Here is a 70,897-nt window from a genome sequence, read left to right on the forward strand (position 1 = left end):
AGGAGAGGCAGACCCCACAGAGAATGGGGAGATGATGTAGTAGATTCGTGCGGAGCTAGTCTACAGAAACTAAGGCACTCTGCAGTGGACAGGAAAAGATGGAAGGAAATAGCGAAGGAGGCATCGGACATCAGAGGGCGTTGAGCCTATGGTTGTAGTTGATGATGATGATGATGATTGATGAACAGCAAAAAAAGTGATAGAAAATCATATAGATTTCTCTACAGTTGTGGGATTCAAGAGTTAGTGAACAAGTAAGAATAGTTTTATACCTAATCAGTGTCCAAAGACAAATCCAGCCTTCCCTGAATTTAACACCTCTTTGTACATCAAAGGCCAAGTATGGGACACTTCCAACATTAGCACCAGTCCTACAATTGACAGGTACCTCCCTCCTCCGCCCTTCTTTTTCTGTTATAAAATTCCAGGCTTCTGTTATTCCTCTCCAGCTCATCTGATGAAGTGGGATTTGCCCACAAGAGCTCATGATTCTATACATTTTGGTTAGTTTCTAAAGTGCCAGAGGACCATTCGTTTTTAAAGGTACAGACAAACATGGCTACATCTTTTGCTCTTTTTGACACAAGATGTGAGAACATATTCACATTAGAGCCGTGTGGGTCTAATATTTATTTTTTTCTTCATGTAGGAATCAGATATTATTATTTGACAGGAGCACCATATCTAATATTGCATGGCAGGGAAAAAACTTCTGCAAATCGACTGACTGGCATATGCCGTAGGTCATGTCATTCTCCAATCAGTCCTGCTCTAACCCCTCTACGTTCCTGCTGACCGGCGTCCCTGGCCTGGAATCTCAGCACATCTGGATCGCCATCCCGCTCTGCATCATGTACATAATTACTCTGCTGGGAAACGGTGCTGTTCTCTTTGTGGTAAAGCAGGATGTGACCCTCCATGAACCCATGTACTATTTCCTCTCCATGCTGGCTGTCATTGATCTGGTCTTCTCCACGGCTGTTGTCCCCAAAATGCTGAGCGTCTTCTGGCTGGATGCCAGAGAGATCAGCTACGAGTTCTGCTTCCTCCAGATGTTCTTCATCCTTTTCCTCACCGCCATGGAGTCGGGGGTACTCCTGGCCATGGCCATAGACCGATACGTGGCTATCTGCAAGCCCCTGAGATATAAGGCCATCTTAACCAACCCAAAGGTTGCCTTGATCGGGCTGCTGTCTCTTGCGAGGGGGGTGACGGTCGTGCCACCCTTAACCTGCCTTCTAACCAGTCTTTCCTACTGTAGAACAAATGTCATCCCTCATTCCTATTGTGACCATGTGACCGTGGTGGAGCTGGCCACCACCGACACATCAGTCAGCGACCTGTACAGCATCGTTGTGGCCACGGGCCTGGTGGGGGCAGATGCCATCTGCATCGCTTTCTCTTACGGCATGATCCTCCACTCCCTCTTCCGGCTTCCATCCCACGAGGCGCGTCATAAGGCCTTCAGTACCTGCAGCTCCCACATCGGTGTCATCCTGCTCTTCTATTTGGGAGGGATCATTGGAATGTACGAGCACATGCTTGGCATCAGCATTCCTCGCCACATCTTTGTCTTGTTTGACAACCTGTACTTCGTCCTGACCCCCATGCTAAACCCAGTCATCTACGGCATGAAGACCAAGCAGATCCGGAAACAGATCTTGAAGCTCTTTTGCCCAAGAAAGCTCTTTGCAGAGGTCACTATCTAGGAGGGCCACTCAAGGAGCCCCAGGATACAGGAAAATCCCTGTGTCGGGGCATCCCATATGCATTATGGAAATATGCATCTGAATATGACTGCATCTGTGCTTTATGAGAAATACCTCATGTAAAATATCACTGGAAAAGTTGTAATCTACCATATATGATTTTCCCATTTATACGTATGTATCATCTTTGTAGCACACTTTAGACACAGAGGCATGGTGAGGGTGTTATGCGGCTGGGGGCAAAGGCCAAATTTGCGCCTCCCCCCCTCCGCCACCGTGCGGCGGAGCCCCAAACTTGGTGTTTGGCAGAGCTCGACCTTGCGAGGAGGGGGAGGGGAGCTTGTACCACGTCTTCTCCTGCCCCCTCCATTTTGGGACTAGGCCATATGCATTATGTAAATATGCATCTGAAATATGCACTAGCCCACCGGCGGAGATGGAGGAGGGTCGGGCTGGGCGAGGAGAGGGGCGGAGGAGGCTCCAGCCAGCAGCGGTGGGCAGAAGAGGAGCAGGTGAGCTGAGGGATGACAGGGGGAGTGGAATGGGACTAAATTGGTGTCCCTCTAGCATGGCGCCCAGAAGCAAATGCCCGCCCTCGCTACGTCCCTGCTTGGGCATGTGGAGTAGACTCCTGTGTTATTAACACTGTGAGAGCCACTAATGGTACTTCAGGCCCCATTAGCAAAGAGACAATGAAGCTTAGCCTGCCTGCGGACACGTGGGTCAGCCCACGAAGTATGGAGACGAGCTCTTGCAGAGACATGTGACCATGTCGCCGGATGCTGGAATCCATCTTCAACCATGGACTGTTCCATGTGTAGCTAAGTGGGGTGTCAGACTAAAACCAAGGACTCCCGCCTTATGAGTGAGGTAATGTAGGAGATCAGGTCTCCCTGGCTACCCAGCCAAGAGGACTGCTGAGAACATTGTGGACTGACCTGGGGGCCTAGACTGAAAGGCCGCCTGTGTGTGAAAGATTGTCAGAACAACTTTGAGAGGGAGCGGGGACAGGTAAATAGTCTCTTTAGTGGATGAAAAGGTTGTGCATTTGGGTGCTGAGGCACATCCCTGTAGCCGAGCCTTCCCAGAGCTGAGTGGATCCCAGTGTCTGTATTTCACTGCAGAGAGCTGTGACCCTCTGTCTGTCAGTGCTGGAGGAGGCCTGCTGGCCTGGCACAGCAGGACAGAGTCGAGGGGAGCCCAGGAGGGTGGGGGAGATGGGCCCAGTGGTAATTCAGCCCAAGGAGGGCTCAGCAACTGAACTCACCACACTCGTCTGCATTTTCCTTGCCCGTCCCCGTACCCAGCTGCGTGACCTGGCCTGCGCTGTTCTGGTGCTCCTGAGCCAGGGAGAGAAGGCAGCTGGGTCTAGCGATGCCTCCCAGGGTCGTGGAGCTAACAGATGGTGCAAGGGTGGCTCCTAGTCATGTATTTATACTGTAAAGGCCACACACCCTTGGGGTGGGGGTGCCCAGGCTCATCCAGTACCCTTCTCTCCCTTAACTGCCCACATTCCCTGGGCTGCTTCCCATCCCCCCCTGCACCTTCTCGGCCCTTGTTTCAAGGCCCACAGCCTGGGGGCTATCAAGCTGGAGCCTCTCTCTCTCTGCTCCTCTCAGCCTGCCCAGCACTGCTCCAACTTGGGTGTTCCTCCCTGGGAACCTGCCCCTGCTCCCTCCTTGCTCAGGACCCAACTGCCCACAGCTCTGCTGAGCAGCTCCTTATAAACAGGGCCATCCCAGCAAGCTGCCCTCTGATTGGCTGATAAGTGTCTCTTCCATTAGAAGGGGTTCTTTCCAGCCTGCTTTTAATCCCTCCCTTACCAGAATGGAGCAGCCACCCCACTGCACTGTGAAATTAGCTGGGGTCCCATGGATCTGACCTCTTTTGTTCCTTTGCCTGTTCCTTTCCCCATCTTTTCATTTATCCCCTCCTTTCCAGGTACAAAGCACCGTGTCTTCGATGAAGCCCGGGATAAAAATATCCTGGACTTTATTTGCATGTTCCCGGGCACTGCCATTTTTAAATGCCCGGTAGTTTGAACTACCTGCCCGCGGCTGTTGACAAAGCCTCTGTCGAAAACGGCATGCCATGTAGACGTAGCCAAAGTGAACTGCAGGGAGTTGTGCCACACCCCCTGGAGAGACAATTTATTCCTTTCTTCAACTACTTTCCAAGCTACGGACATTGGCCTTAATTCTGAACAGCTCCCAACATGCCCTGGGCACAGGGCTGGCCTTCCCATGAGGCGTATTGAGGTGGCTGCTTCAGGTGCCAGACTGTAGGGGGGAGCCACTAGGACCCAGAGTGTAGAAAATTGTGTCTGCTGCTGGTGCAGATGTATTCTCCCTGCTCGGAGATGGTGGAGTGCTGTGCTGGAGGAAGGGGAGCAAAAAGAACAGGAAGACGGCAGAATTGAGACCTTTCAAAGTTTTGGCCCAAGCGAGGGGACATGGGGGCATCATTTGAGCACCCCGCCTCAGGTGCCAAAATGTTATGGGCCGGCCCTGCCCGGGCACAGTGAGGGGACGGGAGCACTTCAAGTTCAAGGCTTGGTCCCTGTTTAATGGACTAGACTCAGCATTACAGAAAGTCTGGGCTGACGACCATGGTCAATAGTTCAGATGCCAGGCCCCGGGGCAGGCTCGGCATGAAGGGCGAAGGGCATTAGCGCAGGAGACAGAGCTCACTTGTGGTCTGACCTGAGACTGTGAAATAGACTTCCCAGAGCAAGGAGCCCTCCCAAACCTCTGTGTGCTCCGCTCCACAGGCACAGGGCATGTCTCCCACTGGCCTCCTCTCACACCGCTCTGCCCCACACATTTCCCCCGGACAGGGCAGGGGAGGCAGCACGTGACAGGCGGTAACGTGAGGTGCTACTGGAAGGAGCTCACACACTGCGGTGAGGGCGCGTGGTATGAAGTCCTGAATGGAACAGACTGGAACAGAGCCGTGCAAGGAAGCCAGTGGTATCGCCTCAGACCCATGGCCTGTAAAGGTCGGAGCAGCCTCGGGGCTGCTCTAAACAACACGTGCACGATACATCCCCAAGGCCCAGGACTCCAGCTGGGGATTGTGGGGCCCAGTGACATTCTGACCCTGCTCCTTTGCTCCTGTCTGGCCCCCAACATAGCCCTGCCAAGGACTGGGTAAGAGGCAAAGAGTAGGACCTGGCCACACCAGCTCACACCTGGGGAATCCAATCCACTGGCTTTTTGTGTCCTTGGTGCTGCCAGAGCAGCCCTGCTGGAAAGGCCAGCAGCACAGGAGAGACTGATGGTGGGGAAGAAAGCTAGTGTGTGTGTGTGTGTGAGTGTGATGGAGCCAGGCCACGGGGGAAGTGGCTTTCTGGTTTAGACAATAGAGCGTTGCCAGGAGATCCAAGGTTGAGGTTCATCTGTGGTTACAGGCAGGGCATCCTTTCAGAGCCGGCTGCTGGGCAGGGAGCTCCGTCAGGCCCTGTTCTAGGGTGTGGCTCCAACCTGACAGAAATTCTTAGACGAGAGGATTTTCCCCTGGGGAAGCTACACAGAAAGAGGGAACCAACCCCACTAGCCCTAATCTGCACAGCTAGGTTGCACGACACCCTCCTGGCTCCATACCCTGGGGCCGGCAAAGCAGAGCAGGCCAGTGAGAAGCAATCTAGGGCCAATCTCCTTGCTCCTTCAGGGCCTTGGACTAGCACAATTAGAGGCCACAGTCCCCAGAGACAGCCCTCTGGTGCACAGCTCCCAAAGGGCTTAGCTGAGATGAATTATAAAGTCCCTGCAATGTTGCCTGGACATTTTGCACTCATACACACACAGACACACACGGGCACAGCAAGACCCTGAGATGAGGAAGGGCAGGCTGGAGACCTACCAGGAGGTAGGTGACCATGTTGGGTTGTTTGAACGCATGGGGTGGCAGCAGGGAAAGAGCTCCTCTTTGGAAAATCCTCGGCATGAGGCTGACTGAAATGGAGTTAAGTTAAACTGCAACTATGTAGCACTTTAAAGACTAACAAGGTGGTTTATTAGGTGATGAGCTTTCGTGGGTCAGACCCACTTCCTCAGATCAATATGTGGAAGAAAATCGGCACAACCATATATACCAAAGTGATACAATCAAAAAAATGAACACGTGTGAAATTGACAAATCAAATTTTAGAACAGAGTGGGAGTGAGGGGGGAAGTTTGGTGTCTGTGAGGTAATGACATAGGGGTGATAATTGGGGAAGCTATCTTGTAATGGGTGAGAAAATTAGAGTCTTTGTTTAAACCCGTACATAAAGTGTCAAATTTAAGCATGAATGACAATTCTGAAGCTTCTCGTTGAAGTCTGGAGTTAAAGTCTCATTATGCAATGTGCATGTTTTCAGGTCATTGAGGGAACGGTCAGTCTGGCTGAAATGGCAAGCAACAGCTTTCTCCCTGTGAGAGAGTCTTATATCTGTTTTGTGTGCATTGATTCACACATCTTGATCTGAGGAAGTGGGTCTGGCCCACGAGAGATCATCACCTAATAAACCGTCTTTAAAGTACTACATAGTTCTGTCTTTTGTTTCAGCTACACCAAACTAACACGGCTGCATCTCTATCACTAAGTTAAACTGCAGTGTTTGTCACAGGCTTTGCAGACGGGGGTGGTTCAGCGTTTGCAGTGCGTGTGATCTCACAGTTAGAGCTAGGCAACAAAACAAATAAACAACCTCCCCCCAAAACCAATTATTTTTTGCTGTATACTTTTAGTTTGTTTTTTCATTTCCCTCCCCTCACATTTATATTGAAATTGTTTCTCTTGAGTTGATGAAAAATCAACCCCCAAAGCAGGAAATATTCCCCTTTAAAATCTGTTTTCACTTATAATCTTTTTGTTCAGTAAAAATAAATTACAGATAAGAGTCAAAGATTTTTACCCAAAAATATTTTTACAGCAGTTTTTGGGGAGTTTCTGTTTTAGGTGAGAGAGTGGGGGAGGGCAAAGATTTCATCTCCAAACCCGGGAAGTTTAGAGCACAATGAAAATTTTCTGCCAAAATTTCATCTGCCTTGAAAAATGACTTTGCACTGCAGAAAGTATTGGAACCAAAATGTTGATCTGCTCTGCTCCCAGTGCATCGGGAAAGCACATTGTGCACTGGGCAGAATTCCAGAATTTATACGATTTAAAAAGGGTACCCATATAAGATGTGACATCAAGAATGGCAAAGCTTTCATCCTGAAAACTAAAGCATGGATCCCAGTTTTTAAAGTGAAATGGAGCAGGTTAGTAAGGTTAGAAAGCACAATAAAATCCCTGCCTCAGACAGAGCTTCTGAACCCCAGACAGAAGGAAAGAAAGAAAGAAAGGAAGGGGGATCAGTGTTTCTAATCCCTTGAAGTTTTGGCTATTAACTATCTAGGTCAGTGTTTCTCAAACTCTTTTTATAAAGTATCCCCCAGGACCTAAACTTTTCAGACACACAAAATGTTTTCTACTATTGCAACACATTTGTTTAAACAACTTAATCGTAGCAGGGCAGGTGATGAAATTTTTGTGTGTAAAAAGTATAAAAATAATAAAGCACTGTAAAACTTAAAACAAAAATTCAGTTTTCTCCAAATTCAGTTGTTTCCCCAGACTTTTCTCGAGTACCCCAAGGGGACTCGTGATACTGCTTGAGAAACACTGGTCTAGGTGATTTGACCTATGCACATGTTCTGTGATTCCTGGATTAATTACAAAGGCCCGGGCGAGGTGGAGGGATGGAGAAGTTTTTGTTGCTTACACACCAATTTTAGGAGTCTCTGTAACTGGCAAAAGACTGGGATTTCTTATTGATGAGAAGACCTGTGATGTAACTAGTGATAGAGATGCAGCCGTGTTAGTCTGGCCTAGCTGAAATAAAAGACAGAACTATGCAGTACTTTAGACTAACAAGATGGTTTATTAGGTGATGAGCTTTCATGGGCCAGACCCACTTCCTCAGATCAATTTTCTTCCACAAATTGATCTGAGGTAGTGGGTCTGGCCCACGAAAGCTCATCACCTCTTAAACCATCTTGTTAATCTTTAAAGTGCTACGTAGTCCTGTCTTTTGTGATGTAACTGACATCACTGAAATCTGGTGGGACTGTTTGCATGATAGGTATGTTCAGAAGACTGAACAACCTGTTTGGAAAGTAAAAGAGGTGGGTGGACCATGACGGAAAAGCCCCTACTCCCTGTGTGTGGAGTTGCTAATTACTCAGGACCACAGGGTCATGTGTACTTAAGGACAAATGTGCTCCCTAATAAAGTCCAGGAGGGGATACTGCCGTGAATGGCTTCGGGAGACTGACACTGGAACTGAGAATCTTAAAGAGCTCGACTTGGGTATGCCCTGTGTTCTAGAGTAGCGTTTCTCAACCAGTGGTATGTCCCCCCTTGGTGTACTCGGGAGAAGTCTGGGGAGGTACGTCAACACAACTGAAATATGGAGAAACTTGAATTTGTTTTTTAAATTTTACAGCATTTTTTACACCCCAAATTTTCATCGCCTGCTCGGCTACGATTGTGTTGTTTAAACAAATATTTTGCAACTGCAGAAAAAAAATTTTGTGTGTCTGAAAACTGTAGGTACTGGGGGTACTTATAATTTTTTTTTGGAAAAAGGGGTACTTTATATAAAAAAAAAAAGATGAGAAACACGGTTAGAGAGGAGGCCAGTCTGAATCATAGACAGATCTTTCTGGAGATATTGGCTATAATTTGCAATGCTCAAACTGTTGCAATTCTCTCTGGTTCATTTTGCTCAGGCTAGAAGTCCCAGAGGGGTTTCTGTCTTAGTCTGTAACTTAAAAATAAGTTTACAAAAATGAGAGGTCCTGTGGCACCTTAGAAACTAACAAAAATATATATACAGTGAAACCTTGGTTACTTGGCACTGTGTTAACCAGAAAACTTTGTTAACCAGCATTGCCCCCAGCCACAGTACTGTCACAACTTCAGGCTCACAGGCCTGGCTTGGTTTACCATGATTGGCTTAACAATTTTTTATTTCAGAAGTACTAATCACCTTTAACTCAAAATAGAAATGTGAGACCAACTACTTCACACTTAAAAACTACCAATATTAGAAACTTGAGCTTTACTGTTATTGTCAATTGGTATTTCCTAGGTTGATGGGTCCCTCAGATAAGTGGAATTTTTAGATAACCGGAATGCCCTAATCCCCAAGCGTGCAGTATAACACAGGTTTTACTTTATCAGGCTCAGGCAAATAAGAGAAGAGCAGGTAACCCTACGGGGTGGCAGGCTCGGCCCCAGGTGGAGTTGTACGGCAATGCCTGCTGAGCTTGTTCAGATTGTAGCTGGGGCCGGTTTGTTTTGATCCGAGTTTGAGGAAAGGAAAGAATGGGAAAGTGTCGAAAGGGTGTCAGATGCCAGAAAATGTAACCCCTGAGCCAGTCATATAGGGGGTGTAACTCTAGATAAACTGGCTCAGATATTCCAGTACGAAGAGTATAGTTACTTCCCACATGGGTCATCACATGTTCACTGCGATGTGGTGCCTTTGAAGGGAGGGGCTGATGGCAATAGAAGTTTTCTTCAATTAAGCACTAGAAAATTTGACCCTCCAACTTTCTTTGAAGAGGACGAGCTGCCCAGAGCTCCTTGGCCTGTTTATTTTTCTTTCCTGCGTGCAATGGCCCGGAGATACCTCATGGAATTTTCTTGGTGTTTGAGTTAAAATAGTCTCCTGCAAAAATTCACGTGCATCAGTGCTGTGTTGTGTTTAAGATCCTTCTGGAAAATAGCCAGCCTTTAAATAGGAGTGAAAGCAAGGTGTCCAACCCCCATAATTTTGTGCCGAGTCTCATGTTAATTACTGTTTTCCTTCAAGTGTCAGCGCTAGGAGTCAAGTGGCATGGGTTGAATTCAGCCATCATTCTTAAAGATAAATGAAGTTCCTAGCTCTCGTGGTTGTGGGGAAAACGTGACTTCAGTGCATCTTAACGAAGCATAATGTAAATGACCCACCCTCAGCAAAACTCTTCTTTTTACATCATTTCTTTATGTTAAAGGCAATCTCATGATGCAATGTTAAAGGCCATTTCATGTTAAAGGTCCTGGTGTGGTCTTGCTGTATTTGTGGCTTGCAATTCCCACTGAGTGATCTCCAGGCTGGGGGAGACCACCGTTGTGAAAGGTGCCTGCTGGTGGAATCTCTCAGGCAGCAGGTGGGAGAGCTACAGGAGGAGGTGGCCAGGCTGAGGAGCATTCGAAGCCATGAGGAATTCCTGGACAGTATTCCTGTGGAGTCCACTGAGGTCACTGTCCTAGGATGTGGGACTGTTGACCAGCCACTTATGGAGGAGGCAGTGGTGTAGGGTGAGCACTGGCAGCTGGTTACTTCCGGCAGCAGGCAGTGTTCCACCCCTGCTCCTAACCCTCCCACTGTGTTGTTACATAACCGTTACACTTTACTTTCAGCAGGAGACAAGGAGTCACCCCCCACAGTGGAGGAGACCAGGCCTTGCACCACCAAGGTTGAGCAGTCTCCTGCCACCACTGCGAGGAGGAAACGTAGGGTAGTGGTGGTTGGAGACTCTCTTCTGAGGGGAACGGAGGCGCCCATCTGTCGCCCTGACAGCTCATCTCGAGAGGTATGCTGTCTGCCAGGGGCCCGTATCCGAGATGTTACGGAGGCATTGTCGAGGGTTATCCGGCCCTCTGACTACTACCCCATGCTACTCATCCACGTGGGCACAAATGATACTGCCAGGTGTGACACTGAGCGGATCAAGTGTGACTACAGGGCTTTGGGAGTACTGGTGAAGGAGTTTGGAGCGCAGGTGGTATTCTCTTCTATCCTTCCTGTCAAAGGTAGGGGCCTGGGCAGAGAGAGGTGCATCCTGGAGGTGAATGCCTGGCTGCGATGATGGTGTCACCAGGAGGGATTCGGCTTCCTTGATCACGGGGTGCTCTTCCGGGAAGGACTGCTTGGCGGAGATGGAGTTCACCTTTCCAGGAGCGGGAAGGCCTTGTTAGGACACAGACTGGCTAACCTTGTGAGGAGGTCTTTAAACTAGGTTTGTCGGGGGCAGGTGAGCAAAGCCCACAGGTAAGTGCTGCATGTGCGGGACTGGGAGATGGGTTGGAAATGGGGGGGACTACGGCCTATAATGGCAAGGAGAAAGGAGGGTCAGGGCACAACAGGGAGGCAAGATCAAATCAGTATCTTAGATGCCTATATACAAATGCGAGAAGTATGGGTAATAAGCAGGAAGAACTGGAATTGCTAACCAATAAATACAACTATGATATCATTGGTATTACAGAAACCTGGTGGGATGGGACGCATGATTGGAATGTTGGTATGGAAGGGTACGGCTTGCTCAGGAAGGCCAGACAGGGAAAAAAGGGAGGAGGGGTTGCCTTGTATATTAAAAATGTACACATTTGGACTGAAGTGGAGATGAACGTAGGAGATAGCTGTGTAGAGAGTCTCTGGGTTAAGCTAAAAGGGGTAAAAAATGAGGGTGATATCATGCTAGGAGTCTACTACAGGCCACAATTAACAAAACTATCCAAAGCCCAAGATTTGGTGGTGATGGGGGACTTCAACTATCCAGACATATGTTGGGAAACTAACACAGCGAGGCACAGGCTATCCAATAAGTTTCTGGACTGCATTGGAGACAACTTTCTGTTTCAGAAGGTTGAAAAAGCTACCAGAGGAGAAGCTGTTCTGGTTTTGGTTTTAACAAATAGGGAGGAACTAGTTGAGAACTTGAAAGTGGAAGACAGTATAGGGGACAGTGATCACGAAATAAAAGAGTGCATGATCTTAAGGAAAGGTAGAAGGGAGACCAGCACAATTGAGGTAATGGATTTCAGGAAGGCAGATTTTGATAAGCTCAGAGAACTTGTAGGTAAGGTCCCATGGGAAGCAAGACTGAAGGGAAAAACAACTGAGGAGAGTTGGAAGTATTTCAAAGGGACGTTGTTAAGGGCCCAAAAGCAAACAATTCCGCTGTGTAGGAAAGATAGAAAATATGGCAAAAGACCAGCTTGGCTTAACAAGGAGATCTTGCACGATCTCAAAATAAAAAAGGAGTCATATAAAAAATGGAAACTAGGACAACTAACAAAGGATGAATATAGGCAAGCAACACGGGAATGCAGGGGCAAGATTAGAAAGGCAAAGGCACAAAATGAGATCAAACTAGCTACAGGCATAAAGGGAAACAAGAAGACCTTTTATAAATACATTAAAAGCAAGAGGAAGACCAAGGACAGGGTAGGCCCACTGCTCAGTGAGGAGGGAGAAGCAGTAACAGGAAACTTGGAAATGGCGGAGATGCTCAATGACTTCTTTGTTTCGGTCTTCACCGAGAAGTCTGGAGGTGTGCCTAACGTAGTGAATACAAGCAGAGAGAGGGTAAGTTTAGAAGATAGGATACACAAAGAACAAGTTAAAAATCACTTAGGAAAGTTAGATGTCAGCAAGTCACCAGGTCCTGATGAAATGCATCCCAGGATACTCAAGGAGCTGATAGAGGAGGTATCTGAGCCTTTAGCTATGATCTTTGAAAAATCATGGAAGACAGGGGAGATTCCAGAAGACTGGAAAAGGGCAAATATTGTGCCCATCTATAAAAAGGGGAATAAGAACAACCCAGGAAACTACAGACCGGTCAGTTTAACGTCTGTCCCAGGGAAGATAATGGAGCAGGTAATTAAGGAAATCATATGCAAACACTTGGAAGGTAATAAAGTGATAGGGAATAGCCAGCATGGGTTTGTGAAGAACAAGTCATGCCAAACTAATCTGATAGCTTTCTTTGATAAGATAGCGAGCCTTGTGGATAAGGGAGAAGCGGTGGATGTCATATACCTAGACTTTAGTAAGGCATTTGATACGGTCTCGCATGATATTCTTATTGATAAACTAGGCAAATATAACTTAGATAGGGCCACGATAAGGTGGGTGCATAATTGGCTGGATAACCATAGTCAGAGAGTTGTTGATAACGGTTCTAAATCCTGCTGGAAAGGGATAACAAGTGGAGTTCCGCAAGGGTCTGTTTTGGGACCCGTACTGTTCAATATCTTCATCAATGACTTAGATATTGGGCTAGAGAGTACGCTTATTAAGTTTGCAGATGATACCAAACTGGATGGGGTTGCGACTTCTTTGGAGGATAGGGACATAATTCAAAATGACCTTAGCAAGTTAGAGAAATGGTCAGAGGTAAACAGGATGAGGTTTAATAAAGAGAAATGCAAAGTGCTCCACTTAGGAAGGAACAATCAGTTCCATACATACAAGATGGGAAGCGACTGTCTAGGAAGGAGCATGGCAGAAAGGGATCTAGGGGTCATAGTGGACCACAAGTTGAATATGAGTCAACAGTGTGACGCTGTTGCAAAAAAAGCAAATATGATTCTAGGTTGTATCAACAGGTGTGTTGTAAGCAAAACTCGTGAAGTCATTCTGCCGCTCTACTCTGCACTAGTTAGGCCTCAGCTGGAGTACTGTGTCCAGTTCTGGGCGCCACATTTCAAGAAAGATGTGGAGAAATTGGAAAGGGTACAGCGAAGAGTGACAAGAATGATTAAAGGTTTAGAGAACATGACCTATGAAGCCAGGCTTCGTGAACTGGGCTTGTTTAGTTTGGAAAAAAGAAGATTAAGGGGGGACATGATAGCGGTTTTCAAATATCTAAAAGGGTGTCACAAGGAGGAAGGAGAAAATTTGTTCCTCTTGGTTTCTGAGGACAGGACAAGGAGTAATGGGCTTAAAGTGCAGCAGGGGAGGTTTAGATTGGACATTAGGAAAAAATTCCTAACTGTCAGGGTGGTCAATTATTGGAATAAATTGCCAAGGGAGGTGGTGGAATCTCCCTCTCTGGAGATATTTAAGAACAGGTTAGATAGACATCTGTCAGGGATGGTGTAGATGGAGCTTGGTCCTGCCTTGAGGGCGGGGGGCTGGACTCGATCACCTCTTGAGGTCCCTTCCAGTCCTATGATTCTATGATTCTATGATTTTTGGTGAGCTTGATTCTTTATCTATGACCATTTAGGTTGGCAATACCATAAAAGTGATTTGAAAGTGTCAGTTTCATGTCCGTTTAATATAATTATATAGTTTATTGTTTGTAAGGGGGTAATACCCCCAGAGGCCCAGGCAGGTGCAGTGTAAATTCACAGGGCCTTGCCCAATGTAGATGTTTCCAAAAGTGAAATGATTTATCCCAAGAGCATCTTCATCGCGCACCTAGAGAGAGTGATGGAAAAGATCAAGGAATAGGTAGAAGGGATATTGGTGCATGGGATGAAAATTAACAACTTGAGGTTGTGTGTGATGTAGTTATCATCGAGGAAGATGAAGAGAAGCTAGTGGGAACGGTGTAGGTGCTAAATGAGGAAGGGAAGCGGTACAGATTGATTATGAATATCGATAAAATGAAGACAAAGGTATTTGGAGATAAGGAAATAGGAAGGAAGATCAGTGTAGAAGGGCTGGAACTAGAGAATGTAGAGAAGTTCACGGATTTGGGGAGCAGCATGACATATGATCTAGAATGTAAGAAGGAAATAGCGACTAGAATAGCGAAAGCAAGAGTGAGTTTGAAGGCGATGGATAAGATCTGGAAAAGTAAAGAGATTAGCTTGGGAATGAAGCTGAGTGTCTTGAAAACGTGCATATTTACCAGCATGTTGTACGGATGTGAGACATGGGTGCTAACGAAAGATTTGAAGAGAAGGATATTGGCATTTGAGAGGAGTTGTTATAGAAAGATCCTGAACTACGAGTGAAAAGTCAAGACCTTGGTATTTAATATAATGGATGGTCCGAATAGGAGAGGCAGACCCCACAGAGAATGGGGAGATGATGTAGTAGATTGGTGCGGAGCTAGTCTACAGAAACTAAGGCACTCTGCAGTGGACAGGAAATGATGGAAGGAAATAGCGAAGGAGGCATCGGACACCAGGGGGCTTTGAGCCTATGGTTGTAGTTGATGATGATGATGATGATGATGATGATTGATGAACAGCAAAAAAAGCGATAGAAAATCATATAGATTTCTCTACAGTTGTGGGATTCAAGAGTTAGTGAACAAGTAAGAATAGTTTTATACCTAATCAGTGTCCAAAGACAAATCCAGCCTTCCCTGAATTTAACACCTCTTTGTACATCAAAAGCCAAGTATGGGACACTTCCAACATTAGCACCAGTCCTACAATTGACAGGTACCTCCCCCCTCCACCCTTCTTTTTCTGTTATAAAATTCCAGCCTTCTGTTATTCCTCTCCAGCTCATCTGATGAAGTGGGTTTTGCCCACAAGAGCTCATGATTCTATACATTTTGGTTAGTTTCTAAAGTGCCAGAGGACCATTCGTATTTAAAGTTACAGACAAACATGGCTATGCCTTTTGGTCTTTTTGACACAAGATGTGAGAATATATTCACATTAGAGCCGCGTGGGTCTAATATTTATCTTTTTCTTCATGTAGGAATCAGATATTATTATTTGACAGGAGCACCATATCTAATATTGCATGGCAGGGAAAAAACTTCTGCAAATCGACTGACTGGCATATGCCGTAGGTCATGTCATTCTCCAATCAGTCCTGCTCTAACCCCTCTAAGTTCCTGCTGACCGGCGTCCCTGGCCTGGAATCTCAGCACATCTGGATCGCCATCCCGCTCTGCATCATGTACATAATTACTCTGCTAGGAAACGGTGCTGTTCTCTTCGTGGTAAAGCAGGATGTGACCCTCCATGAGCCCATGTACTATTTCCTCTCCATGCTGGCTGTCATTGATCTGGTCTTCTCCACGGCTGTTGTCCCTAAAATGCTGAGCGTCTTCTGGCTGGATGCCAGAGAGATCAGCTACGAGTCCTGCTTCCTCCAGATGTTCTTCATCCTTTTCCTCACCGCCATGGAGTCGGGAGTGCTCCTGGCCATGGCCATAGACCGATACGTGGCTATCTGCAAGCCCCTGAGATATAGGGCCATCTTAACCAACCCAAAGATTGCCTTGATGGGGCTGCTGTCCCTTGCGAGGGGGGTGACGGTCGTGCCACCCTTAACCTGCCTTCTAACCAGTCTTTCCTACTGTAGAACAAATGTCATCCCTCATTCCTATTGTGACCATGTGACCGTGGTGGAGCTGGCCACCACCGACACATCAGTCAGCGGCCTGTACAGCATCGTTGTGGCCACGGGCCTGGTGGGGGCAGACGCCATCTGCATCGCTTTCTCTTACGGCATGATCCTCCACTCCCTCTTGCGGCTTCCATCCCACGAGGCGCGTCACAAGGCCTTCAGTACCTGCAGCTCCCACATCGGTGTCATCCTGCTCTTCTATTTGGGAGGGATCATTGGAATGTACGAGCACATGCTTGGCATCAGCATTCCTCGCCACATCTATGTCTTGTTTGACGACCTGTACTTCGTCCTGACCCCCATGCTAAACCCAGTCATCTACGGCATGAAGACCAAGCAGATCCGGAAACAGATCTTGAAGCTCTTTTGCCCAAGAAAGCTCTTTGCAGAGGTCACTATCTAGGAGGGCCACTGAAGGAGCCCCAGGATACAGGAAAATCCCTGTGTCGGGGCATCCCATATGCATTATGGAAATATGCATCTGAATATGACTGCATCTGTGCTTTATGAGAAATACCTCATGCAAAATATCACTGGAAAAGTTGTAATCTAGTGAATATGATTTTCCCATTTATACGTATGTATCGTCTTTGTAGCTCACTTTAGACACAGAGGCATGGTGAGGGTGTTATGCGCCTGGGGGCAAAGGCCAAATTTGCGCCTCCCCTCCTCCGCCACCGTGCGGCGGAGCCCCAAATTTGGTGTTTGGCAGAGCTCGACCTTGCGAGGGGGGGGGGGGCGGGAGCTTGTACCACGTCTTCTACTGCCCCCTCCATTTTGGGACTAGGCCACATGCATTATGTAAATATGCATCTGAAATATGCACTAACCCACTGGCGGAGATGGAGGAGGGTCGGGCTGGGCGAGGAGAGGGGCGGAGGAGGCTCCAGCCAGCAGCGGTGGGCAGAAGAGGAGCAGGTGAGCTGAGGGATGACAGGGGGAGTGGAATGGGACTAAATTGGTGCCCCCCTAGCGTGGCGCCCAGAAGCAACTGCCCGCCCTCGCTACGTCCCTGCTTGGGCATGTGGAGTAGACTCCTGTGTTATTAACATTGTGAGAGCCACTAATGGTACTTCAGGCCCCATTAGCAAAGAGACAATGAAGCTTAGCCTGCCTGCGGACACGTGGGTCAGCCCAGGAAGTATGGAGACGAGGTCTTGCAGAGACATGTGACCGTGTCGCCGGATGCTGGAATCCATCTTCAACCATGGACTGTTCCATGTGTAGCTAGGTGGGGCGTCAGACTAAAACCAAGGACTTCCGCCTTATGAGTGAGGTAATGTAGGAGATCAGGTCCCCCTGGCTACCCACCCAAGAGGACTGCTGGTAACATTGTAGACTGACCTGGGGGCCTAGACTGAAAGGCTGCCTGTGTGTGAAAGATTGTCAGAACAACTTTGAGAGGGAGGTAAATAGTCTCTTTCGTGGATTAAAAGGTTGTGCATTTGGGTGCTGAGGCAGGTCCCTGTAGCCGAGCCTTCCCAGAGCTGAGTGGATCCCAGTGTCTGTATTTCACTGCAGAGGGCTGTGACCCTCTGTCTGTCAGTGCTGGAGGAGGCCTGCAGGCCTGGCTCAGCAGCACAGAGTCGAGGGGAGCCCAGGAGGGTGGGGGAGACGGGCCCAGTGATAATTCAGCCGAAGGAGGGCTCAGCGACTGAACTCACCACAGTCGTCTGCATTTTCCTTGCCCGTCCCCGTTCCCAGCTGCGTGACCTCACATGCACGGTGCACGGGAGATCATGGCGCATGGAGGATGACATTTAGCAGCAGAGGTTACCACTCTGACCCATGTGGCATCACACTCACGGTGCACGTGAGCTCACCCCAGCGGGGGTGGTGCAACACACTCTGCATCTGGCTTCTCAGCAGAGCTGTCCAAAAAGTCTGGACATATTTTTGCAACATTTTTAACAATTGAGGGGACTTTCTCCCAGGGCTGGCTCCGCTGAGGGGCTGCTTTCGAAGGTCAGTGATAGATTTGGACATGATCTTGGGGAATTTTTTTTTCAAATGATGATTTAAAAAATATTCAATGCAGCTGTTGGGAAGATGGATGAGGTTCTTTTGAAAATGTTCTTGTGACATTTTAGCCCACTCGGGGGCTGGTTGCATAATAGCCCGATTTCTTTGTCAACATTTTTTCTGGTTTCCAGAATTTGGACTTTTTTCCCCAATATTATTTGAAAAATCAGAGACTCGGGACCATTTTGACTCGTTAAGATTTGGCCCCTGGTGAATTTTCAAATGCACCACTGAAGGGTACGCCTACGCCGTTAAATGTTTATTTATAAAGGAACAAAATAAAGGTGAGCACTAGAGTGGGTTAAAACAAGCAAATACATACAATAAATGCAAAATCCTCGGTTCATGCCGGTAGCATGGACGGAATAAACTGCTGGCTTAAGTCAAGTCTCTGGATACTTCCAAATGATTGGAAGGGTCCCTTGGTTCGATAGCTCCCATTGACATAAATCCACAGTCCAGAGACTTGTGCCGTGGACGAGTGGGAGCAGGAAAGAGGCAAAATGGTGATGATGCCAAGGCCTCTTTCACAGCTTCTGCCAATGGAAGGAATCGTGTGGAAAAGTACAGCGACAAGATGGCGTCCAGTCACATGACCCATCCTTGGGGCACATCACCTGTCCATACACGACTCAGTTCTTTGCAGGGCGAAGTCACTGCCCACGTGACAGTCTGAAGCTACCCAGGAAGGCTCATGAGAGGTGGAGGGCATCTCCCAAGGCCCAGTGTCTGCCAAGTGCTGACTGATGGGCCATTTGGCTTCAATAGTCCCTTCACAGTAGGGCTGGCCAAGCCTCCTGTTGGTGTCTCCCTAAAGCAAACGTGAAATACACGCAGAAAGCCAATGCTCGTCACTTCAGACACACCAGTGACACATGCCGGCAAACAGCATAAGCCTAACCAGCGAGCTGTGAGCTTTCCATAAAAGTGGGCTTCTTCCCTGGCCTTCCTCCAATGTATCCTGTCCCTGTTCCACCCCTGCCTGCTGCTGGCTCCTCCCCCCACGGCTCACCCCTAAGGCAGGAGAAAAGTGGGGGGCACAGCCCCCTGGCCTGCGCTGTTCTGGTGCTCCTGAGCCAGGGAGAGAAGGCAGCTGGGCCTAGCAATGTCTCCCAGGGTAAAGGAGAGGTCGTGGAGCTAACAGACGGCGCAAGGGTGTCTCCTAGTCATGTATTTATACTGTAAAGGCCACACACCAAGGTGCGGTGCAAGGGACTTGGGGTGGGGGTGCCCAGGCTCATCCAGTACCCTGGTTCCCCTGCAGCCTTGTCCTACCCTCCTTCTCTCCCTTAACTGCCCACATTCCCTGGGCTGCTTCCCATCCCCCCCTGCACCTTCTCGGCCCTTGTTTCAAGGCCCATAGCCTGGGGGCTATCAAGCTGGAGCCTCTCTCTCTCTGCTCCTCTCAGCCTGCCCAGCACTGCTCCAACTAGGGTGTTCCTCCCTGGGAACCTGCCCCTGCTCCCTCCTTGGTCAGGACCCAACTGCCCACAGCTCTGCTGAGCAGCTCCTTATAAACAGGGCCATCCCAGCAAGCTGCCCTCTGATTGGCTGATAAGTGTCCCTCCCATTGGAAGGGGTTCTTTCCAGCCTGCTTTTAATCCCTCCCTTACCAGAATGGAGCAGCCGCCCCACTGCACTGTGAAATTAGCTGGGGTCCCATGGATCTGACCTCTTTTGTTCCTTTGCCTGTTCCTTTCCCTGTCTTTTCATTTATCCCCTCCTTTCCAGGTACAAAGCACCGTGTCTTCGATTTACGGTGCCAGTGAATGGGAATAGCCTTGAGGCTGTAGAGGTTGTGACTGGATTCCACACCTGGCCTGGGAACACAGGGCCATTGGTCCAAAGTGGGGGTATCACAAGTCCCTAGGAGAGAGGTATAAGGGCTCCTATTGCTGCTGGCCGGAAGAGGGGTTAGGTAAAAATACAGGAGTGACCTGCACTGGGTTGTGTCTGTGTCCGGGAATGCATGCAGAGCACTGACGGTACCCACAAAATAACGACTGGGTAAGCAGTGTGTGCTCTTTTGAATGGGTCACAATAAGCTGCAAATACCCTCTTGCCGGGAAGTCTGGGGGGCAAAATTGATGACAAGGCCATTGTTGTGGGAAAAGGATCTTGTGAGCAGTTCTCCCTGCCCCCTGGAGCTCCATCCGAAGAGTTCCAAAAATCAGTCTTGTGTTGCACCACCATCCTTGGTCTGTATTGACTTCTATTCTATTCGACACGGGTTCACCACCCTTGAGTGGCTAATGTAGGCATTCGAACGTGCCAATGAAGCCCGGGATTAAAATATCCTGGACTTTATTTGCATGTTCCCGGGCACTGCCATTTTTAAATGCCCGGTAGTTTGAACTACCTGCCCACGGCTGTTGACAAAGCCTCTGTCGAAAAAGGCATGCCATGTAGACGAAGCCAAAGTGAACTGCAGGGAGTTGTGCCACACCCCCTGGAGAGATAATTTATTCCTTTCTTCAACTATTTTCCAAGCTACGGACATTGGCCTTAATTCTGAGCAGCTCCCAACATGCCCTGGGCACAGGGCTGGCCTTACCATGAGGCGTATTGAGGCGGCTGCTTCAGGTGCCAGACTGTAGGGGGGAGCCACTAGGACCCAGAGTGTAGAAAATTGTGTCTGCTGCTGGTGCAGATGTATTCTCCCTGCTCGGAGATGGTGGAGTGCTGTGCTGGAGGAAGGGGAGCAAAAAGAACAGGAAGACGGCAGAATTGAGACCTTTCAAAGTTTTGGCCCAAGCGAGGGGACATGGGGACGTCATTTGAGCGCCCCTCCTCAGGTGCCAAAATGTTATGGGCCGGCCCTGCCTGGATACAGTGAGGGGACAGGAGCACTTCAAGTTCAAGGCTTGGTCCCTGTTTAATGGACTAGACTCAGCATTTCAGAAAGTCTGGGCTAACGACCATGGCCAATAGCTCAGATGCCAGGCCCCTGGGCAGGCTCGGCATGAAGGGCGAAGGGCGTCAGTGCAGGAGACAGAGCTCACTTGTGGTCTAACCTGAGACTGTGAAACAGACTTCCCAGACCAAGGAGCCCTCCCAAACCTCTGTGTGCTCCGCTCCACAGGCACAGGGCATGTCTCTCACTGGCCTCCTCTCACACCGCTCTGCCCCACACATTTCCCCTGGAGAGGGCAGGGGAGGCAGCATGTGACAGGCGGTAACGTGAGGCGCTACCGGAAGGAGCTCACACACTGCGGTGAGGCGCATGGTATGAAGTCCTGAATGGAACAGACTGGAACAGAGCCGTGCAAGGGAGCCAGTGGTATCGCCTCAGACCCATGGCCTGTAAAGGTCGGAGCAGCCTCAGGGCTGCTCTAAACAACACGTGCACGATACATCCCCAAAGACCCAGGACTCCAGCTGGGGATTGTGGGGCCCAGTGACATTCTGACCCTGCTCCTTTGCTCCTGTCTGGCCCCCAACATAGCCCTGCCAAGGACTGGGTAAGAGGCAAAGAGTAGGACCTGGCCACACCAGCTCACACCTGGGGAATCCAGTCCACTGGCTTTTTGTGTCCTTGGTGCTGCCAGAGCAGCCCTGCTGGAAAGGCCAGCATCACAGGAGAGACTGATGGTGGGGAAGAAAGCTTGTGTGTGTGTGTGTGTGTGAGTGTGTGTGTGTGTGTGTGTGTGTGTGTGTGTGTGTGTGTGATGGAGCCAGGCCACGGGGGAGGTGGCTTTCTGGCTTAGACAATAGAGCGTTGCCAGGAGATCCAAGGTTGAGGTTCATCTGTGGTTACAGGCAGGGCATCCTTTCAGAGCCGGCTTCTGGGCAGGGAGTTCCATCAGGCCCTGCTCTAGGGTGTGGCTCCGACCTGACCGAAATTCTTAGACGAGAGGATTTTCCCCTGGGGAAGCTACACAGAAAGAGGGAACCAACCCCACTAGCCCTAATGTGCACAGCTAGGTTGCACGACACCCTCCTGGCTCCATACCCTGGGGCTGGCAAAGCAGAGCAGGCCAGTGAGAAGCAATCTAGGGCCAATCTCCTTGCTCCTTCAGGGCCTTGGACTAGCACAATTAGAGGCCACAGTCCCCAGAGATGGCCCTCTGGTGCACAGCTCCCAAAGGGCTTAGCTGAGATGAATTATAAAGTCCCTGCAGTGTTGCCTGGACATTTCGCACTCAGACACACACAGACACACACGGGCACAGCAAGACCGTGAGATGAGGAGGGGCAGGCTGGAGACCTACCAGGAGGTAGGTGACCATGTAGGGCTGTTTGAACGCATAGGGTGGCAGCAGGGAAAGAGCTGCTCTTTGGAAAATCCTCGGCATGAGGCTGACTGAAAGGGAGCTAAGTTAAACTGCAACTATGTAGCACTTTAAAGACTAACAAGGTGGTTTATGAGGTGATGAGCTTTCGTGGGCCAGACCCACTTCCTCAGAAGAAAATCGGCACAACCATATATACCAAAGTGATCCAATCAAAAAAAATGAACGCGTGTGAAATTGACAAATCAAATTTTAGAACAGAGTGGGAGTGAGGGGGGAAGTTTGGTGTCTGTGAGGTAATGACATAGGGGTGATAATTGGGGAAGCTATCTTGTAATGGGTGAGAAAATTAGAGTCTTTGTTTAAACCCGTACATAAAGTGTCACATTTAAGCATGAATGACAATTCTGAAGCTTCGCGTTGAAGTCTGGAGTTAAAGTCTCTTTATGCAATGTGCATGTTTTCAGGTCATTGAGGGAACGGTCAGTCTGGCTGAAATGGCAAGCAACAGCTTTCTCCCTGTGAGAGAGTCTTATATCTGTTTTGTGTGCATTGATTCACACACCTTGATCTGAGGAAGTGGGTCTGGCCCACGAGAGATCATCTCCTAATAAACCGTCTTTAAAGTGCTACATAGTTCTGTCTTTTGTTTCAGCTAGACCAAACTAACACGGCTGCATCTCTATCACTAAGTTAAACTGCAGTGTTTGTCACAGGCTTTGCAGATTGGGGGGGGGGGGGGGTTCAGCGTTTGCAGTGCGTGTGATCTCACAATTAGAGTTAGGCAACAAAACAAATAAACAACCTCCCCCCAAAACCAATTATTTTTTGCTGGATACTTTTAGTTTGTTTTTTCATTTCCCTCCCCTCACATTTATATTGAAAATGTTTCTCTTGAGTCGATGAAAAATCAACCCCCAAAGCAGGAAATATTCCCCTTTAAAATCTGTTTTCACTTATAACCTTTGTGTTCAGTAAAAATAAATTACAGATAAGAGTCAAAGATTTTTACCCAAAAATATTTTTACAGAAGTTTTTGGAGAGTTTCTGTTTTAGGTGAGAGAGTGGGGGAGGGCAAAGATTTCATCTCCAAACCCGGGAAGTTTAGGTCACAATGAAAATTTTCTGCCAAAATTTCATCTGCCTTGAAAAATGACTTTGCACTGCGGAAAGTATTGGAACCAAAATGTTGATCTGCTCTGTTCCCAGTGCATCGGGAAAGCACATTGTGCACTGGACAGAATTCCAGAATTTATACGATTTAAAAAAGGTACCCATATAAGATGTGACATCAAGAATGGCAAAGCTTTCACCCTGAAAACTAAAGCATGGATCCCAGTTTTTAAAGTGAAATGGAGCAGGTTAATGAGGTTAGAAACCACAATAAAATCCCTGCCTCAGACAGAGCTTCTGAACCCCAGACAGAAGGAAAGAAAGAAAGAAAGAAAGGAAGGAGAATCAGTGTTTCTAATCCCTTGAAGTTTTGGCTATTAACTATCTAGGTCAGTGTTTCTCAAACTCTTTTTATAAAGTATCCCCCAGTACCTAAAGTTTTCAGACACACAAAATGTTTTCTACTATTGCAACACATTTGTTTAAACAACTTAATCGTAGCAGGGCAGGTGATGAAATTTTTGTGTGTAAAAAGTATAAAAATAATAAAGCACTGTAAAACTTAAAACAAAAATTCATTTTTCTCCAAATTCAGTTGTCTCCCCAGACTTTTCTCGAGTACCCCAAGGGGACTCGTGCCACTGCTTGAGAAACACTGGTCTAGGTGATGTGACCTACGCACATGTTCTGTGATTCCTGGATTAATTACAACAGGCTGGGCGAGGTGGGGGGATGGAGAAGTTTTTGTTGCTTACACACCAATGCTAGGAGTCTCCGTAACTGGCAAAAGACTGGGATTTCTTATTGATGAGAAGACCTGTGACATAACTAGTGATAGAGATGCAGCCGTGTTAGTCTGGCCTAGCTGAAACAAAAGAAAGGACTATGCAGCACTTTAAAGACTAACAAGATGGTTTATTAGGTGATGAGCTTTCGTGGGTCAGTCCCACTTCCTCAGATCAATTTTCTTCCACAAATTGATCTGAGGAAGTGGGTCTGGCCCACGAAAGCTCATCACCTAATAAACCATCTTGTTAGTCTTTAAAGTGCTACGTAGTCCTGTCTTTTGTGATGTAACTGACATCACTGAAATCTGGTGGGACCATTTGCATGATAAGTATGTTCGGAAGACTGGTGACAACCTGTTTGGAAAGTGAAAGAGGTGGGTGGACCATGACGGGAAAGCCCCTACTCCCTGTGTGTGGAGTTGCTAATTACTCAGGACCACAGAGTCATGTGTGCTTAAGGACAAATGTGCTCCCTAATAAAGTCCAGAAGGGGATAATGCCGTGAATGGCTTCGGGAGACTGACACTGGAACTTGGCCAGCCCGTTCTGGGGTCCACATTGCAAAGCGAGGCTGAAAAATCAGAGAGGGTGCAGAAAAAAAAATCAAAAAATGATGTGAGGGCCTGGAAGATGCCTGAAAATGAGAAATTAAAGAGCTTGACTCGGGTTTGCCTTGTGTTCTAGAGTAGTGTTTCTCAACCAGTGGTATGTCGCCCCTTAGGGGGACTCGGGAGAAGTCTGGGGGGTACGTCAACTCAGCTGAAATATGGAGAAACCTGAAATTTTGTTTTAAGTTTTACGGCATTTTATTATTTTTGTGCTTTTTACACCCCAAATTTTCATCGCCCGCTCGGCTACGATTGTGTTGTTTAAACAAATATTTTGCAACAGTAGGAAAAATGTTTGTGTGTCTGAAAACTGTAGGTACTGGGGGTACTTTATTAAAAAAAGATGAGAAACACTGTTATAGAGGAGTCCAGTCTGAATCATAGACAGATCTTTCTGGAGATATTGGCTGTTATTTGCAATGATCAAACAGCTGCAATTCTCTCTGGTTTCTTTTGGTCGGGCTAGAAGTCCCAGAGGGGTTGCTGTGTTAGTCTGTAACTTAAAAATAACTTTACAAAAATGAGTGGTCCTGTGGCACCTTAGAAACTAACCAAAATACATATATAGTGAAGCCTTTGTTATTTGGCACTCTGTTAACCAGAAAACTATGTTAACCGGCATTGCCCCCAACCACAATACTGTCACAGCTTCAGGCTCACAGACCTGGCTTGGTTTACCATGATTGGCTTAACAATTTTTTATCTAAGAAGTACTAATCACCTTTCACTCAAAATAGAAATGTGAGAGCAACTGCCTCACCCTACAAAACTACCAGTATTAAAAACTTGAGTTTTACTGTTATTGTCAGTTGGTTTTTCCTAGGTTGATGGGACTCTCAGATAACTGGAATTTTTAGATAACCGGAATGCCCTAATCCTCGAGCGGGCGGGATTACACAGGTTTTACTTTATCAGGCTCAGGCCTGCCACAACCCACTGCAATAGCTGTACAAGAGCTTGGGCTGATCAGGCAGTAGCCAGGGGTGTCTGCTGTCTCCAAGTTATTGTAATGTGACCGCAGCCCTGGTCTTCCTCCTCTTATCTCTGAGCATGGGGCAGGATACCCGTAAGCAGCTCCTAGGTCTCCCGAGTGCATTTGGTTTGTGAAGGTGGCTGGGGAAAGGGGGCAGGGCAGGGAAGTAGCTGAAGCCTACATGCCCCCTTTGTCACGACAATAGACACTGTGGGCCCAGCTGACATCATGGTCTCACAGTGCTAAGAGTTGTAAAGACACATGTCCATGCGTGAGAGTCCAAGCCCCGAAGTGCTTACAGAGGAAAATAGAAAGAGAGGGAGGGGAAACTGAGGCACAAAGCGGGGACGTTACGGGTTCAAGGTGACCCAGCAGGTCAGTGGCAGAGCCCAGGACAGCACTTATGTCTGCTGACTCACTGTCCAGTACCTCTAGGGTGCCAATTAGATCTGTGTGTGGACTACTCCCCCACCCCCAGTTTCGTACAGCGGATGGGCTGTCAGGGGGTGCACTTAATGGCACAGCATTAGTGTGGCATGAGAGCCCTGCAGTGAGGTGCTTCTCCCGGCTTGTGACCCGGGGCAGGGAGTTGGGGCTTTGTTTACAAACAGAGGCAGGGTGATGAAGGTGGAAAAGGCTGGTCATTAAATTAAGGAGCTGGAAGTCCTTAGATGACCTGTAAGATAGGAATCCCCCTGTGGGGGTGGGGAGGTTGGGGAGAGAACGCAGGGCGCCCCGAAGAAACTCAGCCAAGTCTTCTGGGCCAAGCTGCCATTCAGAAAAGAAGGCGAGGCGAGGGGCACAGGTGAAAAAATGGGTTAACCCCCAGGTTGGGCCTGCAGTGGATAGAGAAATTTGCCCTCTACCTGTGGTACTTACGTGGCCCCATCGGCAGAGTATCCGAACACCTCACACGATGAAATCTATCTCTCCTGACAGCCCCTCGGTCGGGCAGAGCCGTGCTGTTCTCCCCAGTGTGCGGAGGGGGCACTGAGGCACACACAGGCACTTAGTGGGATGTTTAATACCGCCTAGAGCAGAGGTGAGGAACCTTTTTTGGCACAAAGTGAAGCAAAAACCAACCAACCTTCCCCAGCTCTCAAACTCTCACTGAGGGGGCCAACTGAGAAGGAGAACGACTCTTCCCACATTCCCCGCACACACCGGAGTATAGGGGGGCCTGGGCTAGGAGCCCCGTGAAGCGATGGTGGAGATGGTCTGGAGCATGGGCCAATGTTGGGGGGAGCCCTGAGACTCAGGGGCCTGATCCCTGGGCCTTAGGTGCCCCACCCTTGGGCTACAAGGTCAGGTGCTCTGTAAACTCCACTAGGTGCCTGCCTGCACCTGTGGGTGCCTAAAACCTTTGCAGCTCTGTCCCTAAGGCGCTGGCCTAAAGTCACACTGGGAGTCCCTTAGGTGTGGGGGAGCGGAGGAGGAGAACGCAGGCCTGGCTGGGCTAGCTCCCTATCCCCAGCTTTTCTCTCTGCTGCAGGCCACAAACAAAGAGGCCTCTGGCAAATGGGAACAAACCCAAGTGGGACAGATACCTGAGCGTGCAGCCTTTGGCCCCCGGGGATGGGCAAGGCGGCCCGTGCCATGTGCAAAGCAGCACAGAGGGCAGGCAGGCCGAAGTCAGGATGAGGTGAGAGGAGAGAAGAGCAGGTACCCTACAGGGTGGCAGGCTCGGCCCCAGGCGGAGTTTCCGGCAATGCCTGCTGAGCTTGTTCAGATTGTAACTGGGGCCGGATTGTTTTGATCCGAGTTTGAGGAAAGGAAAGAATGAGAAAGTGTCGAAGGGGCGTCAGATGTGATTCTGCCACCAAGTCTTAGGGTTCATCCATGGCCAAGCCAGTTCCAGACTAAACCAGAAATTGGATCCAGAGAGTCCGTGAAGTCGACGATTATTGTCATGATTTGTGTTATTCCCTGGGCTCCATCTGCATGCCGAGCTCTGTCCAAACATGCCAGAAAATGTAACCCCTGAGCCAGTGATATAGGGGGTGCAACTCTAGGTAAACTGGCTCAGATAGTTCAGTACGAAGAGTATAGTTACTTCCCACATGGGTCATCACATGGTCATTGCGATGTGGTGCCTTTGAGGGAAAGGGCTGATGGCAATAGAAGTTTTGTTCAATTAAGCACTAGAAAATTTGACCCTCCAACTTTCTTTCAAGAGGACGAGATGCCCAAAGCTTCTGGGTCTGTTTATTTTCCTTTCCTGCCTGCAGTGGCCCGGAGATACCTCATGGAATTTTCTTGGTGTTTGAGTTATAATAGTCTCCTGTGAAAATTCAAATCCATCAGTGCAGTGTGGTGTTTAAGATCCTTCTGGAAAATAACCAGCCTTTAAAGAGGAGTGAAAGCAAGGTGTCCAACCCCCATAATTTTGTCCTGAGTCTCATGATAATTACTGTTTTCTTTCAAGTGCCAGCGGTAGGAGTCAAGTGGCATGGGTTGAATTCAGTCATCATTCTTAAAGACAAATGAAGTTCCTAGCTCTCATGGTTGTGGAGAAAACATGACTTCAGTGCATCGCAACGAAGCGTAATGTAAATGACCCACCCTTAGGAAAACTCTTCTTTTTACATCATTTTTTTATGTTAAAGGCAATCTCATGATTTTTGGTGAGCCTGATTCTTCATCTATGACCATTTAGGTTGGCAATACTATGAAAGTGATTTAAAAGTGTCAGTTTCATGACTGTTTAAAATAATTACATAGTTTATTGTTTGTAAGGGGGTAATACCCCCAGAGGCCCAGGCAAGTGCAGTGTAAATTCACAGAGCCTTGCCCAAAGTAGATGTTTCCAAAAGTGAAATGATTTATCCCAAGAACATCATCATCACGTGCCTAGAGAGAACGATGGAAAAGATCAAGGAATAGGTAGAAGGGATATTGGTGCATGGGATGAAAATTAACAACTTGAGGTTTGTGTGTGATATAGTTATCATCAAGAAAGATGAAGAGAAGCTAGTGAGAATGGTGTAGGTGCTAAATGAGGAAGGGAAGCGGTACAGATTGATTATGAGTATCGATAAAATGAAGACAAAGGTATTTGGAGATAAGGAAATAGGAAGGAAGATCCGTGTAGAAGGGCTGGAACTAGAGAATGTAGAGAAGTTCACGTATTTGGGGAGCAGCATGACATATGATCTAGAATGTAAGAAGGAAATAGCGACTAGAATAGCGAAAGCAAGAGTGAGTTTGAAGGCGATGGATAAGATCTGGAAAAGTAAAGCGATTAGCTTGGGAATGAAGCTGAGTGTCTTGAAAACGTGCATATTTACCAGCATGTTGTACGGATGTGAGACATGGGTGCTAATGAAAGATTTGAAGAGAAGGATATTGGCATTCGAGAGGAGTTGTTATAGGAAGATCCTGATAATAGGATGGATACAGAAGATCACCAACAAGGAATTATATCGGAAGATACAGCCGAACGAGAACCTACTGCGGAAGGTTATACAAGGGAAGTTACAGCTATTCGGGCATATCTGCAGAATGAATTATGAGTGAAAAGTCAAGACCTTGGTATTTAATATAATGGATGGTCCGAATAGGAGAGCAGACCCTACAGAGAATGGGGAGATGATGTAGTAGATTGGTGCGGAGCTAGTCTACAGAAACTAAAGCACTCTGCAGTGGACAGGAAAAGATGGAAGGAAATAGTGAAGGAGGTATCGGACACCAGGGGGCGTTGAGTCCAGGGTTGTTGTTGATGCTGATGATTGATGAAAAGCAAAAAAAGTGATAGAAAGTCATATAGATTTCTCTACAGTTGTGGGATTCAAGACAAGTAAGAATATACATTGAAAGTTTTATACCTAATCAGTGTCCAAAGACAAATCCAGCCTTCCCTGAATTTAACACCTCTTTGTAAATCAAAAGCCAGGTATGGGACACTTCCAACATTAGCACCAGTCCTACAATTGATAGGTACCTCCCCCCTCCCCCCTTCTTTTTCTGTTATAAAATTCCAGGCTTCTGTTATTCCTCTCCAGCTCATCTGATGAAGTGGGTTTTGCCCACAAGAACTCATGATTCTATACATTTTGGTTAGTTTCTAAAATGCCAGAGGACTATTCGTGTTTAAAGTTACAGACAGACATGGCTACGCCTTTTGGTCTTTTTGACACAAGATGTGAGAATATATTCACATTAGAGCCGCGTGGGTCTAATATTTATTTTTTTCTTCATATAGGAATCAGATATTATTATTTGACAGGAGCACCATATCTAATATTGCATGGCAGGGAAAAAACTTCTGCGAATCGACTGACTGGCATATGCCGTAGGTCATGTCATTCTCCAATCAGTCCTGCTCTAACCCCTCTACGTTCCTGCTCACCGGCGTCCCTGGCCTGGAATCTCAGCACATCTGGATCGCCATCCCGCTCTGCATCATGTACATAATTACTCTGCTGGGAAACGGTGCTGTTCTCTTCGTGGTAAAGCAGGATGTGACCCTCCATGAGCCCATGTACTATTTCCTCTCCATGTTGGCTGTCATTGATCTGGTCTTCTCTACGGCTGTTGTCCCCAAAATGCTGAGTGTCTTCTGGCTGGATGCCAGAGAGATCAGCTACGAGTTCTGCTTCCTCCAGATGTTCTTCATCCTTTTTCTCACCGCCATGGAGTCGGGGGTGCTCCTGGCCATGGCCATAGACCGATATGTGGCTATCTGCAAGCCCCTGAGATATAAGGCCATCCTAACCAACCCAAAGATTGCCGTGATCGGGCTGCTGTCCCTTGCGAGGGGGGTGACAGTCGTGCCACCCTTAACCTGCCTTCTAACCAGTCTTTCCTATTGTAGAACAAATGTCATCCCTCATTCCTATTGTGACCATGTGACCGTGGTGGAGCTTGCTACCACCGACACATCAGTCAGCGACCTGTACAGCATCGTTGTGGCCACGGGTCTGGTGGGGGCAGATGCTATCTGCATCGCCTTCTCTTACGGCATGATCCTCCACTCCCTCTTGCGGCTTCCATCCCACGAGGCGCGTCACAAGGCCTTCAGTACCTGCAGCTCCCACATAGGTGTCATCCTGCTCTTCTATTTGGGAGGGATCATTGGAATGTACGAGCACATGCTTGGCATCAGCATTCCTCGCCACATCTATGTCTTGTTTGACGACCTGTACTTCGTCCTGACCCCCATGCTAAACCCAGTCATCTACGGCATGAAGACCAAGCAGATCCGGAAACAGATCTTGAAGCTCTTTTGCCCAAGAAAGCTCTTTGCAGAGGTCACTATCTAGGAGGGCCACTGAAGGAGCCCCAGGATACAGGAAAATCCCTGTGTCGGGGCATCCCATATGCATTATGGAAATATGCATCTGAATATGACTGCATCTGTGCTTTATGAGAAATACCTCATGCAAAATATCACTGGAAAAGTTGTAATCTACTGAATATGATTTTCCCATTTATACGTATGTATCGTCTTTGTAGCTCACTTTAGACACAGAGGCATGGTGAGGGTGTTATGCGCCTGGGGGCAAAGGCCAAATTTGCGCCTCTCCCCCTCCGCCACCGTGCGGCGGAGCCCCAAACTTGGTGTTTAGCAGAGCTCGACCTTGCGAGGGGGGGGGGGGGGGAGCTTGTACCACGTCTTCTCCTGCCCCCTCCATTTTGGGACTAGGCCATATGCATTATGTAAATATGCATCTGAAATATGCACTAACCCACCGGCGGAGATGGAGGAGAGTCGGGCTGGGCGAGGAGAGGGGCGGAGGAGGCTCCAGCCAGCAGCAGTGGGCAGAAGAGGAGCAGGTGAGCTGAGGGATGACAGGGGGAGTGGAATGGGACTAAATTGGTGCCCCCCTAGCGTGGCGCCCAGAAGCAAATGCCCGACCTCGCTATGTCCCTGCTTGGGCATGTGGAGTAGACACCTGTGTTATTAACATTGTGAGAGCCACTAATGGTACTTCAGGCCCCATTAGCAAAGAGACAATGAAGCTTAGCCTGCCTGCGGACACGTGGGTCAGCCCACGAAGTATGGAGACGAGGTCTTGCAGAGACATGTGACCGTGTCGCCGGATGCTGGAATCCATCTTCAACCATGGACTGTTCCATGTGTAGCTAGGTGGGGTGTCAGACTAAAACCAAGGACTCCTGCCTTATGAGTGAGGTAATGTAGGAGATCAGGTCTCCCTGGCTACCCGCCCAAGAGGACTGACCTGGGGGCCTAGACTGAAAGGCCGCCTGTGTGTGAAAGATTGTCCGAACAACTTTGAGGGGGAGCGGGGACAGGTAAATAGTCTCTTTAGTGGATTAAAAGGTTGTGCATTTGGGTGCTGAGGCAGGTCCCTGTAGCTGAGCCTGCCCAGAGCTGAGTGGATCCCAGTGTCTGTATTTCACTGCAGAGGGCTGTGACCCTCTGTCTGTCAGTGCTGGAGGAGGCCTGCAGGCCTGGCTCAGCAGCACAGAGTCGAGGGGAGCCCAGGAGGGTGGGGGAGACGGGCCCAGTGGTAATTCAGCCGAAGGAGGGCTCAGCGACTGAACTCACCACAGTCGTCTGCATTTTCCTTGCCCGTCCCCGTTCCCAGCTGCGTGACCTCACATGCACGGTGCACGGGAGATCATGGCGCATGGAGGATGACATTTTGCAGCAGAGGTTACCACCCTGACCCATGTGGCATCACACTCACGGTGCACGTGAGCTCACCCCAGCGGGGGTGGTGCAACACACTCTGCATCTGGCTTCTCAGCAGAGCTGTCCAAAAAGTCTGGACATATTTTTGCAACATTTTTAACAATTGAGGGGACTTTCTCCCAGGGCTGGCTCCGCTGAGGGGCTGCTTTCGAAGGTCAGTGATAGATTTGGACATGATCTTGGGGAATTTTTTTTTCAAATGATGATTTAAAAAATATTCAATGCAGCTGTTGGGAAGATGGATGAGGTTCTTTTGAAAATGTTCTTGTGACATTTTAGCCCACTCTGGGGCTGGTTGCATAATAGCCCGATTTCTTTGTCAACATTTTTTCTGGTTTCCAGAATTTGGACTTTTTTCCCCAATATTATTTGAAAAATCAGAGACTCGGGACCATTTTGACTTGTTAAGATTTGGCCCCTGGTGAATTTTCAAATGCACCACTGAAGGGTACGCCTACGCCGTTAAATGTTTATTTATAAAGGAACAAAATAAAGGTGAGCACTAGAGTGGGTTAAAACAAGCAAATACATACAATAAATGCAAAATCCTCGGTTCATGCCGGTAGCATGGACGGAATAAACTGCTGGCTTAAGTCAAGTCTCTGGATACTTCCAAATGATTGGAAGGGTCCCTTGGTTCGATAGCTCCCATTGACATAAATCCACAGTCCAGAGACTTGTGCCGTGGACGAGTGGGAGCAGGAAAGAGGCAAAATGGTGATGATGCCAAGGCCTCTTTCACAGCTTCTGCCAATGGAAGGAATCGTGTGGAAAAGTACAGCGACAAGATGGCGTCCAGTCACATGACCCATCCTTGGGGCACATCACCTGTCCATACACGACTCAGTTCTTTGCAGGGCGAAGTCACTGCCCACGTGACAGTCTGAAGCTACCCAGGAAGGCTCATGAGAGGTGGAGGGCATCTCCCAAGGCCCAGTGTGTGCCAAGTGATGCTTGATGGGCCATTTGGCTTCAATAGTCCCTTCACAGTAGGCTGGCCAAGCCTCCTGTTGGTGTCTCCCTAAAGCAAACGTGAAATACACGCAGAAAGCCAATGCTCGTCACTTCAGACACACCAGTGACACATGCCGGCAAACAGCATAAGCCTAACCAGCGAGCTGTGAGCTTTCCATAAATGTGGGCTTCTTCCCTGGCCTTCCTCCAACGTATCCTGTCCCTGTTCCACCCCTGCCTGCTGCTGGCTCCTCCCCCCACGGCTCACCCCTAAGGCAGGAGAAAAGTGGGGGGCACAGCCCCCTGGCCTGCGCTGTTCTGGTGCTCCTGAGCCAGGGAGAGAAGGCAGCTGGGCCTAGCAATGTCTCCCAGGGTAAAGGAGAGGTCGTGGAGCTAACAGACGGCGCAAGGGTGTCTCCTAGTCATGTATTTATACTGTAAAGGCCACACACCAAGGTGCGGTGCAAGGGACTTGGGGTGGGGGTGCCCAGGCTCATCCAGTACCCTGGTTCCCCTGCAGCCTTGTCCTACCCTCCTTCTCTCCCTTAACTGCCCACATTCCCTGGGCTGCTTCCCATCCCCCCCTGCACCTTCTCGGCCCTTGTTTCAAGGCCCATAGCCTGGGGGCTATCAAGCTGGAGCCTCTCTCTCTCTGCTCCTCTCAGCCTGCCCAGCACTGCTCCAACTTGGGTGTTCCTCCCTGGGAACCTGCCCCTGCTCCCTCCTTGGTCAGGACCCAACTGCCCACAGCTCTGCTGAGCAGCTCCTTATAAACAGGGCCATCCCAGCAAGCTGCCCTCTGATTGGCTGATAAGTGTCCCTCCCATTGGAAGGGGTTCCTTCCAGCCTGCTTTTAATCCCTCCCTTACCAGAGTGGAGCAGCCGCCCCACTGCACTGTGAAATTAGCTGGGGTCCCATGGATCTGACCTCTTTTGTTCCTTTGCCTGTTCCTTTCCCCGTCTTTTCATTTATCCCCTCCTTTCCAGGTACAAAGCACCGTGTCTTCGATTTACGGTGCCAGTGAATGGGAATAGCCTCGAGGCTGTAGAGGTTGTGATTGGTTTCCACACCTGGCCTGGGAACACAGGGCCATTGGTCCAAAGTGGGGGTAGCACAAGTCCCTAGGAGAGAGGTATAAGGGCTCCTATTGCTGCTGGCCGGAAGAGGGGTTAGGAAAAAATACAGTAGTGGCCTGCACTGGGTTGTGTCTGTGTCCGGGAATGCATGCAGAGCACTGACGGTACCCACAAAATAACGCCTGGGTAAGCAGTGTGTGCTCTTTTGAATGGGTCACAATAAGCTGCAAATACCCTCTTGCCGGGAAGTCTGGGGGGCAAAATTGATGACAAGGCCATTGTTGTGGGAAAAGGATCTTGTGAGCAGTTCTCCCTGCCCCCTGGAGCTCCATCCGAAGAGTTCCAAAAATCAGTCTTGTGTTGCACCACCATCCTTGGTCTGTATTGACTTCTATTCTATTCGACACGGGTTCACCACCCTTGAGTGGCTAATGTAGGCATTCGAACGTGCCAATGAAGCCCGGGATTAAAATATCCTGGACTTTATTTGCATGTTCCCGGGCACTGCCATTTTTAAATGCCCGGTAGTTTGAACTACCTGGGCACAGGGCTGGCCTTACCATGAGGCGTATTGAGGCGGCTGCTTCCGGTGCCAGACTGTAGGGTGGAGCCACTAGGACCCAGAGTGTAGAAAATTGTGTCTGCTGCTGGTGCAGATGTATTCTCCCTGCTCGGAGATGGTGGAGTGCTGTGCTGGAGGAAGGGGAGCAAAAAGAACAGGAAGACGGCAGAATTGAGACCTTTCAAAGTTTTGGCCCAAGCGAGGGGACATGGGGACGTCATTTGAGCGCCCAGCCTCAGGTGCCAAAATGTTGTGGGCCGGCCCTGCCCGGGCACAGTGAGGGGACGGGAGCACTTCAAGTTCAAGGCTTGGTCCTTGTTCAATGGACTAGACTCAGCATTTCAGAAAGTCTGGGCTGATGACCATGGTCAATAGCTCAGATGCCAGGCCCTGGGGTAGCCTTGGCATGAAGGGCGAAGGGCGTTAGCGAAGGAGACAGAACTCACTTGTGGTCTGATCTGAGACTGTGAAATAGACTTCCCAGAGCTAGGAGCCCTCCCTAACCTCTGTGTGCTCCGCTCCACAGGCACAGGGCATGTCTCTCACTGGCCTCCTCTCACACCGCTCTGCCCCACACATTTCCCCCGGAGAGGGCAGGGGAGGCAGCATGTGACAGGCGGTAACGTGAGGCGCTACCGGAAGGAGCTCACACACTGCGGTGAGGCGCATGGTATGAAGTCCTGAATGGAACAGACTGGAACAGAGCCGTGCAAGGGAGCCAGTGGTATCGCCTCAGACCCATGACCTGTAAAGGTCGGAGCAGCCTCAGGGCTGCTCTAAACAACACGTGCACGATACATCCCCAAAGGCCCAGGACTCCTGCTGGGGATTGTGCGGCCCAGTGACATTCTGACCCTGCTCCTTTGCTCCTGTCTGGCCCCCAACATAGCCCTGCCAAGGACTGGGTAAGAGGCAAAGAGTAGGACCTGGCCACACCAGCTCACACCTGGGGAATCCAATCCACTGGCTTTTTGTGTCCTTGGTGCTGCCAGAGCAGCCCTGCTGGAAAGGCCAGCATCACAGGAGAGACTGATGGTGGGGAAGAAAGCTAGTGTGTGTGTGTGTGTGTGTGTGTGTGTGTGTGTGTGTGTGTGTGTGTGATGGAGCCAGGCCACGGGGGAAGTGGCTTTCTGGCTTAGACAATAGAGCGTTGCCAGGAGATCCAAGGTTGAGGTTCATCTGTGGTTACAGGCAGGGCATCCTTTCAGAGCCGGCTGCCTGGCAGGGAGCTCCGTCAGGCCCTGCTCTAGGGTGTGGCTCCGACTTGACAGAAATACTTAGACAAGAGGATTTTCCCCTGGGGAAGCTACACAGAAAGAGGGAACCAACCACCCTAGCCCTAATCTGCACAGCTAGGTTGCACGACACCCTCCTGGCTCCATACCCTGGGGCCGGCAAAGCAGAGCAGGCCAGTGAGAAGCAATCTAGGGCCAATCTCCTTGCTCCTTCAGGGCCTTGGACTAGCACAATTAGAGGCCACAGTCCCCAGAGACAGCCCTCTGGTGCACAGCTCCCAAAGGGCTTAGCTGAGATGAATTATAAAGTCCCTGCAATGTTGCCTGGACATTTTGCACTCATACACACACAGACACACACGGGCACAGCAAGACCCTGAGATGAGGAAGGGCAGGCTGGAGACCTACCAGGAGGTAGGTGACCATGTTGGGTTGTTTGAACGCATGGGGTGGCAGCAGGGAAAGAGCTGCTCTTTGGAAAATCCTCGGGATGAGGCTGACTGAAATGGAGTTAAGTTAAACTGCAACTATGTAGCACTTTAAAGACTAACAAGGTGGTTTATTAGGTGATGAGCTTTCGTGGGTCAGACCCACTTCCTCAGATCAATATGTGGAAGAAAATCGGCACAACCATATATACCAAAGTGATACAATCAAAAAAATGAACACGTGTGAAATTGACAAATCAAATTTTAGAACAGAGTGGGAGTGAGGGGGGAAGTTTGGTGTCTGTGAGGTAATGACATAGGGGTGATAATTGGGGAAGCTATCTTGTAATGGGTGAGAAAATTAGAGTCTTTGTTTAAACCCGTACATAAAGTGTCAAATTTAAGCATGAATGACAATTCTGAAGCTTCTCGTTGAAGTCTGGAGTTAAAGTCTCATTATGCAATGTGCATGTTTTCAGGTCATTGAGGGAACGGTCAGTCTGGCTGAAATGGCAAGCAACAGCTTTCTCCCTGTGAGAGAGTCTTATATCTGTTTTGTGTGCATTGATTCACACATCTTGATCTGAGGAAGTGGGTCTGGCCCACGAGAGATCATCACCTAATAAACCGTCTTTAAAGTACTACATAGTTCTGTCTTTTGTTTCAGCTACACCAAACTAACACGGCTGCATCTCTATCACTAAGTTAAACTGCAGTGTTTGTCACAGGCTTTGCAGACGGGGGTGGTTCAGCGTTTGCAGTGCGTGTGATCTCACAGTTAGAGCTAGGCAACAAAACAAATAAACAACCTCCCCCCAAAACCAATTATTTTTTGCTGTATACTTTTAGTTTGTTTTTTCATTTCCCTCCCCTCACATTTATATTGAAATTGTTTCTCTTGAGTTGATGAAAAATCAACCCCCAAAGCAGGAAATATTCCCCTTTAAAATCTGTTTTCACTTATAATCTTTTTGTTCAGTAAAAATAAATTACAGATAAGAGTCAAAGATTTTTACCCAAAAATATTTTTACAGCAGTTTTTGGGGAGTTTCGGTTTTAGGTGAGAGAGTGGGGGAGGGCAAAGATTTCATCTCCAAACCCGGGAAGTTTAGAGCACAATGAAAATTTTCTGCCAAAATTTCATCTGCCTTGAAAAATGACTTTGCACTGCAGAAAGTATTGGAACCAAAATGTTGATCTGCTCTGCTCCCAGTGCATCGGGAAAGCACATTGTGCACTGGGCAGAATTCCAGAATTTATACGATTTAAAAAGGGTACCCATATAAGATGTGACATCAAGAATGGCAAAGCTTTCATCCTGAAAACTAAAGCATGGATCCCAGTTTTTAAAGTGAAATGGAGCAGGTTAGTAAGGTTAGAAACCACAATAAAATCCCTGCCTCAGACAGAGCTTCTGAACCCCAGACAGAAGGAAAGAAAGAAAGAAAGGAAGGGGGATCAGTGTTTCTAATCCCTTGAAGTTTTGGCTATTAACTATCTAGGTCAGTGTTTCTCAAACTCTTTTTATAAAGTATCCCCCAGGACCTAAACTTTTCAGACACACAAAATGTTTTCTACTATTGCAACACATTTGTTTAAACAACTTAATCGTAGCAGGGCAGGTGATGAAATTTTTGTGTGTAAAAAGTATAAAAATAATAAAGCACTGTAAAACTTAAAACAAAAATTCAGTTTTCTCCAAATTCAGTTGTTTCCCCAGACTTTTCTCGAGTACCCCAAGGGGACTCGTGATACTGCTTGAGAAACACTGGTCTAGGTGATTTGACCTATGCACATGTTCTGTGATTCCTGGATTAATTACAAAGGCCCGGGCGAGGTGGAGGGATGGAGAAGTTTTTGTTGCTTACACACCAATTTTAGGAGTCTCTGTAACTGGCAAAAGACTGGGATTTCTTATTGATGAGAAGACCTGTGATGTAACTAGTGATAGAGATGCAGCCGTGTTAGTCTGGCCTAGCTGAAATAAAAGACAGAACTATGCAGTACTTTAGACTAACAAGATGGTTTATTAGGTGATGAGCTTTCATGGGCCAGACCCACTTCCTCAGATCAATTTTCTTCCACAAATTGATCTGAGGAAGTGGGTCTGGCCCACGAAAGCTCATCACCTTTTAAACCATCTTGTTAATCTTTAAAGTGCTACGTAGTCGTGTCTTTTGTGATGTAACTGACATCACTGAAATCTGGTGGGACTGTTTGCATGATAGGTATGTTCAGAAGACTGAACAACCTGTTTGGAAAGTAAAAGAGGTGGGTGGACCATGACGGAAAAGCCCCTACTCCCTGTGTGTGGAGTTGCTAATTACTCAGGACCACAGGGTCATGTGTACTTAAGGACAAATGTGCTCCCTAATAAAGTCCAGGAGGGGATACTGCTGTGAATGGCTTCTGGAGATTGACACTGGAACTGAGAATCTTAAAGAGCTCGACTTGGGTATGCCCTGTGTTCTAGAGTAGCGTTTCTCAACCAGTGGTATGTCCCCCCTTGGTGTACTCGGGAGAAGTCTGGGGGGGTACGTCAACACAACTGAAATATGGAGAAACTTGAATTTGTTTTTCAAATTTTACAGCATTTTTTACACCCCAAATTTTCATCGCCTGCTCGGCTACGATTGTGTTGTTTAAACAAATATTTTGCAACAGCAGAAAAAAAATTTTGTGTGTCTGAAAACTGTAGGTACTGGGGGTACTTATAATTTTTTTTTGGAAAAAGGGGTACTTTATAAAAAAAAAAAAATGAGAAACACGGTTAGAGAGGAGGCCAGTCTGAATCATAGACAGATCTTTCTGGAGATATTGGCTGTAATTTGCAATGCTCAAACTGTTGCAATTCTCTCTGGTTCATTTTGCTCAGGCTAGAAGTCCCAGAGGGGTTTCTGTCTTAGTCTGTAACTTAAAAATAACTTTACAAAAATGAGAGGTCCTGTGGCACCTTAGAAACTAACAAAAATATATATACAGTGAAACCTTTGTTATTTGGCACTCTGTTAACCAGAAAACTTTGTTAACCAGCATTGCCCCCAGCCACAGTACTGTCACAACTTCAGGCTCACAGGCCTGGCTTGGTTTACCATGATTGGCTTAACAATTTTTTATTTCAGAAGTACTAATCACCTTTAACTCAAAATAGAAATGTGAGACCAACTACTTCACACTTAAAAACTACCAATATTAGAAACTTGAGCTTTACTGTTATTGTCAATTGTTTTTTCCTAGGTTGATGGGTCCTTCAGATAAGTGGAATTTTTAGATAACCGGAATGCCCTAATCCCCAAGCGTGCAGTATAACACAGGTTTTACTTTATCAGGCTCAGGCAGGTAAGAGAAGAGCAGGTAACCCTACGGGGTGGCAGGCTCGGCCCCAGGTGGAGTTGTACGGCAATGCCTGCTGAGCTTGTTCAGATTGTAACTGGGGCCGGTTTGTTTTGATCCGAGTTTGAGGAAAGGAAAGAATGGGAAAGTGTCAAAAGGGTGTCAGATGCCAGAAAATGTAACCCCTGAGACAGTCATAGAGGGGGTGTAACTCTAGATAAACTGGCTCAGATATTCCAGTACGAAGAGTATAGTTACTTCCCACATGGGTCATCACATGTTCACTGAGATGTGGTGCCTTTGAAGGGAGGGGCTGATGGCAATAGAAGTTTTCTTCAATTAAGCACTAGAAAATTTGACCCTCCAACTTTCTTTGAAGAGGACGAGCTGCCCAGAGCTCCTTGGCCTGTTTATTTTTCTTTCCTGCGTGCAGTGGCCCGGAGATACCTCATGGAATTTTCTTGGTGTTTGAGTTAAAATAGTCTTCTGTGAAAATTCACGTGCATCAGTGCTGTGTTGTGTTTAAGATCCTTCTGGAAAATAGCCAGCCTTTAAACAGGAGTGAAAGCAAGGTGTCCAACCCCCATAATTTTGTGCCGAGTCTCATGTTAATTACTGTTTTCCTTCAAGTGTCAGCGCTAGGAGTCAAGTGGCATGGGTTGAATTCAGCCATCATTCTTAAAGATAAATGAAGTTCCTAGCTCTCGTGGTTGTGGGGAAAACGTGACTTCAGTGCATCTTAACGAAGCGTAATGTAAATGACCCACCCTCAGCAAAACTCTTCTTTTTACATCATTTCTTTATGTTAAAGGCAATCTCATGATGCAATGTTAAAGGCCATCTCATGTTAAAGGTCCTGGTGTGGTCTTGCTGTATTTGTGGCTTGCAATTCCCACTGAGTGATCTCCAGGCTGGGGGAGACAACCATTGTGAAAGGTGCCTGCTGGTGGAATCTCTCAGGCAGCAGGTGGGAGAGCTACAGGAGGAGGTGGCCAGGCTGAGGAGCATTCGAGGCCATAAGGAATCTCTGGACAGTATTCCTGTGGAGTCCACTGAGGTCACTGTCCTAGGATGTGGGACTGTTGACCAGCCACTTATGGAGGAGGCAGTGGTGCAGGGTGAGCACTGGCAGCTGGTTACTTCCGGCAGCAGGCAGTGTTCCACCCCTGCTCCTAACCCTCCCACTGTGTTGTTACATAACCGTTACACTTTACTTTCAGCAGGAGACAAGGAGTCACCCCCCACAGTGGAGGAGACCAGGCCTTGCACCACCAAGGTTGAGCAGTCTCCTGCCACCACTGCGAGGAGGAAACGTAGGGTAGTGGTGGTTGGAGACTCTCTTCTGAGGGGAACGGAGGCGCCCATCTGTCGCCCTGACAGCTCATCTCGAGAGGTATGCTGTCTGCCAGGGGCCCGTATCCGAGATGTTACGGAGGCATTGTCGAGGGTTATCCGGCCCTCTGACTACTACCCCATGCTACTCATCCACGTGGGCACAAATGATACTGCCAGGTGTGACACTGAGCGGATCAAGTGTGACTACAGGGCTTTGGGAGTACGGGTGAGGGAGTTTGGAGGCAGGTGGTATTCTCTTCTATCCTTCCTGTCAAAGGTAGGGGCCCGGGCAGAGAGAGGTGCATCCTGGAGGTGAATGCCTGGCTGCGACGATGGTGTCACCAGGAGGGATTCGGCTTCCTTGATCACGGGGTGCTCTTCCGGTAAGGACTGCTTGGCGGAGATGGAGTTCACCTTTCCAGGAGCGGGAAGGCCTTGTTTGGACACAGACTGGCTAACCTTGTGAGGAGGTCTTTAAACTAGGTTTGTCGGGGGCAGGTGAGCAAAGCCCACAGGTAAGTGCTGCATGTGCGGGACTGGGAGATGGGTTGGAAATGGGGGGGACTACGGCCTATAATGGCAAGGAGAAAGGAGGGTCAGGGCACAACAGGGAGGCAAGATCAAATCAGTATCTTAGATGCCTATATACAAATGCGAGAAGTATGGGTAATAAGCAGGAAGAACTGGAATTGCTAACCAATAAATACAACTATGATATCATTGGTATTACAGAAACCTGGTGGGATGGGACGCATGATTGGAATGTTGGTATGGAAGGGTACGGCTTGCTCAGGAAGGCCAGACAGGGAAAAAAGGGAGGAGGGGTTGCCTTGTATATTAAAAATGTACACATTTGGACTGAAGTGGAGATGAACGTAGGAGATAGCTGTGTAGAGAGTCTCTGGGTTAAGCTAAAAGGGGTAAAAAATGAGGGTGATATCATGCTAGGAGTCTACTACAGGCCACCTAGCCAGGTGGAAGAGGTGGATGAGGCCTTTTTAAAACAATTAACAAAACTATCCAAAGCCCAAGATTTGGTGGTGATGGGGGACTTCAACTATCCAGACATATGTTGGGAAACTAACACAGCGAGGCACAGGCTATCCAATAAGTTTCTGGACTGCATTGGAGACAACTTTCTGTTTCAGAAGGTTGAAAAAGCTACCAGAGGAGAAGCTGTTCTGGATTTGGTTTTAACAAATAGGGAGGAACTAGTTGAGAACTTGAAAGTGGAAGACAGTATAGGGGACAGTGATCACGAAATAATAGAGTTCATGATCTTAAGGAAAGGTAGAAGGGAGACCAGCACAATTGAGGTAATGAATTTCAGGAAGGCAGATTTTGATAAGCTCAGAGAACTTGTAGGTAAGGTCCCATGGGAAGCAAGACTGAAGGGAAAAACAACTGAGGAGAGTTGGAAGTATTTCAAAGGGACGTTGTTAAGGGCCCAAAAGCAAACAATTCCGCTGTGTAGGAAAGATAGAAAATATGGCAAAAGACCAGCTTGGCTTAACAAGGAGATCTTGCACGATCTCAAAATAAAAAAGGAGTCATATAAAAAATGGAAACTAGGACAACTAACAAAGGATGAATATAGGCAAGCAACACGGGAATTCAGGGGCAAGATTAGAAAGGCAAAGGCACAAAATGAGATCAAACTAGCTACAGGCATAAAGGGAAACAAGAAGACCTTTTATAAATACATTAAAAGCAAGAGGAAGACCAAGGACAGGGTAGGCCCACTGCTCAGTGAGGAGGGAGAAGCAGTAACAGGAAACTTGGAAATGGCGGAGATGCTCAATGACTTCTTTGTTTCGGTCTTCACCGAGAAGTCTGGTGGTGTGCCTAACGTAGTGAATACAAGCAGAGAGAGGGTAAGTTTAGAAGATAGGATACACAAAGAACAAGTTAAAAATCACTTAGGAAAGTTAGATGTCAGCAAGTCACCAGGTCCTGATGAAATGCATCCCAGGATACTCAAGGAGCTGATAGAGGAGGTATCTGAGCCTTTAGCTATGATCTTTGAAAAATCATGGAAGACAGGGGAGATTCCAGAAGACTGGAAAAGGGCAAATATTGTGTCCATCTATAAAAAGGGGAATAAGAACAACCCAGGAAACTACAGACCGGTCAGTTTAACGTCTGTCCCAGGGAAGATAATGGAGCAGGTAATTAAGGAAATCCTATGCAAACACTTGGAAGGTAATAAAGTGATAGGGAATAGCCAGCATGGGTTTGTGAAGAACAAGTCATGCCAAACTAATCTGATGGCTTTCTTTGATAAGATAACGAGCCTTGTGGATAAGGGAGAAGCGGTGGATGTCATATACCTAGACTTTAGTAAGGCATTTGATACGGTCTCGCATGATATTCTTATTGATAAACTAGGCAAATATGACTTAGATAGGGCCACGATAAGGTGGGTGCATAATTGGCTGGATAACCGTAGTCAGAGAGTTGTTGTTAACGGTTCTAAATCCTGCTGGAAAGGGATAACAAGTGGAGTTCCTCAAGGGTCTGTTTTGGGACCCGTACTGTTTAATATCTTCATCAATGATGTAGATATTGGGATAGAGAGTACGCTTATTAAGTTTGCAGATGATACCAAACTGGGTGGGGTTGCGACTTCTTTGGAGGATAGGGACATAATTCAAAATGACCTTAGCAAGTTAGAGAAATGGTCAGAGGTAAACAGGATGAGGTTTAATAAAGAGAAATGCAAAGTGCTCCACTTAGGATGGAACAATCAGTTCCATACATACAAGATGGGAAGCGACTGTCTAGGAAGGAGCATGGTGGAAAGGGATCTAGGGGTCATAGTGGACCACAAGTTGAATATGAGTCAACAGTGTGACGCTGTTGCAAAAAAAGCAAATACGATTCTAGGTTGTATCAACAGGTGTGTTGTAAGCAAAACTCGTGAAGTCATTCTGCCGCTCTACTCTGCACTAGTTAGGCCTCAGCTGGAGTACTGTGTCCAGTTCTGGGCGCCACATTTCAAGAAAGATGTGGAGAAATTGGAAAGGGTACAGAGAAGAGCGACAAGAATGATTAAAGGTCTAGAGAACATGACCTATGAAGCCAGGCTTCATGAACTGGGCTTGTTTAGTTTGGAAAAAAGAAGATTAAGGGGGGACATGATAGCGGTTTTCAAATATCTAAAAGGGTGTCACAAGGAGGAAGGAGAAAATTTGTTCCTCTTGGTTTCTGAGGACAGGACAAGGAGTAATGGGCTTAAAGTGCAGCAGGGAAGGTTTAGATTGGACATTAGGAAAAAATTCCTAACTCTCAGGGTGGTCAAATATTGGAATAAATTGCCAAGGGAGGTGGTGGAGTCTCCCTCTCTGGAGATATTTAAGAACAGGTTAGATAGACATCTGTCAGGGATGGTGTAGGTGGAGCTTGGTCCTGCCTTGAGGGCGGGGGGCTGGACTCGATGACCTCTTGAGGTCCCTTCCAGTCCTATTATTCTATGATTCTATGAAAAGCAAGAGGAAGACCAAGGACAGGGTAGGCCCACTGCTCAGTGAGGAGGGAGAAGCAGTAACAGGAAACTTGGAAATGGCGGAGATGCTCAATGACTTCTTTGTTTCGGTCTTCACCGAGAAGTCTGGTGGTGTGCCTAACGTAGTGAATACAAGCAGAGAGAGGGTAAGTTTAGAAGATAGGATACACAAAGAACAAGTTAAAAATCACTTAGGAAAGTTAGATGTCAGCAAGTCACCAGGTCCTGATGAAATGCATCCCAGGATACTCAAGGAGCTGATAGAGGAGGTATCTGAGCCTTTAGCTATGATCTTTGAAAAATCATGGAAGACAGGGGAGATTCCAGAAGACTGGAAAAGGGCAAATATTGTGTCCATCTATAAAAAGGGGAATAAGAACAACCCAGGAAACTACAGACCGGTCAGTTTAACGTCTGTCCCAGGGAAGATAATGGAGCAGGTAATTAAGGAAATCCTATGCAAACACTTGGAAGGTAATAAAGTGATAGGGAATAGCCAGCATGGGTTTGTGAAGAACAAGTCATGCCAAACTAATCTGATGGCTTTCTTTGATAAGATAACGAGCCTTGTGGATAAGGGAGAAGCGGTGGATGTCATATACCTAGACTTTAGTAAGGCATTTGATACGGTCTCGCATGATATTCTTATTGATAAACTAGGCAAATATGACTTAGATAGGGCCACGATAAGGTGGGTGCATAATTGGCTGGATAACCGTAGTCAGAGAGTTGTTGTTAACGGTTCTAAATCCTGCTGGAAAGGGATAACAAGTGGAGTTCCTCAAGGGTCTGTTTTGGGACCCGTACTGTTTAATATCTTCATCAATGATGTAGATATTGGGATAGAGAGTACGCTTATTAAGTTTGCAGATGATACCAAACTGGGTGGGGTTGCGACTTCTTTGGAGGATAGGGACATAATTCAAAATGACCTTAGCAAGTTAGAGAAATGGTCAGAGGTAAACAGGATGAGGTTTAATAAAGAGAAATGCAAAGTGCTCCACTTAGGATGGAACAATCAGTTCCATACATACAAGATGGGAAGCGACTGTCTAGGAAGGAGCATGGCGGAAAGGGATCTAGGGGTCATAGTGGACCACAAGTTGAATATGAGTCAACAGTGTGACGCTGTTGCAAAAAAAGCAAATACGATTCTAGGTTGTATCAACAGGTGTGTTGTAAGCAAAACTCGTGAAGTCATTCTGCCGCTCTACTCTGCACTAGTTAGGCCTCAGCTGGAGTACTGTGTCCAGTTCTGGGCGCCACATTTCAAGAAAGATGTGGAGAAATTGGAAAGGGTACAGAGAAGAGCGACAAGAATGATTAAAGGTCTAGAGAACATGACCTATGAAGCCAGGCTTCATGAACTGGGCTTGTTTAGTTTGGAAAAAAGAAGATTAAGGGGGGACATGATAGCGGTTTTCAAATATCTAAAAGGGTGTCACAAGGAGGAAGGAGAAAATTTGTTCCTCTTGGTTTCTGAGGACAGGACAAGGAGTAATGGGCTTAAAGTGCAGCAGGGAAGGTTTAGATTGGACATTAGGAAAAAATTCCTAACTCTCAGGGTGGTCAAATATTGGAATAAATTGCCAAGGGAGGTGGTGGAGTCTCCCTCTCTGGAGATATTTAAGAACAGGTTAGATAGACATCTGTCAGGGATGGTGTAGGTGGAGCTTGGTCCTGCCTTGAGGGCGGGGGGCTGGACTCGATGACCTCTTGAGGTCCCTTCCAGTCCTATTATTCTATGATTCTATGAAAAGCAAGAGGAAGACCAAGGACAGGGTAGGCCCACTGCTCAGTGAGGAGGGAGAAGCAGTAACAGGAAACTTGGAAATGGCGGAGATGCTCAATGACTTCTTTGTTTCGGTCTTCACCGAGAAGTCTGGTGGTGTGCCTAACGTAGTGAATACAAGCAGAGAGAGGGTAAGTTTAGAAGATAGGATACACAAAGAACAAGTTAAAAATCACTTAGGAAAGTTAGATGTCAGCAAGTCACCAGGTCCTGATGAAATGCATCCCAGGATACTCAAGGAGCTGATAGAGGAGGTATCTGAGCCTTTAGCTATGATCTTTGAAAAATCATGGAAGACAGGGGAGATTCCAGAAGACTGGAAAAGGGCAAATATTGTGTCCATCTATAAAAAGGGGAATAAGAACAACCCAGGAAACTACAGACCGGTCAGTTTAACGTCTGTCCCAGGGAAGATAATGGAGCAGGTAATTAAGGAAATCCTATGCAAACACTTGGAAGGTAATAAAGTGATAGGGAATAGCCAGCATGGGTTTGTGAAGAACAAGTCATGCCAAACTAATCTGATGGCTTTCTTTGATAAGATAACGAGCCTTGTGGATAAGGGAGAAGCGGTGGATGTCATATACCTAGACTTTAGTAAGGCATTTGATACGGTCTCGCATGATATTCTTATTGATAAACTAGGCAAATATGACTTAGATAGGGCCACGATAAGGTGGGTGCATAATTGGCTGGATAACCGTAGTCAGAGAGTTGTTGTTAACGGTTCTAAATCCTGCTGGAAAGGGATAACAAGTGGAGTTCCTCAAGGGTCTGTTTTGGGACCCGTACTGTTTAATATCTTCATCAATGATGTAGATATTGGGATAGAGAGTACGCTTATTAAGTTTGCAGATGATACCAAACTGGGTGGGGTTGCGACTTCTTTGGAGGATAGGGACATAATTCAAAATGACCTTAGCAAGTTAGAGAAATGGTCAGAGGTAAACAGGATGAGGTTTAATAAAGAGAAATGCAAAGTGCTCCACTTAGGATGGAACAATCAGTTCCATACATACAAGATGGGAAGCGACTGTCTAGGAAGGAGCATGGCGGAAAGGGATCTAGGGGTCATAGTGGACCACAAGTTGAATATGAGTCAACAGTGTGACGCTGTTGCAAAAAAAGCAAATACGATTCTAGGTTGTATCAACAGGTGTGTTGTAAGCAAAACTCGTGAAGTCATTCTGCCGCTCTACTCTGCACTAGTTAGGCCTCAGCTGGAGTACTGTGTCCAGTTCTGGGCGCCACATTTCAAGAAAGATGTGGAGAAATTGGAAAGGGTACAGAGAAGAGCGACAAGAATGATTAAAGGTCTAGAGAACATGACCTATGAAGCCAGGCTTCGTGAACTGGGCTTGTTTAGTTTGGAAAAAAGAAGATTAAGGGGGGACATGATAGCGGTTTTCAAATATCTAAAAGGGTGTCACAAGGAGGAAGGAGAAAATTTGTTCCTCTTGGTTTCTGAGGACAGGACAAGGAGTAATGGGCTTAAAGTGCAGCAGGGGAGGTTTAGATTGGACATTAGGAAAAAATTCCTAACTGTCAGGGTGGTCAATTATTGGAATAAATTGCCAAGGGAGGTGGTGGAATCTCCCTCTCTGGAGATATTTAAGAACAGGTTAGATAGACATCTGTCAGGGATGGTGTAGAAGGAGCTTGGTCCTGCCTTGAGGGCGGGGGGCTGGACTCGATGACCTCTTGAGGTCCCTTCCAGTCCTATGATTCTATGATTCTATGATTTTTGGTGAGCTTGATTCTTTATCTATGACCATTTAGGTTGGCAATACCATAAAAGTGATTTGAAAGTGTCAGTTTCATGTCCGTTTAAAATAATTATATAGTTTATTGTTTGTAAGGGGGTAATACCCCCAGAGGCCCAGGCAAGTGCAGTGTAAATTCACAGGGCCTTGCCCAATGTAGATGTTTCCAAAAGTGAAATGATTTATCCCAAGAGCATCTTCATCGCGCACCTAGAGAGAGTGATGGAAAAGATCAAGGAATAGGTAGAAGGGATATTGGTGCATGGGATGAAAATTAACAACTTGAGGTTTGTGTGTGATGTAGTTATCATCGAGGAAGATGAAGAGAAGCTAGTGGGAACGGTGTAGGTGCTAAATGAGGAAGGGAAGCGGTACAGATTGATTATGAATATCGATAAAATGAAGACAAAGGTATTTGGAGATAAGGAAATAGGAAGGAAGATCAGTGTAGAAGGGCTGGAACTAGAGAATGTAGAGAAGTTCACGTATTTGGGGAGCAGCATGACATACGATCTAGAATGTAAGAAGGAAATAGCGACTAGAATAGCGAAAGAAAGAGTGAGTTTGAAGGCAATGGATAAGATCTGGAAAAGTAAAGAGATTAGCTTGGGAATGAAGCTGAGTGTCTTGAAAACGTGCATATTTACCAGCATGTTGTATGGATGTGAGACATGGGTGCTAATGAAAGATTTGAAGAGAAGGATATTGGCATTTGAGAGGAGTTGTTATAGAAAGATCCTGAACTACGAGTGAAAAGTCAAGACCTTGGTATTTAATAGAATGGATGGTCCGAATAGGAGAGGCAGACCCCACAGAGAATGGGGAGATGATGTAGTAGATTGGTGCGGAACTAGTCTACAGAAAGTAAGGCACTCTGCAGTGGACAGGAAAAGATGGAAGGAAATAGCGAAGGAGGCATCGGACATCAGAGGGCGTTGAGCCTATGGTTGTAGTTGATGATGATGATGATGATGATGATTGATGAACAGCAAAAAAAGCGATAGAAAATCATATAGATTTCTCTACAGTTGTGGGATTCAAGAGTTAGTGAACAAGTAAGAATAGTTTTATACCTAATCAGTGTCCAAAGACAAATCCAGCCTTCCCTGAATTTAACACCTCTTTGTACATCAAAAGCCAAGGATGGGACACTTCCAACATTAGCACCAGTCCTACAATTGACAGGTACCTCCCCCCTCCGCCCTTCTTTTTCTGTTATAAAATTCCAGGCTTCTGTTATTCCTCTCCAGCTCATCTGATGAAGTGGGTTTTGCCCACAAGAGCTCATGATTCTATACATTTTGGTTAGTTTCTAAAGTGCCAGAGGACCATTCGTTTTTAAAGTTACAGACAAACATGGCTACACCTTTTGGTCTTTTTGACACAAGATGTGAGAACATATTCACATTAGAGCCGTGTGGGTCTAAAATTTATTTTTTTCTTCATGTAGGAATCAGATATTATTATTTGACAGGAGCACCATATCTAATATTGCATGGCAGGGAAAAAACTTCTGCAAATCGACTGACTGGCATATGCCGTAGGTCATGTCATTCTCCAATCAGTCCTGCTCTAACCCCTCTACGTTCCTGCTGACCGGCGTCCCTGGCCTGGAATCTCAGCACATCTGGATCGCCATCCCGCTCTGCATCATGTACATAATTACTCTACTGGGAAACGGTGCTGTTCTCTTCGTGGTAAAGCAGGATGTGACCCTCCATGAGCCCATGTACTATTTCCTCTCCATGCTGGCTGTCATTGATCTGGTCTTCTCCACGGCTGTTGTCCCTAAAATGCTGAGCATCTTCTGGCTGGATGCCAGAGAGATCAGCTACGAGTTCTGCTTCCTCCAGATGTTCTTCATCCTTTTCCTCACCGCCATGGAGTCGGGGGTGCTCCTGGCCATGGCCATAGACCGATACGTGGCTATCTGCAAACCCCTGAGATATAGGGCCATCTTAACCAACCCAAAGATTGCCTTGATGGGGCTGCTGTCCCTTGCGAGGGGGGTGATGGTCGTGCCACCCTTAACCTGCCTTCTAACCAGTCTTTCCTACTGTAGAACAAATGTCATCCCTCATTCCTATTGTGACCATGTGACCGTGGTGGAGCTGGCCACCACCGACACATCAGTCAGCAGCCTGTACAGCATCGTTGTGGCCACGGGCCTGGTGGGGGCAGACGCCATCTGCATCGCTTTCTCTTACGGCATGATCCTCCACTCCCTCTTGCGGCTTCCATCCCACGAGGCGCGTCACAAGGCCTTCAGTACCTGCAGCTCCCACATCGGTGTCATCCTGCTCTTCTATTTGGGAGGGATCATTGGAATGTACGAGCACATGCTTGGCATCAGCATTCCTCGCCACATCTTTGTCTTGTTTGACAACCTGTACTTCGTCCTGACCCCCATGCTAAACCCAGTCATCTACGGCATGAAGACCAAGCAGATCCGGAAACAGATCTTGAAGCTCTTTTGCCCAAGAAAGCTCTTTGCAGAGGTCACTATCTAGGAGGGCCACTGAAGGAGCCCCAGGATACAGGAAAATCCCTGTGTCGGGGCATCCCATATGCATTATGGAAATATGCATCTGAATATGACTGCATCTGTGCTTTATGAGAAATACCTCATGTAAAATATCACTGGAAAAGTTGTAATCTACCATATATGATTTTCCCATTTATACGTATGTATCATCTTTGAAGCACACTTTAGACACAGAGGCATGGTGAGGGTGTTATGCGGCTGGGGGCAAAGGCCAAATTTGCGCCTCCCCCCCTCCGCCACCATGCGGCGGAGCCCCAAACTTGGTGTTTGGCAGAGCTCGACCTTGCGAGGAGAGGGGGGGTGGGCGGAGCTTGTACCACGTCTTCTCCTGCCCCCTCCATTTTGGGACTAGGCCATATGCATTATGTAAATATGCATCTGAAATATGCACTAGCCCACCGGCGGAGATGGAGGAGGGTCGGGCTGGGCGAGGAGAGGGGCGGAGGAGGCTCCAGCCAGCAGCGGTGGGCAGAAGAGGAGCAGGTGAGCTGAGGGATGACAGGGGGAGTGGAATGGGACTAAATTGGTGCCCCCCTAGCGTGGCGCCCAGAAGCAAATGCCCGCCCTCACTACGTCCCTGCTTAGGCATGTGGAGTAGACTCCTGTGTTATTAACATTGTGAGAGCCACTAATGGTACTTCAGGCCCCATTAGCAAAGAGACAATGAAGCTTAGCCTGCCTGCGGACACGTGGGTCAGCCCACGAAGTATGGAGCCGAGCTCTTGCAGAGACATGTGACCGTGTCGCCGGATGCTGGAATCCATCTTCAACCATGGACTGTTCCATGTGTAGCTAGGTGGGGTGTCAGACTAAAACCAAGGACTCCCGCCTTATGAGTGAGGTAATGTAGGAGATCAGGTCTCCCTGGCTACCCACCCAAGAGGACTGCTGAGAACATTGTGGACTGACCTGGGGGCCTAGACTGAAAGGCCGCCTGTGTGTGAAAGATTGTCAGAACAACTTTGAGAGGGAGTGGGGACAGGTAAATAGTCTCTTTCGTGGATGAAAAGGTTGTGCATTTGGGTGCTGAGGCACATCCCTGTAGCCGAGCCTTCCCAGAGCTGAGTGGATCCCAGTGTCTGTATTTCACTGCAGAGGGCTGTGACCCTCTGTCTGTCAGTGCTGGAAGAGGCTTGCAGGCCTGGCACAGCAGGACAGAGTCGAGGGGAACCCAGGAGGGTGGGGGAGATGGGCCCAGTGGTAATTCAGCCCAAGGAGGGCTCAGCAACTGAACTCACCACAGTCGTCTCCATTTTCCTTGCCTGTCCCCGGCCCCAGCTGCGTGACTTTGCCTGCGCTGTTCTGGTGGTCCTGAGCCAGGGAGAGAAGGCAGCTGGGTCTAGCGATGCCTCCCAGGGTCGTGGAGCTAACAGACGGTGCAAGGGTGGCTCCTTGTCATGTATTTATACTGTAAAGGCCACACACCAAGGTGCGGTGCAAGGGACTTGGCGTGGGGGTGCCCAGGCTCATCCAGTACCCTGGTCCCCCAGCCCAGGGACCCTCTGGCTGCAGCCTTGTCCTACCCTCTTTCTCTCCCTTAACTGCCCACATTCCCTGGGCTGCTTCCCATCCCCCCCTGCACCTTCTCGGCCCTTGTTTCAAGGCCCACAGCCTGGGGGCTATCAAGCTGGAGCCTCTCTCTCTCTGCTCCTCTCAGCCTGCCCAGCACTGCTCCAACTAGGGTGTTCCTCCCTGGGAACCTGCCCCTGCTCCCTCCTTGCTCAGGACCCAACTGCCCACAGCTCTGCTGAGCAGCTCCTTATAAACAGGACTGTCCCAGCAAGCTGCCCTCTGATTGGCTGATAAGTGTCCCTTCCATTGGAAGGGGTTCTTTCCAGCCTGCTTTTAATCCCTCCCTTACCAGAATGGAGCAGCCGCCCCACTGCACTGTGAAATTAGCTGGGGTCCCATGGATCTGACCTCTTTTGTTCCTTTGCCTGTTCCTTTCCCTGTCTTTTCATTTATCCCCTCCTTTCCAGGTACAAAGCACCGTGTCTTCGATTTACGGTGCCAGTGAATGGGAATAGCCTCGAGGCTGTAGAGGTTGTGATTGGTTTCCACACCTGGCCTGGGAACACAGGGCTATTGGTCCAAAGTGGGGGTATCACAAGTCCCTAGGAGAGAGGTATAAGGGCTCCTATTGCTGCTGGCTGGAAGAGGTGTTAGGTAAAAATACAGTAGTGGCCTGCACTGGGTTGTGTCTGTGTCCGGGAATGCATGCAGAGCACTGACGGTACCCACAAAATAACGACTGGGTAAGCAGTGTGTGCTCTTTTGAATGGGTCACAATAAGCTGCAAATACCCTCTTGCCGGGAAGTCTGGGGGGCAAAATTGATGACAAGGCCATTGTTGTGGGAAAAGGATCTTGTGATCAGTTCTCCCTGCCCCCTGGAGCTCCATCCGAAGAGTTCCAAAAATCAGTCTTGTGTTGCACCACCATCCTTGGTCTGTATTGACTTCTACTCTATTCGACACGGGTTCACCACCCTTGAGTGGCTAATGTAGGCATTCGAACGTGCCAATGAAGCCCGGGATTAAAATATCCTGGACTTTATTTGCATGTTCCCGGGCACTGCCATTTTTAAATGCCCAGTAGTTTGAACTACCTGCCCGCAGCTGTTGACAAAGCCTCTGTCGAAAAAGGCATGCCATGTAGACGTAGCCAAAGTGAACTGCAGGGAGTTGTGCCACACCCCCTGGAGAGATAATTTATTCCTTTCTTCAACTATTTTCCAAGCTACGGACATTGGCCTTAATTCTGAACAGCGCCCAACATGCCCTGGGCAGAGGGCTGGCTTTACCATGAGGCGTATTGAGGCGGCTGCTTCAGGTGCCAGACTGTAGGGTGGAGCCACTAGGACCCAGAGTGTAGAAAATTGTGTCTGCTGCTGGTGCAGATGTATTCTCCCTGCTCGGAGATGGTGGAGTGCTGTGCTGGAGGAAGGGGAGCAGAAAGAACAGGAAGAAGGCAGAATTGAGACCTTTCAAAGTTTTGGCCCAAGCGAGGGGACATGGGGGCATCATTTGAGCGCCCCGCCTCTGGTGCCAAAATGTTGTGGGCCGGCCCTGCCCGGGCACAGTGAGGGGACGGGAGCACTTCAAGTTCAAGGCTTGGTCCTTGTTCAATGACTAGACTCAGCATTTCAGAAAGTCTGGGCTGATGACCATGGTCAATAGCTCAGATGCCAGGCCCTGGGGTAGCCTTGGCATGAAGGGCGAAGGGCGTTAGCGAAGGAGACAGAACTCACTTGTGGTCTGATCTGAGACTGTGAAATAGACTTCCCAGAGCTAGGAGCCCTCCCTAACCTCTGTGTGCTCCGCTCCACAGGCACAGGGCATGTCTCTCACTGGCCTCCTCTCACACCGCTCTGCCCCACACATTTCCCCCGGAGAGGGCAGGGGAGGCAGCATGTGACAGGCGGTAACGTGAGGCGCTACCGGAAGGAGCTCACACACTGCGGTGAGGCGCATGGTATGAAGTCCTGAATGGAACAGACTGGAACAGAGCCGTGCAAGGGAGCCAGTGGTATCGCCTCACACCCATGGCCTGTAAAGGTCGGAGCAGCCTCAGGGCTGCTCTAAACAACACGTGCACGATACATCCCCAAAGGCCCAGGACTCCTGCTGGGGATTGTGCGGCCCAGTGACATTCTGACCCTGCTCCTTTGCTCCTGTCTGGCCCCCAACATAGCCCTGCCAAGGACTGGGTAAGAGGCAAAGAGTAGGACCTGGCCACACCAGCTCACACCTGGGGAATCCAATCCACTGGCTTTTTGTGTCCTTGGTGCTGCCAGAGCAGCCCTGCTGGAAAGGCCAGCATCACAGGAGAGACTGATGGTGGGGAAGAAAGCTAGTGTGTGTGTGTGTGTGTGTGTGTGTGTGTGTGTGATGGAGCCAGGCCACGGGGGAAGTGGCTTTCTGGCTTAGACAATAGAGCGTTGCCAGGAGATCCAAGGTTGAGGTTCATCTGTGGTTACAGGCAGGGCATCCTTTCAGAGCCGGCTGCTGGGCAGGGAGCTCCGTCAGGCCCTGCTCTAGGGTGTGGCTCCGACCTGACAGAAATACTTAGACAAGAGGATTTTCCCCTGGGGAAGCTACACAGAAAGAGGGAACCAACCACCCTAGCCCTAATCTGCACAGCTAGGTTGCACGACACCCTCCTGGCTCCATACCCTGGGGCCGGCAAAGCAGAGCAGGCCAGTGAGAAGCAATCTAGGGCCAATCTCCTTGCTCCTTCAGGGCCTTGGACTAGCACAATTAGAGGCCACAGTCCCCAGAGACAGCCCTCTGGTGCACAGCTCCCAAAGGGCTTAGCTGAGATGAATTATAAAGTCCCTGCAATGTTGCCTGGACATTTTGCACTCATACACACACAGACACACACGGGCACAGCAAGACCCTGAGATGAGGAAGGGCAGGCTGGAGACCTACCAGGAGGTAGGTGACCATGTTGGGTTGTTTGAACGCATGGGGTGGCAGCAGGGAAAGAGCTGCTCTTTGGAAAATCCTCGGCATGAGGCTGACTGAAATGGAGTTAAGTTAAACTGCAACTATGTAGCACTTTAAAGACTAACAAGGTGGTTTATTAGGTGATGAGCTTTCGTGGGTCAGACCCACTTCCTCAGATCAATATGTGGAAGAAAATCGGCACAACCATATATACCAAAGTGATACAATCAAAAAAATGAACACGTGTGAAATTGACAAATCAAATTTTAGAACAGAGTGGGAGTGAGGGGGGAAGTTTGGTGTCTGTGAGGTAATGACATAGGGGTGATAATTGGGGAAGCTATCTTGTAATGGGTGAGAAAATTAGAGTCTTTGTTTAAACCCGTACATAAAGTGTCAAATTTAAGCATGAATGACAATTCTGAAGCTTCTCGTTGAAGTCTGGAGTTAAAGTCTCATTATGCAATGTGCATGTTTTCAGGTCATTGAGGGAACGGTCAGTCTGGCTGAAATGGCAAGCAACAGCTTTCTCCCTGTGAGAGAGTCTTATATCTGTTTTGTGTGCATTGATTCACACATCTTGATCTGAGGAAGTGGGTCTGGCCCACGAGAGATCATCACCTAATAAACCGTCTTTAAAGTACTACATAGTTCTGTCTTTTGTTTCAGCTACACCAAACTAACACGGCTGCATCTCTATCACTAAGTTAAACTGCAGTGTTTGTCACAGGCTTTGCAGACGGGGGTGGTTCAGCGTTTGCAGTGCGTGTGATCTCACAGTTAGAGCTAGGCAACAAAACAAATAAACAACCTCCCCCCAAAACCAATTATTTTTTGCTGTATACTTTTAGTTTGTTTTTTCATTTCCCTCCCCTCACATTTATATTGAAATTGTTTCTCTTGAGTTGATGAAAAATCAACCCCCAAAGCAGGAAATATTCCCCTTTAAAATCTGTTTTCACTTATAATCTTTTTGTTCAGTAAAAATAAATTACAGATAAGAGTCAAAGATTTTTACCCAAAAATATTTTTACAGCAGTTTTTGGGGAGTTTCGGTTTTAGGTGAGAGAGTGGGGGAGGGCAAAGATTTCATCTCCAAACCCGGGAAGTTTAGAGCACAATGAAAATTTTCTGCCAAAATTTCATCTGCCTTGAAAAATGACTTTGCACTGCAGAAAGTATTGGAACCAAAATGTTGATCTGCTCTGCTCCCAGTGCATCGGGAAAGCACATTGTGCACTGGGCAGAATTCCAGAATTTATACGATTTAAAAAGGGTACCCATATAAGATGTGACATCAAGAATGGCAAAGCTTTCATCCTGAAAACTAAAGCATGGATCCCAGTTTTTAAAGTGAAATGGAGCAGGTTAGTAAGGTTAGAAACCACAATAAAATCCCTGCCTCAGACAGAGCTTCTGAACCCCAGACAGAAGGAAAGAAAGAAAGAAAGGAAGGGGGATCAGTGTTTCTAATCCCTTGAAGTTTTGGCTATTAACTATCTAGGTCAGTGTTTCTCAAACTCTTTTTATAAAGTATCCCCCAGGACCTAAACTTTTCAGACACACAAAATGTTTTCTACTATTGCAACACATTTGTTTAAACAACTTAATCGTAGCAGGGCAGGTGATGAAATTTTTGTGTGTAAAAAGTATAAAAATAATAAAGCACTGTAAAACTTAAAACCAAAATTCATTTTTCTCCAAATTCAGTTGTCTCCCCAGACTTTTCTCGAGTACCCCAAGGGGACTCGTGCCACTGCTTGAGAAACACTGGTCTAGGTGATTTGACCTATGCACATGTTCTGTGATTCCTGGATTAATTACAAAGGCCCGGGCGAGGTGGAGGGATGGAGAAGTTTTTGTTGCTTACACACCAATTTTAGGAGTCTCTGTAACTGGCAAAAGACTGGGATTTCTTATTGATGAGAAGACCTGTGATGTAACTAGTGATAGAGATGCAGCCGTGTTAGTCTGGCCTAGCTGAAATAAAAGACAGAACTATGCAGTACTTTAGACTAACAAGATGGTTTATTAGGTGATGAGCTTTCATGGGCCAGACCCACTTCCTCAGATCAATTTTCTTCCACAAATTGATCTGAGGAAGTGGGTCTGGCCCACGAAAGCTCATCACCTTTTAAACCATCTTGTTAATCTTTAAAGTGCTACGTAGTCGTGTCTTTTGTGATGTAACTGACATCACTGAAATCTGGTGGGACTGTTTGCATGATAGGTATGTTCAGAAGACTGAACAACCTGTTTGGAAAGTAAAAGAGGTGGGTGGACCATGACGGAAAAGCCCCTACTCCCTGTGTGTGGAGTTGCTAATTACTCAGGACCACAGGGTCATGTGTACTTAAGGACAAATGTGCTCCCTAATAAAGTCCAGGAGGGGATACTGCTGTGAATGGCTTCTGGAGATTGACACTGGAACTGAGAATCTTAAAGAGCTCGACTTGGGTATGCCCTGTGTTCTAGAGTAGCGTTTCTCAACCAGTGGTATGTCCCCCCTTGGTGTACTCGGGAGAAGTCTGGGGGGGTACGTCAACACAACTGAAATATGGAGAAACTTGAATTTGTTTTTCAAATTTTACAGCATTTTTTACACCCCAAATTTTCATCGCCTGCTCGGCTACGATTGTGTTGTTTAAACAAATATTTTGCAACAGCAGAAAAAAAATTTTGTGTGTCTGAAAACTGTAGGTACTGGGGGTACTTATAATTTTTTTTTGGAAAAAGGGGTACTTTATAAAAAAAAAAAAATGAGAAACACGGTTAGAGAGGAGGCCAGTCTGAATCATAGACAGATCTTTCTGGAGATATTGGCTGTAATTTGCAATGCTCAAACTGTTGCAATTCTCTCTGGTTCATTTTGCTCAGGCTAGAAGTCCCAGAGGGGTTTCTGTCTTAGTCTGTAACTTAAAAATAACTTTACAAAAATGAGAGGTCCTGTGGCACCTTAGAAACTAACAAAAATATATATACAGTGAAACCTTTGTTATTTGGCACTCTGTTAACCAGAAAACTTTGTTAACCAGCATTGCCCCCAGCCACAGTACTGTCACAACTTCAGGCTCACAGGCCTGGCTTGGTTTACCATGATTGGCTTAACAATTTTTTATTTCAGAAGTACTAATCACCTTTAACTCAAAATAGAAATGTGAGACCAACTACTTCACACTTAAAAACTACCAATATTAGAAACTTGAGCTTTACTGTTATTGTCAATTGTTTTTTCCTAGGTTGATGGGTCCTTCAGATAAGTGGAATTTTTAGATAACCGGAATGCCCTAATCCCCAAGCGTGCAGTATAACACAGGTTTTACTTTATCAGGCTCAGGCAGGTAAAAGAAGAGCAGGTAACCCTACGGGGTGGCAGGCTCGGCCCCAGGTGGAGTTGTACGGCAATGCCTGCTGAGCTTGTTCAGATTGTAACTGGGGCCGGTTTGTTTTGATCCGAGTTTGAGGAAAGGAAAGAATGGGAAAGTGTCAAAAGGGTGTCAGATGCCAGAAAATGTAACCCCTGAGACAGTCATAGAGGGGGTGTAACTCTAGATAAACTGGCTCAGATATTCCAGTACGAAGAGTATAGTTACTTCCCACATGGGTCATCACATGTTCACTGAGATGTGGTGCCTTTGAAGGGAGGGGCTGATGGCAATAGAAGTTTTCTTCAATTAAGCACTAGAAAATTTGACCCTCCAACTTTCTTTGAAGAGGACGAGCTGCCCAGAGCTCCTTGGCCTGTTTATTTTTCTTTCCTGCGTGCAGTGGCCCGGAGATACCTCATGGAATTTTCTTGGTGTTTGAGTTAAAATAGTCTTCTGTGAAAATTCACGTGCATCAGTGCTGTGTTGTGTTTAAGATCCTTCTGGAAAATAGCCAGCCTTTAAACAGGAGTGAAAGCAAGGTGTCCAACCCCCATAATTTTGTGCCGAGTCTCATGTTAATTACTGTTTTCCTTCAAGTGTCAGCGCTAGGAGTCAAGTGGCATGGGTTGAATTCAGCCATCATTCTTAAAGATAAATGAAGTTCCTAGCTCTCGTGGTTGTGGGGAAAACGTGACTTCAGTGCATCTTAACGAAGCGTAATGTAAATGACCCACCCTCAGCAAAACTCTTCTTTTTACATCATTTCTTTATGTTAAAGGCAATCTCATGATGCAATGTTAAAGGCCATCTCATGTTAAAGGTCCTGGTGTGGTCTTGCTGTATTTGTGGCTTGCAATTCCCACTGAGTGATCTCCAGGCTGGGGGAGACAACCATTGTGAAAGGTGCCTGCTGGTGGAATCTCTCAGGCAGCAGGTGGGAGAGCTACAGGAGGAGGTGGCCAGGCTGAGGAGCATTCGAGGCCATAAGGAATCTCTGGACAGTATTCCTGTGGAGTCCACTGAGGTCACTGTCCTAGGATGTGGGACTGTTGACCAGCCACTTATGGAGGAGGCAGTGGTGCAGGGTGAGCACTGGCAGCTGGTTACTTCCGGCAGCAGGCAGTGTTCCACCCCTGCTCCTAACCCTCCCACTGTGTTGTTACATAACCGTTACACTTTACTTTCAGCAGGAGACAAGGAGTCACCCCCCACAGTGGAGGAGACCAGGCCTTGCACCACCAAGGTTGAGCAGTCTCCTGCCACCACTGCGAGGAGGAAACGTAGGGTAGTGGTGGTTGGAGACTCTCTTCTGAGGGGAACGGAGGCGCCCATCTGTCGCCCTGACAGCTCATCTCGAGAGGTATGCTGTCTGCCAGGGGCCCGTATCCGAGATGTTACGGAGGCATTGTCGAGGGTTATCCGGCCCTCTGACTACTACCCCATGCTACTCATCCACGTGGGCACAAATGATACTGCCAGGTGTGACACTGAGCGGATCAAGTGTGACTACAGGGCTTTGGGAGTACGGGTGAGGGAGTTTGGAGGCAGGTGGTATTCTCTTCTATCCTTCCTGTCAAAGGTAGGGGCCCGGGCAGAGAGAGGTGCATCCTGGAGGTGAATGCCTGGCTGCGACGATGGTGTCACCAGGAGGGATTCGGCTTCCTTGATCACGGGGTGCTCTTCCGGTAAGGACTGCTCGGCGGAGATGGAGTTCACCTTTCCAGGAGCGGGAAGGCCTTGTTTGGACACAGACTGGCTAACCTTGTGAGGAGGTCTTTAAACTAGGTTTGTCGGGGGCAGGTGAGCAAAGCCCACAGGTAAGTGCTGCATGTGCGGGACTGGGAGATGGGTTGGAAATGGGGGGGACTACGGCCTATAATGGCAAGGAGAAAGGAGGGTCAGGGCACAACAGGGAGGCAAGATCAAATCAGTATCTTAGATGCCTATATACAAATGCGAGAAGTATGGGTAATAAGCAGGAAGAACTGGAATTGCTAACCAATAAATACAACTATGATATCATTGGTATTACAGAAACCTGGTGGGATGGGACGCATGATTGGAATGTTGGTATGGAAGGGTACGGCTTGCTCAGGAAGGACAGACAGGGAAAAAAGGGAGGAGGGGTTGCCTTGTATATTAAAAATGTACACATTTGGACTGAAGTGGAGATGAACGTAGGAGATAGCTGTGTAGAGAGTCTCTGGGTTAAGCTAAAAGGGGTAAAAAACGAGGGTGATATCATGCTAGGAGTCTACTACAGGCCACCTAGCCAGGTGGAAGAGGTGGATGAGGCCTTTTTAAAACAATTAACAAAACTATCCAAAGCCCAAGATTTGGTGGTGATGGGGGACTTCAACTATCCAGACATATGTTGGGAAACTAACACAGCGAGGCACAGGCTATCCAATAAGTTTCTGGACTGCATTGGAGACAACTTTCTGTTTCAGAAGGTTGAAAAAGCTACCAGAGGAGAAGCTGTTCTGGATTTGGTTTTAACAAATAGGGAGGAACTAGTTGAGAACTTGAAAGTGGAAGACAGTATAGGGGACAGTGATCACGAAATAATAGAGTTCATGATCTTAAGGAAAGGTAGAAGGGAGACCAGCACAATTGAGGTAATGAATTTCAGGAAGGCAGATTTTGATAAGCTCAGAGAACTTGTAGGTAAGGTCCCATGGGAAGCAAGACTGAAGGGAAAAACAACTGAGGAGAGTTGGAAGTATTTCAAAGGGACGTTGTTAAGGGCCCAAAAGCAAACAATTCCGCTGTGTAGGAAAGATAGAAAATATGGCAAAAGACCAGCTTGGCTTAACAAGGAGATCTTGCACGATCTCAAAATAAAAAAGGAGTCATATAAAAAATGGAAACTAGGACAACTAACAAAGGATGAATATAGGCAAGCAACACGGGAATTCAGGGGCAAGATTAGAAAGGCAAAGGCACAAAATGAGATCAAACTAGCTACAGGCATAAAGGGAAACAAGAAGACCTTTTATAAATACATTAAAAGCAAGAGGAAGACCAAGGACAGGGTAGGCCCACTGCTCAGTGAGGAGGGAGAAGCAGTAACAGGAAACTTGGAAATGGCGGAGATGCTCAATGACTTCTTTGTTTCGGTCTTCACCGAGAAGTCTGGTGGTGTGCCTAACGTAGTGAATACAAGCAGAGAGAGGGTAAGTTTAGAAGATAGGATACACAAAGAACAAGTTAAAAATCACTTAGGAAAGTTAGATGTCAGCAAGTCACCAGGTCCTGATGAAATGCATCCCAGGATACTCAAGGAGCTGATAGAGGAGGTATCTGAGCCTTTAGCTATGATCTTTGAAAAATCATGGAAGACAGGGGAGATTCCAGAAGACTGGAAAAGGGCAAATATTGTGTCCATCTATAAAAAGGGGAATAAGAACAACCCAGGAAACTACAGACCGGTCAGTTTAACGTCTGTCCCAGGGAAGATAATGGAGCAGGTAATTAAGGAAATCCTATGCAAACACTTGGAAGGTAATAAAGTGATAGGGAATAGCCAGCATGGGTTTGTGAAGAACAAGTCATGCCAAACTAATCTGATGGCTTTCTTTGATAAGATAACGAGCCTTGTGGATAAGGGAGAAGCGGTGGATGTCATATACCTAGACTTTAGTAAGGCATTTGATACGGTCTCGCATGATATTCTTATTGATAAACTAGGCAAATATGACTTAGATAGGGCCACGATAAGGTGGGTGCATAATTGGCTGGATAACCGTAGTCAGAGAGTTGTTGTTAACGGTTCTAAATCCTGCTGGAAAGGGATAACAAGTGGAGTTCCTCAAGGGTCTGTTTTGGGACCCGTACTGTTTAATATCTTCATCAATGATGTAGATATTGGGATAGAGAGTACGCTTATTAAGTTTGCAGATGATACCAAACTGGGTGGGGTTGCGACTTCTTTGGAGGATAGGGACATAATTCAAAATGACCTTAGCAAGTTAGAGAAATGGTCAGAGGTAAACAGGATGAGGTTTAATAAAGAGAAATGCAAAGTGCTCCACTTAGGATGGAACAATCAGTTCCATACATACAAGATGGGAAGCGACTGTCTAGGAAGGAGCATGGCGGAAAGGGATCTAGGGGTCATAGTGGACCACAAGTTGAATATGAGTCAACAGTGTGACGCTGTTGCAAAAAAAGCAAATACGATTCTAGGTTGTATCAACAGGTGTGTTGTAAGCAAAACTCGTGAAGTCATTCTGCCGCTCTACTCTGCACTAGTTAGGCCTCAGCTGGAGTACTGTGTCCAGTTCTGGGCGCCACATTTCAAGAAAGATGTGGAGAAATTGGAAAGGGTACAGAGAAGAGCGACAAGAATGATTAAAGGTCTAGAGAACATGACCTATGAAGCCAGGCTTCATGAACTGGGCTTGTTTAGTTTGGAAAAAAGAAGATTAAGGGGGGACATGATAGCGGTTTTCAAATATCTAAAAGGGTGTCACAAGGAGGAAGGAGAAAATGTGTTCCTCTTGGTTTCTGAGGACAGGACAAGGAGTAATGGGCTTAAAGTGCAGCAGGGAAGGTTTAGATTGGACATTAGGAAAAAATTCCTAACTCTCAGGGTGGTCAAATATTGGAATAAATTGCCAAGGGAGGTGGTGGAGTCTCCCTCTCTGGAGATATTTAAGAACAGGTTAGATAGACATCTGTCAGGGATGGTGTAGGTGGAGCTTGGTCCTGCCTTGAGGGCGGGGGGCTGGACTCGATGACCTCTTGAGGTCCCTTCCAGTCCTATTATTCTATGATACTATGAAAAGCAAGAGGAAGACCAAGGACAGGGTAGGCCCACTGCTCAGTGAGGAGGGAGAAGCAGTAACAGGAAACTTGGAAATGGCGGAGATGCTCAATGACTTCTTTGTTTCGGTCTTCACCGAGAAGTCTGGTGGTGTGCCTAACGTAGTGAATACAAGCAGAGAGAGGGTAAGTTTAGAAGATAGGATACACAAAGAACAAGTTAAAAATCACTTAGGAAAGTTAGATGTCAGCAAGTCACCAGGTCCTGATGAAATGCATCCCAGGATACTCAAGGAGCTGATAGAGGAGGTATCTGAGCCTTTAGCTATGATCTTTGAAAAATCATGGAAGACAGGGGAGATTCCAGAAGACTGGAAAAGGGCAAATATTGTGTCCATCTATAAAAAGGGGAATAAGAACAACCCAGGAAACTACAGACCGGTCAGTTTAACGTCTGTCCCAGGGAAGATAATGGAGCAGGTAATTAAGGAAATCCTATGCAAACACTTGGAAGGTAATAAAGTGATAGGGAATAGCCAGCATGGGTTTGTGAAGAACAAGTCATGCCAAACTAATCTGATGGCTTTCTTTGATAAGATAACGAGCCTTGTGGATAAGGGAGAAGCGGTGGATGTCATATACCTAGACTTTAGTAAGGCATTTGATACGGTCTCGCATGATATTCTTATTGATAAACTAGGCAAATATGACTTAGATAGGGCCACGATAAGGTGGGTGCATAATTGGCTGGATAACCGTAGTCAGAGAGTTGTTGTTAACGGTTCTAAATCCTGCTGGAAAGGGATAACAAGTGGAGTTCCTCAAGGGTCTGTTTTGGGACCCGTACTGTTTAATATCTTCATCAATGATGTAGATATTGGGATAGAGAGTACGCTTATTAAGTTTGCAGATGATACCAAACTGGGTGGGGTTGCGACTTCTTTGGAGGATAGGGACATAATTCAAAATGACCTTAGCAAGTTAGAGAAATGGTCAGAGGTAAACAGGATGAGGTTTAATAAAGAGAAATGCAAAGTGCTCCACTTAGGATGGAACAATCAGTTCCATACATACAAGATGGGAAGCGACTGTCTAGGAAGGAGCATGGCGGAAAGGGATCTAGGGGTCATAGTGGACCACAAGTTGAATATGAGTCAACAGTGTGACGCTGTTGCAAAAAAAGCAAATACGATTCTAGGTTGTATCAACAGGTGTGTTGTAAGCAAAACTCGTGAAGTCATTCTGCCGCTCTACTCTGCACTAGTTAGGCCTCAGCTGGAGTACTGTGTCCAGTTCTGGGCGCCACATTTCAAGAAAGATGTGGAGAAATTGGAAAGGGTACAGAGAAGAGCGACAAGAATGATTAAAGGTCTAGAGAACATGACCTATGAAGCCAGGCTTCGTGAACTGGGCTTGTTTAGTTTGGAAAAAAGAAGATTAAGGGGGGACATGATAGCGGTTTTCAAATATCTAAAAGGGTGTCACAAGGAGGAAGGAGAAAATTTGTTCCTCTTGGTTTCTGAGGACAGGACAAGGAGTAATGGGCTTAAAGTGCAGCAGGGGAGGTTTAGATTGGACATTAGGAAAAAATTCCTAACTCTCAGGGTGGTCAAATATTGGAATAAATTGCCAAGGGAGGTGGTGGAGTCTCCCTCTCTGGAGATATTTAAGAACAGGTTAGATAGACATCTGTCAGGGATGGTGTAGGTGGAGCTTGGTCCTGCCTTGAGGGCGGGGGGCTGGACTCGATGACCTCTTGAGGTCCCTTCCAGTCCTATTATTCTATGATACTATGAAAAGCAAGAGGAAGACCAAGGACAGGGTAGGCCCACTGCTCAGTGAGGAGGGAGAAGCAGTAACAGGAAACTTGGAAATGGCGGAGATGCTCAATGACTTCTTTGTTTCGGTCTTCACCGAGAAGTCTGGTGGTGTGCCTAACGTAGTGAATACAAGCAGAGAGAGGGTAAGTTTAGAAGATAGGATACACAAAGAACAAGTTAAAAATCACTTAGGAAAGTTAGATGTCAGCAAGTCACCAGGTCCTGATGAAATGCATCCCAGGATACTCAAGGAGCTGATAGAGGAGGTATCTGAGCCTTTAGCTATGATCTTTGAAAAATCATGGAAGACAGGGGAGATTCCAGAAGACTGGAAAAGGGCAAATATTGTGTCCATCTATAAAAAGGGGAATAAGAACAACCCAGGAAACTACAGACCGGTCAGTTTAACGTCTGTCCCAGGGAAGATAATGGAGCAGGTAATTAAGGAAATCCTATGCAAACACTTGGAAGGTAATAAAGTGATAGGGAATAGCCAGCATGGGTTTGTGAAGAACAAGTCATGCCAAACTAATCTGATGGCTTTCTTTGATAAGATAACGAGCCTTGTGGATAAGGGAGAAGCGGTGGATGTCATATACCTAGACTTTAGTAAGGCATTTGATACGGTCTCGCATGATATTCTTATTGATAAACTAGGCAAATATGACTTAGATAGGGCCACGATAAGGTGGGTGCATAATTGGCTGGATAACCGTAGTCAGAGAGTTGTTGTTAACGGTTCTAAATCCTGCTGGAAAGGGATAACAAGTGGAGTTCCTCAAGGGTCTGTTTTGGGACCCGTACTGTTTAATATCTTCATCAATGATGTAGATATTGGGATAGAGAGTACGCTTATTAAGTTTGCAGATGATACCAAACTGGGTGGGGTTGCGACTTCTTTGGAGGATAGGGACATAATTCAAAATGACCTTAGCAAGTTAGAGAAATGGTCAGAGGTAAACAGGATGAGGTTTAATAAAGAGAAATGCAAAGTGCTCCACTTAGGATGGAACAATCAGTTCCATACATACAAGATGGGAAGCGACTGTCTAGGAAGGAGCATGGCGGAAAGGGATCTAGGGGTCATAGTGGACCACAAGTTGAATATGAGTCAACAGTGTGACGCTGTTGCAAAAAAAGCAAATACGATTCTAGGTTGTATCAACAGGTGTGTTGTAAGCAAAACTCGTGAAGTCATTCTGCCGCTCTACTCTGCACTAGTTAGGCCTCAGCTGGAGTACTGTGTCCAGTTCTGGGCGCCACATTTCAAGAAAGATGTGGAGAAATTGGAAAGGGTACAGAGAAGAGCGACAAGAATGATTAAAGGTCTAGAGAACATGACCTATGAAGCCAGGCTTCATGAACTGGGCTTGTTTAGTTTGGAAAAAAGAAGATTAAGGGGGGACATGATAGCGGTTTTCAAATATCTAAAAGGGTGTCACAAGGAGGAAGGAGAAAATTTGTTCCTCTTGGTTTCTGAGGACAGGACAAGGAGTAATGGGCTTAAAGTGCAGCAGGGAAGGTTTAGATTGGACATTAGGAAAAAATTCCTAACTCTCAGGGTGGTCAAATATTGGAATAAATTGCCAAGGGAGGTGGTGGAGTCTCCCTCTCTGGAGATATTTAAGAACAGGTTAGATAGACATCTGTCAGGGATGGTGTAGGTGGAGCTTGGTCCTGCCTTGAGGGCGGGGGGCTGGACTCGATGACCTCTTGAGGTCCCTTCCAGTCCTATTATTCTATGATACTATGAAAAGCAAGAGGAAGACCAAGGACAGGGTAGGCCCACTGCTCAGTGAGGAGGGAGAAGCAGTAACAGGAAACTTGGAAATGGCGGAGATGCTCAATGACTTCTTTGTTTCGGTCTTCACCGAGAAGTCTGGTGGTGTGCCTAACGTAGTGAATACAAGCAGAGAGAGGGTAAGTTTAGAAGATAGGATACACAAAGAACAAGTTAAAAATCACTTAGGAAAGTTAGATGTCAGCAAGTCACCAGGTCCTGATGAAATGCATCCCAGGATACTCAAGGAGCTGATAGAGGAGGTATCTGAGCCTTTAGCTATGATCTTTGAAAAATCATGGAAGACAGGGGAGATTCCAGAAGACTGGAAAAGGGCAAATATTGTGTCCATCTATAAAAAGGGGAATAAGAACAACCCAGGAAACTACAGACCGGTCAGTTTAACGTCTGTCCCAGGGAAGATAATGGAGCAGGTAATTAAGGAAATCCTATGCAAACACTTGGAAGGTAATAAAGTGATAGGGAATAGCCAGCATGGGTTTGTGAAGAACAAGTCATGCCAAACTAATCTGATGGCTTTCTTTGATAAGATAACGAGCCTTGTGGATAAGGGAGAAGCGGTGGATGTCATATACCTAGACTTTAGTAAGGCATTTGATACGGTCTCGCATGATATTCTTATTGATAAACTAGGCAAATATGACTTAGATAGGGCCACGATAAGGTGGGTGCATAATTGGCTGGATAACCGTAGTCAGAGAGTTGTTGTTAACGGTTCTAAATCCTGCTGGAAAGGGATAACAAGTGGAGTTCCTCAAGGGTCTGTTTTGGGACCCGTACTGTTTAATATCTTCATCAATGATGTAGATATTGGGATAGAGAGTACGCTTATTAAGTTTGCAGATGATACCAAACTGGGTGGGGTTGCGACTTCTTTGGAGGATAGGGACATAATTCAAAATGACCTTAGCAAGTTAGAGAAATGGTCAGAGGTAAACAGGATGAGGTTTAATAAAGAGAAATGCAAAGTGCTCCACTTAGGATGGAACAATCAGTTCCATACATACAAGATGGGAAGCGACTGTCTAGGAAGGAGCATGGCGGAAAGGGATCTAGGGGTCATAGTGGACCACAAGTTGAATATGAGTCAACAGTGTGACGCTGTTGCAAAAAAAGCAAATACGATTCTAGGTTGTATCAACAGGTGTGTTGTAAGCAAAACTCGTGAAGTCATTCTGCCGCTCTACTCTGCACTAGTTAGGCCTCAGCTGGAGTACTGTGTCCAGTTCTGGGCGCCACATTTCAAGAAAGATGTGGAGAAATTGGAAAGGGTACAGAGAAGAGCGACAAGAATGATTAAAGGTCTAGAGAACATGACCTATGAAGCCAGGCTTCATGAACTGGGCTTGTTTAGTTTGGAAAAAAGAAGATTAAGGGGGGACATGATAGCGGTTTTCAAATATCTAAAAGGGTGTCACAAGGAGGAAGGAGAAAATTTGTTCCTCTTGGTTTCTGAGGACAGGACAAGGAGTAATGGGCTTAAAGTGCAGCAGGGAAGGTTTAGATTGGACATTAGGAAAAAATTCCTAACTCTCAGGGTGGTCAAATATTGGAATAAATTGCCAAGGGAGGTGGTGGAGTCTCCCTCTCTGGAGATATTTAAGAACAGGTTAGATAGACATCTGTCAGGGATGGTGTAGGTGGAGCTTGGTCCTGCCTTGAGGGCGGGGGGCTGGACTCGATGACCTCTTGAGGTCCCTTCCAGTCCTATTATTCTATGATACTATGAAAAGCAAGAGGAAGACCAAGGACAGGGTAGGCCCACTGCTCAGTGAGGAGGGAGAAGCAGTAACAGGAAACTTGGAAATGGCGGAGATGCTCAATGACTTCTTTGTTTCGGTCTTCACCGAGAAGTCTGGTGGTGTGCCTAACGTAGTGAATACAAGCAGAGAGAGGGTAAGTTTAGAAGATAGGATACACAAAGAACAAGTTAAAAATCACTTAGGAAAGTTAGATGTCAGCAAGTCACCAGGTCCTGATGAAATGCATCCCAGGATACTCAAGGAGCTGATAGAGGAGGTATCTGAGCCTTTAGCTATGATCTTTGAAAAATCATGGAAGACAGGGGAGATTCCAGAAGACTGGAAAAGGGCAAATATTGTGTCCATCTATAAAAAGGGGAATAAGAACAACCCAGGAAACTACAAACCGGTCAGTTTAACGTCTGTCCCAGGGAAGATAATGGAGCAGGTAATTAAGGAAATCCTATGCAAACACTTGGAAGGTAATAAAGTGATAGGGAATAGCCAGCATGGGTTTGTGAAGAACAAGTCATGCCAAACTAATCTGATGGCTTTCTTTGATAAGATAACGAGCCTTGTGGATAAGGGAGAAGCGGTGGATGTCATATACCTAGACTTTAGTAAGGCATTTGATACGGTCTCGCATGATATTCTTATTGATAAACTAGGCAAATATGACTTAGATAGGGCCACGATAAGGTGGGTGCATAATTGGCTGGATAACCGTAGTCAGAGAGTTGTTGTTAACGGTTCTAAATCCTGCTGGAAAGGGATAACAAGTGGAGTTCCTCAAGGGTCTGTTTTGGGACCCGTACTGTTTAATATCTTCATCAATGATGTAGATATTGGGATAGAGAGTACGCTTATTAAGTTTGCAGATGATACCAAACTGGGTGGGGTTGCGACTTCTTTGGAGGATAGGGACATAATTCAAAATGACCTTAGCAAGTTAGAGAAATGGTCAGAGGTAAACAGGATGAGGTTTAATAAAGAGAAATGCAAAGTGCTCCACTTAGGATGGAACAATCAGTTCCATACATACAAGATGGGAAGCGACTGTCTAGGAAGGAGCATGGCGGAAAGGGATCTAGGGGTCATAGTGGACCACAAGTTGAATATGAGTCAACAGTGTGACGCTGTTGCAAAAAAAGCAAATACGATTCTAGGTTGTATCAACAGGTGTGTTGTAAGCAAAACTCGTGAAGTCATTCTGCCGCTCTACTCTGCACTAGTTAGGCCTCAGCTGGAGTACTGTGTCCAGTTCTGGGCGCCACATTTCAAGAAAGATGTGGAGAAATTGGAAAGGGTACAGAGAAGAGCGACAAGAATGATTAAAGGTCTAGAGAACATGACCTATGAAGCCAGGCTTCGTGAACTGGGCTTGTTTAGTTTGGAAAAAAGAAGATTAAGGGGGGACATGATAGCGGTTTTCAAATATCTAAAAGGGTGTCACAAGGAGGAAGGAGAAAATTTGTTCCTCTTGGTTTCTGAGGACAGGACAAGGAGTAATGGGCTTAAAGTGCAGCAGGGGAGGTTTAGATTGGACATTAGGAAAAAATTCCTAACTGTCAGGGTGGTCAATTATTGGAATAAATTGCCAAGGGAGGTGGTGGAATCTCCCTCTCTGGAGATATTTAAGAACAGGTTAGATAGACATCTGTCAGGGATGGTGTAGAAGGAGCTTGGTCCTGCCTTGAGGGCGGGGGGCTGGACTCGATGACCTCTTGAGGTCCCTTCCAGTCCTATGATTCTATGATTCTATGATTTTTGGTGAGCTTGATTCTTTATCTATGACCATTTAGGTTGGCAATACCATAAAAGTGATTTGAAAGTGTCAGTTTCATGTCCGTTTAAAATAATTATATAGTTTATTGTTTGTAAGGGGGTAATACCCCCAGAGGCCCAGGCAAGTGCAGTGTAAATTCACAGGGCCTTGCCCAAAGTAGATGTTTCCAAAAGTGAAATGATTTATCCCAAGAGCATCTTCATCGCGCACCTAGAGAGAATGATGGAAAAGATCAAGGAATAGGTAGAAGGGATATTGGTGCATGGGATGAAAATTAACAACCTGAGGTTTGTGTGTGATATAGTTATCATCGAGGAAGATGAAGAGAAGCTAGTGAGAATGGTGTGGGTGCTAAATGAAGAAGGGAAGCGGTAGAGATTGATTATGAATATCGATAAAATGA

At 47.1% G+C, this 70,897-nt stretch overlaps 4 protein-coding genes across 4 annotated transcripts; all 4 read left to right on the forward strand.

Moving 5' to 3' along the window:
• The first annotated feature begins 727 nt into the window (after positions 1 to 727).
• LOC149526004 (olfactory receptor 52K2-like) lies at positions 728 to 1,709 on the forward strand. The gene has a single exon (XM_089778973.1). The coding sequence runs from the start codon at positions 747 to 749 to the stop codon at positions 1,707 to 1,709; it is 963 nt and encodes a 320-aa protein (XP_089635099.1). The 5' UTR covers positions 728 to 746.
• A 13,568-nt stretch (positions 1,710 to 15,277) lies between these two features.
• On the forward strand, positions 15,278 to 16,284 carry LOC149526005 (olfactory receptor 52K2-like). Its single transcript, XM_089776618.1, has one exon. It carries the CDS (start codon positions 15,278 to 15,280, stop codon positions 16,238 to 16,240), a length of 963 nt encoding a protein of 320 aa, XP_089632744.1. The 3' UTR covers positions 16,241 to 16,284.
• A 13,587-nt stretch (positions 16,285 to 29,871) lies between these two features.
• LOC149526006 (olfactory receptor 52K2-like) lies at positions 29,872 to 30,861 on the forward strand. The gene has a single exon (XM_089776620.1). It carries the CDS (start codon positions 29,872 to 29,874, stop codon positions 30,832 to 30,834), a length of 963 nt encoding a protein of 320 aa, XP_089632746.1. The 3' UTR covers positions 30,835 to 30,861.
• Positions 30,862 to 49,762: 18,901 nt separating this feature from the next.
• On the forward strand, positions 49,763 to 50,769 carry LOC149526007 (olfactory receptor 52K2-like). The gene has a single exon (XM_089776628.1). It carries the CDS (start codon positions 49,763 to 49,765, stop codon positions 50,723 to 50,725), a length of 963 nt encoding a protein of 320 aa, XP_089632754.1. The 3' UTR covers positions 50,726 to 50,769.
• Positions 50,770 to 70,897: the final 20,128 nt, after the last annotated feature.

This window comes from Pelodiscus sinensis, chromosome 1 (genome assembly GCF_052426305.1).
Source record: "Pelodiscus sinensis isolate ZL-2025 chromosome 1, ASM5242630v1, whole genome shotgun sequence".
Taxonomy (NCBI): Eukaryota; Metazoa; Chordata; order Testudines; family Trionychidae; genus Pelodiscus; species Pelodiscus sinensis.

What these genes read in the sequence shown, in the direction of transcription:
- LOC149526004 (XM_089778973.1), top strand. Translation starts at nt 747, where the DNA reads ATGTCATTCTCCAATCAGTCCTGCTCTAACCCCTCTACGTTCCTGCTG.
- LOC149526005 (XM_089776618.1), top strand. Translation starts at nt 15,278, where the DNA reads ATGTCATTCTCCAATCAGTCCTGCTCTAACCCCTCTAAGTTCCTGCTG.
- LOC149526006 (XM_089776620.1), top strand. Translation starts at nt 29,872, where the DNA reads ATGTCATTCTCCAATCAGTCCTGCTCTAACCCCTCTACGTTCCTGCTC.
- LOC149526007 (XM_089776628.1), top strand. Translation starts at nt 49,763, where the DNA reads ATGTCATTCTCCAATCAGTCCTGCTCTAACCCCTCTACGTTCCTGCTG.